The sequence below is a fragment of the Spinacia oleracea genome, chromosome 1 (genome assembly GCF_020520425.1).
Source record: "Spinacia oleracea cultivar Varoflay chromosome 1, BTI_SOV_V1, whole genome shotgun sequence".
NCBI lineage: Eukaryota > Viridiplantae > Streptophyta > Magnoliopsida > Caryophyllales > Amaranthaceae > Spinacia > Spinacia oleracea.
In genome coordinates, this window is record NC_079487.1 from 100505676 (window position 1) to 100577764 (window position 72089).

The 72089-nt window shown below is 36.0% G+C and overlaps 6 protein-coding genes and 1 long non-coding RNA gene across 8 annotated transcripts; 4 read left to right on the forward strand and 3 right to left on the reverse strand.

Annotated features, from left to right (window-relative positions):
- Positions 1–358: 358 nt before the first annotated feature.
- On the forward strand, positions 359–1168 carry LOC130465557 (NAC domain-containing protein 26-like). Its single transcript, XM_056834366.1, has one exon. The coding sequence runs from the start codon at positions 359–361 to the stop codon at positions 1166–1168; it is 810 nt and encodes a 269-aa protein (XP_056690344.1).
- Positions 1169–11130: 9962 nt separating this feature from the next.
- LOC110799072 (heat shock 70 kDa protein, mitochondrial) lies at positions 11131–15299 on the reverse strand. The gene is made up of 6 exons (XM_056837587.1): positions 15045–15299; positions 14184–14260; positions 14023–14101; positions 13371–13937; positions 12671–13291; positions 11131–12032 (listed from the first exon to the last, which is right to left on the reverse strand). The coding sequence occupies exons 1-6, from the start codon at positions 15108–15110 to the stop codon at positions 11415–11417; spliced, it is 2028 nt and encodes a 675-aa protein (XP_056693565.1). The 5' UTR covers positions 15111–15299; the 3' UTR covers positions 11131–11414.
- A 5411-nt stretch (positions 15300–20710) lies between these two features.
- LOC110793951 (uncharacterized) lies at positions 20711–25931 on the forward strand. 2 transcript variants are annotated; one of them, XM_056837595.1, is made up of 7 exons: positions 20711–20891; positions 23803–23906; positions 24195–24308; positions 24419–24697; positions 24809–24922; positions 25427–25518; positions 25594–25931. In XM_056837595.1, exons 2-7 carry the CDS (start codon positions 23844–23846, stop codon positions 25595–25597), a joined length of 666 nt encoding a protein of 221 aa, XP_056693573.1. In that variant the 5' UTR covers positions 20711–20891; positions 23803–23843; the 3' UTR covers positions 25598–25931. The 2 variants fall into 2 exon arrangements, with proteins under 2 accessions (XP_056693573.1, XP_021854578.2); XM_021998886.2 differs by having other exon boundaries at positions 20713–20891; positions 25446–25518.
- A 752-nt stretch (positions 25932–26683) lies between these two features.
- On the forward strand, positions 26684–29493 carry LOC110793945 (uncharacterized). Its single transcript, XR_002534840.2, has 4 exons — positions 26684–26838; positions 27284–27733; positions 27841–27962; positions 29230–29493. It is a non-coding gene; the product is annotated as an uncharacterized lncRNA (long non-coding RNA).
- A 5681-nt stretch (positions 29494–35174) lies between these two features.
- On the forward strand, positions 35175–35867 carry LOC130465558 (F-box protein At1g52495-like). Its single transcript, XM_056834367.1, has one exon. The coding sequence runs from the start codon at positions 35175–35177 to the stop codon at positions 35865–35867; it is 693 nt and encodes a 230-aa protein (XP_056690345.1).
- Positions 35868–39071: 3204 nt separating this feature from the next.
- Positions 39072–45170, reverse strand: LOC110793950 (protein Iojap, chloroplastic). Its single transcript, XM_021998885.2, has 5 exons — positions 44873–45170; positions 43786–43912; positions 42442–42580; positions 42214–42302; positions 39072–39627 (listed from the first exon to the last, which is right to left on the reverse strand). The coding sequence occupies exons 1-5, from the start codon at positions 45062–45064 to the stop codon at positions 39506–39508; spliced, it is 669 nt and encodes a 222-aa protein (XP_021854577.1). The 5' UTR covers positions 45065–45170; the 3' UTR covers positions 39072–39505.
- An 8304-nt stretch (positions 45171–53474) lies between these two features.
- Positions 53475–57085, reverse strand: LOC130465560 (serine/threonine-protein phosphatase 7 long form homolog). Its single transcript, XM_056834368.1, has 5 exons — positions 56199–57085; positions 56014–56101; positions 54453–54884; positions 53871–54361; positions 53475–53772 (listed from the first exon to the last, which is right to left on the reverse strand). Exons 1-5 carry the CDS (start codon positions 57017–57019, stop codon positions 53475–53477), a joined length of 2130 nt encoding a protein of 709 aa, XP_056690346.1. The 5' UTR covers positions 57020–57085.
- Positions 57086–72089: the final 15004 nt, after the last annotated feature.

A 72089-nucleotide genomic window follows, 5' to 3' on the forward strand; every position in this document is an offset into this window, starting at 1 on the left:
CCCATAGTACCCGTCTTGATCCATATTCTTCAACCACAGTTTTAATTTGAGCGCCAAAATTATTAGATTTGAATTTCTAGTTGAGTTAGAAATGCGTGAATGAAAATATGAAATATGTATTCAATTGAAATTAGGAAAGTTATTAGGAACATATTATGATTTAATTATCTTGGGATCCGTCTAAGGCTTCATTAATCTGTAGTTTAGGTTGTCAAAACACCTAATTAATTGTTAATAGGTATTCTAACATATCTATATATCAATTATCAAATATCAATGCCGGCCTTTATATATATTCATCTTATACATCCTAAATTCCTAATTCATTTCATTACCACTTTTTTCTTTCAACGAACAAATGGTGATCAATAACAAAGATACGATGCATCTTCTTGATCAGCAAACAATGAACTTCGAAATTCCAGTGGGATTCCGATTCGACCCAACGGAATATCAACTTCTTAATTACTTCCTTAATCACAAGATTAGTGATCAAGAACTTCCACCATATACACAATTTTTGATTAAGGATGTTGATCTTTATAAACATCATCCCTCCTACTTCTTCCAGGAAATACTGCAGTTCAACATTGAAGAACACGAAATTCGAGGCTACTTCTTCACAAAGTTAAAGAAAGCTGGTATAAATTCGTCGTCTAAAGATAACTCATATTACAATCGGAGAGTTTGCGACGACTATGGAGTCGAGTATGGGACATGGACCGGGATGGGTCGTGACCCGATTTTTGATATTCATGGTTACCAAATCGGGTTTGATAAATACTTGAAGTTTTCTGAGGTTGGTGATGAAAAATCAACGATTGAGTGGAAGATGCATGAGTACTCTTTCCATCCAAGTGTTATGCCAGTTTGCAGTAAGGAAGAATACAAGGATCTTGTTATTTGTCGTGTTGATATGAAAATGATTGGAAATGCCGTGAAACGACGAGCATCAACCAAAAACAAGGGATTGAACAAAGTGTTATTCTTATTTGAATTAAAACAAATTTATGATGATAATGTCAAAAGTATTATTCCGATCCTGCCATCGTCGTTACCACATGTTGATAATCAGGCTATCATCTGTATAAAGAAGGAGGAAGACGAGTCGTACAGCGAGGAATCGGTATCCAATAAGAAGCAAAAGACGGATCATCGTATGAACTAAGCCGGCAATTAAGCTAGTATTGTTAGTTAATTGTTCACCATGTTTAATGATTTGTTATCAAGATTTAATTAATTAGATGTACGTTGTATTTTTTGATTTTTAGATGAAGATTCTGAAGTATTTTATTTCGTGATCCTGCAAAGTCATTATGATGTCAGTAAAATTAAGTACAAATGAAATCTAGATAAGATGTGTTGGAGTTTAGACGAGAAGGAAGTAGGTGCATCAAATATAAAGATGGTCGTGGCCCGGCCGGGTCGAGCTTCGAGCTGTTGGCCTAATCGGGTTGGGCCCACATTGTTTCGTGTCAGGACGGGCCGAAAAGTTAAAAACAGGTTTCAGGCCCACGTGCTTTCGTGCCGGTCCATCGTGCCTAAGGCTAATTTTACTAAATTTAGCGTGCTTTGTCGTGCCGGGTCGAGTCAAGTCGTGCCTTATCGTGCTTTTTCCAAAAAATTAAGGCCCAAGCCCGGCCCACGACTTCGTGCCCCTGTCGGGCCGTGCTTTTTTCGTGCTCGTGACGGGCCGTGCTTTTTTCGTGTCGGGTCGGATCGGGCTTCGGGCCGGGCACCATCTTTAATATTCAAATATAGCAAACAAGTATTAAAACAAAATCTAGCCAAGTGATTTTTTTTAATTATCGCACCGCTCTTCAGAAGTGACACTTACTTAGGAACAGAGGGAGTAATAATTAACAAACTCATAATCTTTGATGGAACTCCATAAAGATTTTCCTTTATTAAAAGTCGAACAAATTACAAAATAAAGTTAACCAAATTAAACCCATTGAACATGTATCTATCTATCTGTAGCTGAAATTAACTTCCAATTAATCATCTCCACTTGCTTCTTCTACCAGCGCTGCAAATACAAGTGAAATTGTGATTCTGAGTGATGATCAATATTATGTATATCTGCCGGCGTATCTAGCAATACACGAACCATGTGTTGTGAATTAGAAGTGTTCAAACTAATTTATGATAACAACCATTAACCATTACGAAGATCAATTAAGTAAGCAAACCAAGCATGAAAATTAAGACAAGGAAATTTATCGTGGGAGACCAGAACACCGGGAGAAAAATCCACCAATACACTTGAAATTATGATGAAGATTTACAAAGAGATTATCAAGCTAAGAAAGCTTCACCTCACGACTCGATCTCCCTTACCTAATCCTTAAGCGTATGAGCTTTCAATGAGGAGTTTCTCTCTCTTAAATCAACAACCCTCGAACTCTAAGACAAGCATACTATAAGTATACATAGTGCATGTTAGGATATACATGACAATCCAAGGGCCCTAAACATGCCACATCTCTTGATTAAAACATAAAGAGAGGAAGCTAGCCACCCGCTTGATCACGAAAGGAAGAAGAAATTCGCAACTGTAATGCCCGCTGGAAACCAAGCGGCCACGCTGAATTTTCTTACGTAACCTTTCTTCCACCTTCCAAGCCTCTCCTTATGCCTCCTTAGTTTATTTCCCATCAAATCCATCTCTACACTACATCAAACCCCAACAATCTTCCACCTGGAGATCGAATTTAAGTGCGAGATTACACATTTCATATACCTCATAATGACCTCTATTGATACAACAACGGAGAACTTGTTTCCTCTCCACCAAAGAAACACACAACTACTTCTTACTCAAAGAAGAAAAAAACATCACACCTCTTAAACACCAAGGAGGAAAACACATACCAACACTTCCTCTCAACCGAGGAAGCAACCGCCATTCCTCCTCTCAATCGAGGCGGCATGCACTTCCTAATCAACGAAGAAGTAAAACCAAGGCCTCAACCAACCTCGTAACATCAACATCACATAAACCAAGGGCCTTAACACCTTTGTTCTCCGAGCACTTGTACCATGCCCCCCCCCCGAACTTGACACCCTTTGTGATCACAAGCCTTTGGCTTTTTCACTTGTTTTTCGAGAACCCTTACAACGCTCCCACCCAAACAAGTCACCTCTTGCTTTTCTTTCACACACAACATTCGTGTGTGCCTTCTCTTCATCAACACTCACAATCTTAATGCGAGTCTTCTCTTATTCCACTTGGCTCGTTTTCGCGAACGTGACCTTCTTTGAAGCACCATATCCCTTTTCGACCACCGTACTTGCATTTCCATGGTGTACAACATTCCACTCATTTCCCCATGAGCTAAAACTCTAACTCCCTTGACAATCTTCCAAGAACCACCATCAAAAACAACCTTGTAGCCCTCTTTATCAAGTTGACTAACGGATACCAAGTTCTTCTTCACTTTGAGATATATTTGACATCCTTCAACTCTAATAAGCTAACATCCATGAGCTTCACACTCACATCACCACTTCCCATGACTTCAACATGTTCACCATTAGCAAGGTGAGCATTCCCAAGATTTTCGGAATCATAACTCCGAAATAATTCCTTAAATGGAGTGGAATGAACCGAAGATCAAGAATCAAGTACCCAAGTGTCCATGGAGAAATCCGAGCTTACAAAGCATCACCGAACTCCGTTGTCGAGTTCCACGAAGACTCATCATCTTCATCACTCTCTCGAGTCATGCCTTTCCCCTTCTTCTTGTTCTTCGGGATTTCATTCTCACAGGCCCCTTCTCACCGCATCCCCAACACAAAATATTAGCAACATTCGATTTTCCCAGCCCTCCACTCTTCGATCTCCCATGATGACACTCCCACCTTGTTGCCTTCCCCTTCCCTACTCTCAAACGTGTAGGCTTCACCGGATGATTCCTCATAATCCTTTCTTTGAGTGCTCTCACTCAAGATCAAGTCCCTCACATCATCACTCTTTAGCTTCTCCTTCCCCCCAAAGAGTTGCTAATTGCGGCCACCACTGTTTCCCATGACGTAAGCAATGAAAACAACAAGATTAATGCCCTAACCTCATCATCGAACTTAATATCCACCGAAGATAATTTACTCAATATCGAATTAAGCACATTTAAGTGTTCCGCGGCGGAGCAACAATCACCATTTTCAAATCAAACAACTGGCGCATCAAGAAAACTTTATTTACCGCCGACGGCTTTTCGTACATGCTTGATAAGGTTTTAATCAAACCCGTCATTGTTTCCTCATCCTTGACGTTGTAGGCAACATTCCTAGACAACAACAATTTCACTTCTAGTACTTTCTGATATATGTGTTTTATATAATGTTTTCACCCCCGTCCCTTAGTACTTTTATGAGTTAAATGAGCTCTTAGGAGCCGTTTTTAATACTAATCTGTGTGTTTGAGTGTGCCTTGAGTTTCAGGACTACTTAGTGAGAAATTGGTCTTTTTAGACCCGTTTCATTATGGTTTAGGCCACTACATGATCCCGAGGGAGTTCGGGACGACTAGTGTCGACTTACGGGAGCCTTAGATGTTCATGATTGAGCCCCGGAAGTTAGACTCGGTGTTGCGGACGAAGAGCTTCCCGTCCGGTTGATCTCCCCTCGCCCACCGGGGGAGCAAGCAGAGGATCAGGTCGTCAGCTAGGCACCCGACGGGCGGTGCTTCGCCCGGTGCCCACCGGGCGCCCATCAGTAGCAGCATCAGCCATTTTCTCAAATCGCCCGACGGGCGGGAGGCGCCCGACCGGGCGCGTGCAGATGATTTCAATAATGTCTCCCTCCGCCCGCCGGGCATACCTGCGCCCGTCAGGCGGAATGCTGCCCGACCGGGAGACGACAACCTAAGAGCCTTAGCGCGCGGTTTTTCTTTCCGGTTTCTTCTATTTTTATGGGCAAACTATAAATACTAGGTTTCATTATTTTAATGGACATCTTAATTCCTAGTATTGAAACCCTTAGTTTTATTTTCCCTTAGTTTAATTCTCTCTAAATTTATGCAAACACTTAGCTTTCAATTTCAATAAAAATCCAAGTTTTCTATTTCTCTTGTTCTTCAATTAAGGTATTGCTCTTTATTTCAATTCTTTGCTTAGATTTAATTATGTTTTCAATCATGCTAATTGCTTTGTTTATTGTTGGTATGCTTGAGTAGTCTAATTTCTAGGGTTTGGGGATCCATGAATGATATGAAGGGATATTGAATAATTGTGATTGTTGGCATTGTAATTAATTCCTATTGATTGGTTTATTGCACTATGCAATTAGATTTGCGCAGGTTTAATTGTGTTAGTTATGCAACATCAAATTAAGATTCGAGAGATGCAATTTGATGTTTAGGCTTGTGTCAATAGGTGGAATTAGAGTTAATACGTAGCGAGAGCCCGTTAATTCTAAGTCTATGATTAGTATCGATTCGAGAGAGCATGCTAGCCTAATTAATTACTTTGTTGATTATCGTGATTGTTCATTGTCCTGAATTGTTATTTGTTGGTGAACCTATGCCCTAGATTCCTTAATATATTGATTCATACTCGTTTGATTATCGTTCGTTGTCTTAACATACAAATCACCAACCAACTCTTGTTCCCAACAGTCTAAATTAATTAATTGATAGTAGAAAGAACGCATGTTTCCCTGTGGATTCGATCCTGACTTCCCTTGCTACCTAGCTAGTGGACTTAGGTTATTTTTTATTAGGTGATACGACTTTAGCCTGTCACTTTCCTGTCTAAAATTTTCCAATCTCCCTTCGACATGCTTGTTGGTTTCTCTTCCGCAAGAGGTTGATAAGGATCCTTTTGATGCAAAATAATCCTCAATTTGCATTTTCCAAAAGTCAAAATCTTTTCCATCAAATTTCTTAATCCTTAATCTATCTTCCATTGTTAATTTCCAAACAAAAATTCAAGCCCTTTTAAGTTTCAATAACACCCAATTGAAACCCTAACAAAAGAACTTACAAATTTAATTTTTCAACACCAAAAACTTAAAACTTTAACACCGAAGGTTCAAGATTTCGGAACTTGAACCACAAACAACAAGTTCTACCAAAAAAATCTAATTCAACTTCTCTAAGGAACAAAACCATGGCTCTGATACCAAATGTTGTGAATTAGAAGTGTTCAAACTAATTTATGATAACAACCATTAACGATTACGAATATCAATTAAGCAAGGAAACCAAGCATGAAATGAAGACAAGGAAATTTACCGTTGGAAACTCGAGCACCGGGAGACAAACACACCATTCCACTTGAAATTATGATGAAGATTTACAAAGAGATTATCAAGCTAAGCAAGCTTCACCTCACAACTCTCCCTCACTTAAACCTTAAGTGTATGAGCTTTCATTGAGGAGTTTCTCTCTCTTAAATCAACAACTCTCTAACTCTAAGACAAGCATACTATGAGTATATATAGTGCTAGGGTATACATGACAATCCAATGGTCCTAAACAAGCCACGTCTCTTGAATAAAACATAAAGAGAGGAAGCTAGCAAGAGCCAGCGCGAAAACCAGCGGGCATGCTGGTCACCCGCTTGATCACAGAAGGAAGAAGAAATTTGCAACTGCAATAATGCCCGCTGGAAACCAAGCGATCACGCTGGATTTTCCTACGTAACCTTTATTCCACCTTTCAAGCCTCTCCTTATGCCTCCTTAGTTTATTGCCCGTCAAACCCATCTCCACACTACATCAAACTCCAACACCATGACACCGATGACTTCAACCATACGACCGTCAGATACCATATAATCACCAAAAAAAAGAAAATCGTTATAAGGGTGAGGACGCCATGTGTGTTTGGTCAACTCACCATAGTTACCTACAAAGTGCACGAGTCTTGTGCACAGTCCCGAGTCTTGGCATTCATGTAATTTTTAGCAGCCTCTTCAACATCCCTCACCTCTAAGACATCTCCCGTGCATATAAAGGAGAGAAAATCTTAAGTTATTGTCCTTGTTATTAATGTTGAGTTTCAGAAATCGACGGAGGCAATTAAGAGATAAGGTCTACAGCCTTTAGCATGGGAACTACATATAACAACAAATGCACTATGATTGATGAGGATGTTCCAAGCAGATTGTGCACAATGCACCATCCCATTCTTTTTCTTTTTCTTTTTCTAGACACCGCTCACCACCTATGTTCTCCATCAATATCTCAAACATGGATCTGCTTCTTTTCTTACCACCCATATCAATCAATGTAATTAATTGTATGAACAAAACGTACTAGTTGATGGATTAAGTGTTTGGGAATAGAATCTCTCAAGTTGTAAGTTGTACCTCAGCTCCTGAATTACTTATATATATAGAGGAAGGCTCTCGTGAGAACACTTCCTTACGGTGAGAACACTTTCTATAATGGCATTTTCGTAATTTTTATAAACAAATACCCTAATTTAATAAATCATTCACGCTATTTTTTTCCAGATTCCTCTCTCTCTCTCCTCAATTCCCTCTCTCTCTCCTCAATTCCTCACAACTTTCTCTCTCTTCTCTCTTCACCAGCGGGTGATTTTTGCCCCAAATTTTCCCGGCGATTATGCTCGTAGCTACCAACATCCGGCCATTTCCGCTGCCCTCTCCCCGCCGCTTCTTCTCTATCCGATGTCGTTGCTCGCCTCTCGCCTCCTCCACTGCTCGCCTTTCGCCGTCGCCGTTCGCAGCAATTCAATCGCCGCCGGTCGCATCAATTCAATCGCCGCTGATGCTCGCAACAATACAATCGCCTCTCGCCGCCGTCGAACCAGAATCGTACCAAAAATGGTGGTGGCGGTGGTTGTGTTTAGCGAATCAAATTGCGAATGAATGATGGTGATTCGCTGGTGTTCGAAATCGAAATCGATTTCAATCGTATGCGATTCTAAAATCAATTCGATCAGCAAATTCGGTAAGATTCAGAAATCGAAATTGATTTCAATCGATTTCGCTCGCCGCCGCTCATAGCCACCACCAACATCGGACGTATTTCCTCCTCGTTCCTCTGATCGACGCGAGCAATTCATATTTCTCGATTCAAAATCAATTTCAATCGGCAATTTCAATAGGTAATTTCAATCCAACAATTCTCATTTCTTCGATTTCTCAATTTGAAATCAATTTCAATCGCAAAAATTAAAACCGAGTTCAATTTGGTGGCTGTGAAATATATCTGTGGTTGTGGTGATGTGCTTGTGATTTCTGGTGGAGAGAGACTAAGAGGTGACGGTAGAGATGGACCGAATTAATCCAGGAGGACAGATTTTAAAGATTTTGGTTGATTTTAATTTTGTAATATCTTCTTAGATTTGTTTCAAATGTATTATTCCGAATTTTGATTTTAGTTATCAATTTTGTAATTTCAATAACTTATTTTAGTGATTTATGTGGTTAATTTACTTTTTCAATTCGCATTATAATTTGATTGAACCTCTTGATAATTAACTTATATCGCTTTTATTGTGCTAGTAAAGCATATAATAAATTTAGAACATGCTTGAATAAATTTAGAACATGCTTGAATAAATTTAGAACATGTTAGAATAAATTTAGAACATGAGCTTACAAATTTAGAACATGGTTGAACAAATATAGAACATGGTTGAACAAATTTAGAACATCGTTGAATAAATTTAGAACATGCTTTAATAAATTTAGAACATGAGCTTACAAATTTAGAACATGGTTGAATAATTTTAGAACATGAGCTTACAAATTTAGAACATGGTTAAATAAGTTTAGAACATGGTTGAATAAGTTTAGAACATGGTTGAATAAATTTAGAACATGAGTTTGAAAATTTAGAACATCGTTCAATAAATTTAGAACATGTTTGAATAAATATAGAACATGTTTGAATAAATTTAGAACATGCTTAAATAAATTTAGAACATGAGCTTACAAATTTAGAACATGGTTGAATAATTTTAGAGCATGAGCTTACAAATTTAGAATATGGTTGAATAATTTTAGAACATGCTTGAATTAATCTAAAACATGAGGTTAAAAATTTAGAACATGGTTGAATAATTTTAGAACATGTTTGAATTAATCTAGAACATGAGGTTAAAAATTTAGAACATGGTTGAATAAAATTAAAACATGCTTGAATAAATTTAGAACATGGCTGAACCAATTTAGAATATGGTTAAATAAGTTTAGAACATGGTTGAATAAATTTAGAACATGAGTTTAAAAATTTAGAACATTGTTGAACAAATATAGAACATAGAGAGTGTAAAAGTGTTCTCACCATAAGAAGTGTTCTTACATAAGGAGGTGTTCTCACCAGATCCCTATATATATATATATATATATAAACCAACTTCAACTCGGTGTTGAATTTAGTAATCTAGAGAGAGTAGTGTCACGTGCTGACTATTTTGCATATTCCCTTGGCCTAAGTCACGCACCGTGCGCCACTCTCCAAGCCTTTTGCTTAGACGAGTCAGGCTTCCCCAACAATGGCACAAATCCTAGTGCCTAAGTTTACCTCGTAGCACGACTCTTTTGTGCTAGAGATAGCAACGATTAGCTATGCACTCACCCTTGGTGCCTAGTTAGCAGATTACGACGCCCCTCGGTCGTGGAACAATGAACACACAAGCTTGTCCCTCACTTGTATGCCCACACACTCGATTGACACTCTAAGTGTCTTGGATTTCCTTACTACTTCCTAAGTGTAAAAGGAAGGTTGAGTTGGAAGAGAACACAAGTGTTTTTGGAATGCTTTCTTGTATTGAACTCTCAACTTGGATGTACAAATGAGCCTTGGTGCCTATTTATAGGCCACCATCGACTAAGTCTAGAATATTTACACTCTAAAATATTCTATACAATTCCTACAAGGAAATGCCTACAAGTTTCTAGAACGTTCCCACCTCCAAGGGAACTTCAACTTCCTATACAAGGAGGTACCTAAACCCTTCTAGATACTTACACAAATATACTCCGTACAAGATAGTTCTAGAATATACATATCTAGAACCTTCAAGCTCCACCCATGCTAGAATGCTCAAGAACACAGTAGAACATTCTAGAAGCTTCCGAGCCCATCCGCTACTGTACTGCTGCGTGCGGGCCTTTATGGGCCTGATCTAGAAAATCCGGCCCAACCATCATCTTCATTGGTCCAAAACTGGTGGGACCCCCAAGTTTCAGCCCAAACGGTATCCAAATTGCCCGTGCGATGGTGAGAGACAACCCGTGACAGTAGGGTCTTAATAATGTTTTACCAATTTTACTTTCCTAAACCTAGTACTCCATGTTCAAATACTGAGCATTTGTTTAGTAATTAGTAATTGGTAATTACTGCATGTTTAGGACACTACGGAGTTCCGTTTGCTTTGTGTCATTTACACCTCATGCTTACCTATGTAATAGGAAACACCATACGGAGTACTCCCTCCGAATCTAAATGTTATTCCCGTTTCCTTTTTTAGTGTCCCAAAATAATCTTCCCATTTCTTTTATTTCCTTTTTAATCTCTTCCTTGTAATTTTAACTTTGTAATTCTATTGGTTTATCAATAAAAAACCTTGTAATCTCATTGGTTGGTTTAAGTTTGGATGGATTAATGAGTTGACATTTTTATTCCTTAAATTCTATTGGTTCAACTATTTTGTTTTCTTGTGAAAATGGAATCAAAAAGCAACAATTCCCCATAAAACTACATTAATAATAGTTAATCTTATAATGTTTCTTTTTCCTTAATAACCGCGTAAAATGACAAACGGGAATAACATTTAGGTTCGGAGGGAGTAGTATGCAAGTGCCTATATCTTTCTTTTGTCTATTAAATCCGTGTTTGCAAGTATTTACAACAACTAACTAATACACTTGTTAAACTACATTGTGAACTATCTATGTTTCTTATTCTCAATTTTATACATCTACCAATTAATTACATCAAGGGATGATTATGGTTCCTGATTTGGAAATTATTTTTAACAATTAGTTACACAAAGGATCATAGATAGTTGTTAATAATCTCATACAGAGTACTTCCCTGCTACAAACTATCCAACTGAAACCAATCCGAGTAATGTTGTTAATAAGAAATTCATTATTGGTTCTGCGTATGAGCAAATTATTTTCAAACTAAAATAAATCACCACCGATAAAAAAAAGAAGAGGAATTTGCCCAAAAACAAAAGTTGAGGAAACTTACAAATTTAAATTCCCATGTAAGGAGGGTCAATAACCCTCAAAGTCGCTCAACAAAAATTATTTTCTACGCAGCTTCCTCACCAAAATATACCCATTTCCAGTCAATTCCACAGAGCCTAATACACTACTACTACACTAATGAACGATCAAAACAAAATTGAAGTGATGGTAATCTTAGCTATGAACTAACAATGTTTAAAATGTGCACCTTAAAAACATAAGACTCCGTCAGTCAGTCTACTTCTTGGCCTCTTCATACTCGGCTTCAGGGGTCTGGTCAGCGCCACCGGATGAGGAAGAACCACCACCTTGACCGCCAGACATATGTTCCCCGATCTTTGACACGGCTTTGTTTGCAGCATCAGTCTTTGCTTTGATCTCCTCAAGGTTGTCATTTTGCATGGCACTTCTCAAGTCGGAAACAGCATCTTCGATTTCCTTTGCAATTTCGGTTGGAATCTTCTCTCTGTATTCACCCAAACTCTTCTCAACGCTGTAGATGGTTGTGTCTGCTGTGTTCCTGGCATCGATAAGAGACTTCCTCTCTTGATCTTTCTGGGCATGTATTTCAGCTTCCTTCACCATCTTCTCAATCTCATGTTCTGATAACCCACCAGAGGATTTTATGGTAATATTCTGCTCTTTGTTGGTAGCCTTGTCCTTGGCAGAAACAGTTACAATACCATTTGCATCAATATCAAAGGTCACCTCAATTTGGGGAAGGCCTCGTGGAGCAGGTGGAATACCCTGGAGTTCAAACTCCCCTAGCATCTTGTTGTCACTTGCCATTTCACGTTCACCTTGTAATACCTTAATGCCGACCTGAGTTTGGTTGTCGGCTGCAGTTGAGAACACCTGAAATAGGGAAAAACATAACAGTAAAAATGTATTAGAGACAACCAGCAAGCACAAGACTACGTAAAGAGATAACCAGCAATAAGCTTCGGTGTCATCATAACTTATTTTCAGTAAGCTAAGATGCTTTGAGTATCTCAAAACATCTGTTTCTAGCCCATTAGCAGATAAGTGCCAATAATTGTCATAAATTACAGTAATTTATCCAAAAATATGCACATAGAGCTGTAATTTTTATAAAATGCTTAAAAGTATCACTTTTGAATTTTCATAAGCTTGGGCTAAAGCCTATTATGTTTACAACGATTAAACAACACACATACTGAAAGTCTGAAACTAGATAATTTAACACTACATTAAATCAGATAATAACAGCAGGACATTGATGAGCAGTTACGCTAATTAGTCGCTGATAGCTCCCAGATCCGCTTAGGGCAAGGAGGGATCAGTAATGAAATGTGGGTAGGTCTAGTTATGGCTTAAGTTCTCAAAGTCTGGCTTCCAAGCAAAGGGTGTTTTAATATTAAAAAATAGGTGGCCATTAACATTAAAGTTAAAAAAGAATTTGAAGTTAACAAACAAATATTCCACATCTGAAGAGAGACTGAGAAAAATAAATAAAATAGCATATTGGTTACCTGGCTCTTCTTCGTGGGGATGGTTGTGTTCCTGTTTATCAATCTGGTGAAAACACCACCAAGTGTTTCAATACCAAGAGAGAGGGGAGTAACATCCAAAAGAAGCAAATCCTTGACATCACCCCGCAATATACCACCCTGGATGGCAGCACCCATAGCAACAGCTTCATCGGGGTTAACTCCTTTGCTTGGAGATTTGCCAAAGATCTCCTGCACTATTTCCTGAACTTTTGGCACTCGGGTCATACCCCCCACAAGAAGAACCTCATCAACTTCATTAAGTGAAACACCAGCATCCTTCAAACAATTTTTACAAGGGGCTCGAGTTCTTTCAATCAAATTCCCTACAAGTGATTCAAACTTTGACCTTGAGAGTGTAATGTTCAAGTGCTTCGCTCCAGAAGAATCTGCACTGATAAAGGGAAGGCTGATGTCTGTCTGAGATGTAGATGAGAGCTCTATCTTCGCCTTCTCAGCAGCTTCACGAAGCCTTTGCAAGGCAAGACGATCACTACTCAAATCAATGCCTTCCGTTTTCTTAAATTCAGACACCAAAAACTCCAACAAAGTGTTGTCGAAGTCTTCTCCTCCCAAAAATGTGTCACCATTTGTTGCTTTAACCTGAGAGAGAACCTCGTGTTAGTATACACAATGAAGCATAGTAATGACAACAAGCTCACAACAACAACAACAAAAGTACCTCAAAAACACCATTGGATATCTCAAGGATAGAGACATCAAAGGTTCCACCACCAAGATCAAAAACTGCAATAAGACCCTCCTTGTTGGTCATCCCATAAGAAAGAGCAGCAGCAGTAGGTTCATTTATAATTCTCTGCACATCAAGTCCTGCAATCTTTCCAGCATCTTTAGTTGCTTGTCTCTGAGCATCATTGAAGTAAGCTGGAACAGTAACCACAGCCTTAGAAACTGTTTTCCCAAGATAAGCCTCAGCAGTTTCCTTCATCTTGGTCAAGACAAAGGCTCCAACCTGGCTTGGAGAATATTGTTGGCCGTTAGCTTCAACCCATGCATCTCCATTAGGAGCTTTCACAATCTTATACGGGACCATCTTCATTTCTTTCTGTGTTTGAGGATCACTGAAAACTCTCCCAATCAAACGTTTAGTCCCAAAGATTGTGTTGGTGGGGTTAGTAACTGCTTGACGCTTGGCAGGAGTACCCACAAGAAGCTCACCCTTTGGGTTGAATGCGACTACTGAAGGCGTAGTGCGAGCACCTTCAGCATTCTCAATCACTTTGGCACTCTACACAGCAATAAAAAAATGTTATCGGTCCGAAAACTGTAGAATGTTTTTTATTAATGAACAAGGTATACACTTGATCATCTACCTTTCCCTCCATGACAGAAACACAAGAGTTAGTGGTACCCAAGTCAATACCAATCACATCATTCCCAGCAGGTCTTGAACTGTATAGGAAAGACACATGTAAGAAGCCAGATCCATTACCACTATACAGAAGAGGAAATGAAATGGTAACAAATGTATCACCTGAAAGGTCTCACCAAGCTTGCCAATCTTTGTGCCATAAATGGACTAGACAACGATGGACTAGCATTTCCAGCCAACTGCAGAAACGAAATACAAAAATAAAATAAAAAATGCTTAACATCAATTGCAATGAGCACACAACAGGGCAGAAATTCAAATTTACAGGAAAAATATCAGCCAATAGAAACAATCAATGACAAAAATCAAAAATCACCAACCTAGAAGATAAATCAGAAGTGTAGAGATGACAAAACCCAACCAAAAAAGAACCCAAATGGAAAACCCCTTCAAACATGAAATTTTCACACTTTATGACAATATCAGACTATTGCAGACCCAAATAAATAATCCAACAACAACTTTTGACTTGGTAAGAACAAATTGTCAGCTTGAAACCATAAGCGGTACAATCTATCATCGATGTAAACATGGTATCGCAAATCATACTCAAGGATAATACAGTATTTCCATTAATATGATCGGAGTAGGCAAACACAAAAGTACCTTCAAAGGCCTAAAAACACAGACAACTTCAAAATCACCCTTCATTTTGGGTTAATACACTTCTCCCTATCATACAAAATTTGAAATTCTTATACGAAACATTATCCAATTAAAAGACGAAATTCACAAATTTAAATTAAGATTCATTTTGGGTTAAGAGTCATTTCAAGATAAAACCCTAAAAACACTTTAATTAAAATGATCGTCAACCAAAATCAAAATCAAACTTGAAGATAGTAAAATGAAGAAACAATTGACCATTTATGACTTTAAATAGATCAAGAAATGCACCATTTATACATCAACGAAACAAATAAACCAAAACCCTAGTTCAGATAGTATAGAGAGAAAGAGTACCGATTTAAAGGCAGGAAAAGAGCGGAACTGCTCAGGGCGGAGACAGCGGCGGAGTGCAGTGGCCATGGTAGGTAGATAGAAGAGTAGATCTGATAAGTAAGAGAAAGAAGACGGTGGAAGTTGCGGAGGGTTTTTCTCTCTCCTGGGTTGAATTTTCCTATACAAGCGAAAAAGGGCAAAATGAAAATGAGGAGAGGGTTTAGGGTTTAAGAGAAATGAAATAGTCGTTCTAGATATGCGACTATCTTGTATTCTTGTCCTCCAAGCTCCTCCAACAGTCCAACCTAAGTACTTGACATGGCCACCTCTACGCCACTTTTTTTTTTCTTAATTCTATTTTAAACTAGATTTTAGCCCGTGTGATACACAGATTCTATTAAATCGTTATATTTAAATAAAAATCATATGTATATACCAATTGTATATACTTCGTATTAGATAAGAATAGTTTTTTATTTTGCATTGAATTTCATTTTAGATATACTTTTTAATTATGAGAGTGTTTGTTTTTGAAAGAAATTGTATATGCGTAATAATAACAATTAATTAATAAAAATATCTACGGGAACTTAATTATTTATCTACGTGACACTCGACTTTTTTAATTCAAAATTAATTTTAAAATCTTATTTTTCATTGGCCGAAGCCATTAGATTTTCTACGTGGTGCTCTAATATTGGATTAATGTTTGATTTTAAATTGAATTTTATTTATTTTATTTAAGATTAGTGTTTGATTTTGGATGAATTTTATTTTAGATTTACTTTCTAATTATTAGAGTGTTTGATTTTAGATGGAGTTGTATATATTAGTAATTAATTAATTAAAACATTTACGTGACACCTAATTAATTATCTACGTGGAAATTGATTTTTTTAATTCAAAAATATAGTAGAAATCTTATTTTTCATTGGCCGAAACCATTAGTAATCCTACGTGGCGCTCTAATAATTCAGCAAATATGCCTATTGGATTGATGTTTAATTTTAAATTGAATTTTATTTATTTTATTTTATATTAGTGTTTGATTTTGGATTAATTTTATTTTAGATTTATTTTTACATTATCATAGAGTTTGATTTTAGATGGAGTTGTATATATTAATAATTAATTAATTAAAATATCTACGTGGCACCTAATTAATTATCTACGTGGCAATTGATTTTTTTAATTCAAAAATAAAATAGAAATCTTATTTTTCATTAGCCAAAACCATTAGTAATCCTATGTGGCGCTCTAATAATTCAGCAAATATGCCTCCTTTATATATATATATATATATATATATATATATATATATATATATATATATATATATATATATATATATATATATATATATATATATATATATATATATATATATATATTAGATTAATAATGAAAATAAGAAATGTTATGCTTGCCCATCAAAAAAAAGCAAAAAAATGTTATGCTTACAATAGGCAATCTTATTTAAAGGGTTATATCGAGATCTACGAATCAAAAGTTCTTGTGCGCACAAGGTGTACAATAAATTTATTGTACACCAAAATAACTTTTACCTATTTTTTTTTATCTTTAACCTAGTTTAGATTAACTTTTATATTAATAAAAAAAAAGTTGATAGACAAATATTTTAAAGGGTTAAATGATTAATGTTATACATTATAGTGATTTTGAAGAAATAAGTTTTACTAAAATGAAAAAAATTATCACTTAAAAAAAGATAACTTTTACCTATATAAGCTTAACTTCTAAGCATTTTGATTTTCGAGTTAACTTTTACTCCGGTGTACAATATTTATTATACACCCCTTGTAAATAAGAACTAGTGTGTGGCCCGGGCGATGCCCCGGTTGCTACATTGAATAACTAAAGTTTTAGATTTTTCTTGAACTCAATATATTTGACCAAAATACTTGTATTCTATAGAATGAAAAGTATCCGTTAAGTTCGTCAATTACACAGACACGCTAAGTCATTTATCATGGCAAATAAGTTTTCAATCATATCATCTTACAATTTGTATAATTTGTTTTATCGTGGAACTAAGTGCGTCAAATTAATAAACAATAAATTAGTTATATATGCAGCTATGTAAGGCAATCCTATAATTTATTCTTATGAGACTTATGACATCATGTTTCTTCATGGTTGTCATAATGGTTTAATTTTTTTCTTTTCAAAATAGTCCATAGAACTTTAAAAGTCACATAAAAATTTATTTATTTTAGAATTCATGTGAACACTTATGTATACATTAATGTGAATAGATAAACCACAATTGGTGGTTGGTTAAAATGGTAATGAGAATCATCATCCACACTTGAGGTCTGTTGTTCGAACCTCGTTGTATTGATTTTTGGTTGTCCATTACATAATACTTGGTGAATGGATGATGTGGCGTGAGGAGAGTACTACGTGACACATATACATTTTCCACAACGCCTTTTAATATATTAGTATAGATTCGTGTCTACGAATACATCATTCAACTAACATAACAAATAAAATATATATATATATATACTACGTATATATTTATATATATATATATTATATATATATTTTTACTTTATGAGATGCAAATAGGTTTATGCAAAACTTAAATTATTTTTACCAATTAAAATTGATTTTTATTGATCATTTCCTTTTTTAAAAAATCAGTTTATCCACATTGTTTTTAATTCATTTGAAAGTGTGTAATAGTATTTTTTTTTTTGAGAAAATTAATTCATTAATAAAGAATATTACGATTCTACAATAGACATATATATAGATCTAACAAATATATATCAAATTGAATAAGTAAAGGTTCCCTTCATCAAAACTACGGTCAATGAATAATATGCATTGTTTACGTCTTTTATACTACAACGCTATAACATGTAACCTTTTTAGAGAGATAGTCTAACAATTTGTTGTAGTTACGAGGATGATTTTCATTAAATTCATTTGAGTGTACTCGAAAAAATGATATATATTGCGATCTTGTATAAAACTTTATCAACGAACCAATTCTACATAAAGCTATTACGGGGGAACAACAAACAAACGTACTAAAACCAACTCCACCATAGGGGGACAAATCTTTATAGATGAACCACTCATTTATGATGATTTATTAAATTTAAGAGACATTAGCTGAATTAGACAAAAAGAAAATATCGAAAATAGCTAAGTTAAATGAAAAATTAGACTACAACCCTGTTTGGTAAAACTAGCGGTAACGGGTAGCATTTAGCAGTTGAGTAGCGGGTAACGGTTAATAATAGCGAGTAACAGTTAACTGTCAAAGTAACGGATAACTAGTATGAGTGTTTGGTAAAATTAACAGATGAGATTGTAAAATACAATAAAAGTTATACTCCATCCGTTCTTGAACTGTTCTTTTTTTATTATTCCCTTTTAAATCTTTCCTTATTTGTCCAACATTTATCACGATTATACCTTTCTAAATGTCTAAATGATTCACTTGTTTACTCCCAAATAAATTTTTATTCCCAATAAACCCCTTAATTATTTTTCTTTCTTACCCACATGAGTTAAATTCAATTGAGATTCATGTGACTAACATTCAAGAATGGAGTGCGTATATATTTTTTAAAAACTTTATTATAATTTTATCAAACTCTAACAGCTACTTCAAAATGCTACTACTATTTTTAACATAAGCACTACCTAAACCACTACTTCACTAAACACTTTCAAATTTTACAAAATACTTCCTCCGTCTTTTAATACTCGCAACGTTTGTTAGTTTCACGCATGCCGATGCACAACTTTGATCATTTATATCTTAAATTTCTCTTTATGCAAAAATTATAAAACGGTTTTTTCATGAAATGCCCCTGAGGTTTGCAATAATGCACCAAATACCCCTGCGCGTTTCAAAATTCATAGAATACCCCTATTGTTTCTGAACTGTTCATCAAATACCCCTATTATGACTTTCCGTTAGTCCTCCGTTAAGTCATGTTTATAATTCACCAAATACACCTATTTATAAACTTTTTGCATAATACACATCTATTTATAAAGTTTTTTGCACCAAATACCCAAACAGCTTATACCATTAATAAATGAATTTGAAGCCCAAAATTGAAGATCAATACATCTGAAAATTGAAGAACAAAACCCATAATATTTTTTTTGGTAAATAAGGCAAATTTTATTACCAAAATGGTAGAAACCAGTTAAGAACAAACCCAAATAACAAGGAAACAAACAGCAAGGGGAGCACAACCGCATCCCTAACTAAAACACAAAAAAACATTAATTACAAGCCACTCGGACTGCAAAACAACCAGCAGAACCAGGGCAGCAAAGAACAAACAAGCATAAACACAACATCAGCAGCTGGGAAGCAAACCAGTAAGCAAGCAAACCACAGCCTTAACTGGACATCCTGCACACAAGGACTGCACAGCAGCAGCAAAACCAAAACCAGGTGTTCAAAACCAGCCTTAACTGGACACCCTGCACACAAGAACTTCACAACAACAGCACAACCAAAACCAGGTCAAACACCTGATACAAAGACCATAGTATTGCACAGCAGCATCAAGCAGAAAGGGAGAGCTTGCAGAGAACCTGCAGAAACCAGAACCTGCAGAATGACTACAACACATACACATCCTTCACCACATACACAGCAGGAGCAACCATGAAACATACACAGCCTTCAAACACAAAAACCCATAATATTGAAGAAGAGAACATTAAATTTTGAGAGTTTAATTCCTAAAATCGAAAAATCTAAACTACAAATTCGAATTCCAATGTCTACAATCTCTCTCTAATCTACCGAAATTCTGCTGTTTTTCGCCCCTTGCTGCTGCCGCTGCTATTCTATGCTCACGAAGAACTCAGCTCCAAAATCTAAAATAGGAAAAGCAACGAAAATCAAAATCTGAAAAACAAATGTTGCTCCAAAATCTACTCTAATTTCACATGCTCCCTCGATTTAGTTATGTATTCTCTCTTAATTGTTGCGCTACCCTCTATGTTCTCTACTCTATCTATTTTTGTTCTCCGTCCTTCATCATCGGCTTAAACCTCCCCTTCTTCATCAAACTTCAATTCGCGATTTCAATTCACTAGAAAATTTGGGTTCGATTATTTGAGGATTTGAGTTAGCAATTGATGTTTGATGAAGATGGTTTGAAGAAGGAAAAATTGTGGTTGGGTTCACCATTTTGATACCCAGGAAAAAGAGATGTGAGATTGAGAGGAGAGAGGAGGGTGAGGGGAGAAGAGAAACGATGAAGAAGAAGAAGAGGGGCGAGTATTTAAGAAGGGCCAGAAACAACAGAGGAGATGAGAGGAGAGAGAAGAAATAAGATTTTTTTTTTAAAGTTAAAATGTAGAATATTGGGTGAATAAGGGCATAAACGTAAATTAACGTTAACGGAGTACTAACGGCCGTTAAATCCAAGGGCATTTGGTGCACTTTAAGTTTAAATAGGGGTATTCTATGAATTTTGAAACGCGCAGGGGTATTTGGTGCATTATTGCAAACCTCAGGGGCATTTCATGAAAAAACCGATTATAAAAAGTTGATATTTTGAAAATACACATTGAGACGAATTTAACAAGATCCCACATGACTATGTATTAAAAGACGGAGGAAATAGTATTTTAAAAACACTACTACCGAACACGTCCTATTTCTGGCCTAAAACGGACGAGAAAAGGAAACCGTAATTCAAAAGAAGGAAATTGAGGAAAACAGTTTCTACCCCACGAAACACAGCCTTCCCGCTTAAAAGCTACAACACTCCCCGCCGGCCACCTCAACTCAGTCTTTTGCAGGTCTTCCGTCCGGCGTTCCTCCTCGGCATTGAAATTCTTCCCTTCGCTGAGGTTTTCTCTCTCTTCAGTTCGTCAAATTTATAATCTAACTTATTTTGATGTTGTTCTATTTTGTAAATGTAACCCTAGTTTCCTCTGAAATTTAAGTGTTTCAATCGGAAAGGATACAATCTGTTGATTAATTTCGTTAAAAGTTTGTAAATTATGGGTGTTTCCTTTTTCCTTTTTCATAATTAATCGTATTAGGTGTTATGTAAATAATTTATCCCCCAGTATGGGTAATTCATCGAAATTGGAGAAAAAAATATTGGACAAATTGGGTATTTCCTAATATTTTGTGTTATTTTTGGTTATAAGCATAACTCAATTTAGTATTAGCATAAGTTTGATTTTTTGAAGCTTGAATGTGTCTTTATTTTCTTTTGGTTGAATTCTAACTTGAGAGTTTTACTGGAAAAGGAATGTTAATTGAAATGATTGATGAAAATTGTTGGGAAATCAGGCTTAGTTCATGTTAGTTTGATTGCCTTGCAAAAAATGAAGTTATTGCTACGCGTTGCTAGAATAACTAGTAAGTTCTTGGCTATTCTATGGATGTGATCCCAATCTTATACTCCGTAACGTGTAGACGTGTAGTAGTCTAATTACTTAATTAGGGATGTTTTGTATGGAAATTTTTTAGAGTTGGAAATGGATTTAGATAACCATTTACGCGCGTCATAAGTTGTTTGGTTTGGATTTAGGAGTGTGTGGTCATCTTTCTCTCTCCCTCTCCTTCTTTCTCCTCTCTTCCCTCTCTCCTTTGAGCTTTCTCCCAATTTCTATTGAATCTCACACGATTTCAACGTTTCTGTAAGTTTTGTACTTGTATTTTTTTCCCCCTAATTTCTGAATCTTGTTCTTTCAATTTTTGCAATAAAATCCTTGCGAGTTGCTGTTTAATTTCGAATTTAATCAACCTTAGTTTTTAGTTTGGCTGTTGTGCTTCAATTATGCTCCTTTTTCATCTATATTTTTCGGGTCTTTGGTATTATTGGAGTTTTCGTTGATTATTTTTCATGTATTGTTGAATGTTGAGTAAAATTTTACTGTATTGGGTTCTTCGAAATTTATGCCACATGTTCAATGAAATGCTCAAAAGAGATGAATAAATAGAAGAAGTTGTAGTTCATATTACTTATTAAATCTATAATTTATCTGGGTTTTTCTACTTCAGTAGCTTGGTTCTAGAAAATATTATCTCAACTTTCATCAGATGATTATTATTCCTGGGTTTTTTTTTAATTCGAGAGCAACTAGTAGGCTTTCATAATTAAATTGTGCCTTTTAAGGCACATGTATATTAAATCTATATTGTATGGATGGATTGATCTTCCGCCTAGTATCTTCATAGTGGGTCAACATAATAGGTTAGATGTACTGGCCAACTGCATTCATCTTGCTGGGAATCTAAAGATTAGGTATCAGGAAGGTTGTGAGGATCATGTGTTAACAGAGGGCGCAACATTTTTGAAGGAAAATAAACTTCGTAAGCTCTCATTAGAAAGGTCATCTGCAAATGCAGAGCCAGCCAAATGCTACTCGGCTTTTAACATTTTAGGCATGTTGCTGGTCTTGTTTTGGGTTTGGATGTGGCTGATTTGAGTTTAAGCCATGCTGGTTTGTTGCTTTCCCTTAGGCTGCTAAGATGCAGATTTTGTGGATGGTTCTGACCAGCAGCAACATCGTTTGTGACTGCAGTAGTCTGGTTAGTGTCGTGGCATTGGTTTCTACTAGGTTTTACGGTCAGCTGTTCTGTGGCAGATTAACAATATTGATGAATAGTTGGGCTTGGGGCTGCAGTTGTTCTATTCTGTTCTGTTATGAGCTGCCTGGTTGAAGTGAGAGGCTTAAGCTTTGCTTTTTTTTTCTTTGGTTATATCTTCATGAATAGTTGTATATCTGGTATTCAAGTGGTTTTTTTTTTTTTTTTTTTTGAGGAATAACTGGTGGTGTTTTATTTGTTGCTAATTTGTACCAAACAAGAGATTTTGTTCCTTATTACTTACCAAACATCAAGTAAGGGAATCGTACATAAGTAATACCTAACAACCAGTAATTGTAATAGTTAACATTACCCTTTCTCCTTATTTCTTTCATTCCACTCCCTTTCCAACATTCATGCCAAACCTGCACTTAATATGAAAACATCAATTATTTCATAGATAGATAAAGTAGTTTTGATTCATATGGTTATCTTGATCGTATTTTCTAATGAAATCAATAGTCTATGTTGTACAACTCTTCGGCTGACATTCATTTTTAGGAGTTGATAGACCAGCCCCCCTATCGAGTCCCTGTTAGATAGATGCATATAATTTCTGCCCATTCAAATTTATCTAGTTTCTTATTTCCTGGAATTTTGAAAGATATCCGCTCTTCCTGTAAATTTTGTTCATGATATCTGTTCACTTTTAAATATAACAATATGAAGTGACTTTCGAGTTTTCTGAAATGTACCTAGGAGTTTAACAGTGTTGCTTGTGATTTGAGGGCTCAGTTATGGAGTTGATTTTATGCTGCTTACTTTTTGTTAGATTTCTGTTTTCTGGTCCCTTCTTTATGAAGGCATAGGAAGGGTTTACTTTGACTGTTGCTGTACCATTAGTGTGCTACGCAAAAATGAGTGAAAGTGTGAAACAATCTAAGCCATTGAAGATGCTGTGATTTGAGGGTTTGTGTGTTAATATGATCATGTTACATTTAAGTCAACAATTTATATGAAACAGTATGCCACTCATACTTGCTTAAAATCACTTGAATTTCAGTAATTCTCTCTCTATTTCTTTAACCACTTCACCCTGTCAATTCAAAATCAATTGCTTTATATGCTATTTGTCATATAGACCATATTTTATTTGGGAAAGTTGGAGAACCTAATGTGTTGGATACATGAACTTATTGGTATTCCTTGCTACTGTAGTTTGAAAGGGCTTGGTTTCTGGTTGCTATCAGTTTTCCAGAATGGAGATAGATGCTGATGAAAAAGACAAAGGTCTTGTTCTGCTGAAGCAAGGCGCCGAAGCTGTGAGTTATTTTTATTCTCCATTATTCTTCTGGAATAATTTCTTGTGAGTTGTGAGAGAGATGGCAGCAACCCTCCCATTCAGGAAAACATAATTATCGTTTAGAATCTTAGTTTTCTCCTCCCCTCTCCTTCATCACCTTTTTCTCCCTTCATTTTTTGAACCTTATGTATAATACTGTGACTTTCTTTGATTATCAATGGGAGTTTCCACAGAGTACTGGCAACTTAGAAGTGTATATCAGTTTCTATTCTATCACCTTATTTTTTCTTATTTCATTCATATGCAGAGAGTTTTCAAGTCAACCTTTGTTGGAAGGAAGTGTATTGTAAAAGAAAGATTTTCAAAGAAGTATAGGCATCCAACACTGGACTCAAAGCTTACACTTAAGCGCTTGAACGCAGTAAGTTGTTCAAGGGGTAGTATTTTGGTCTCTGACTTTCCTCTTTGTCAAAATAGTCGACGAGCTAGAATTCTAACCATTAGAAGATTTAATGTTTTAATTTTTAACAGGAAGCTAGGTGCATGACAAAAGCTAGAAAACTAGGAGTTACAACCCCGGTTCTATTCTCAGTGGACCCTGTATTGCATACTCTAATATTTGAGTTTGTTGAGGGCCCTATGGTTAAGGACCTATTTCTCGAGTTTGGTTCAAGTGGAATTGTTGAAGAACGCTTACAGGATATCGCAACACAAATAGGGGACTCTATTGCAAAACTGCATGATGGTGGCCTTATTCATGGAGACTTGACAACCTCAAACATGCTAATTCGTAAGGATACCAATCAACTGGTGAGATTTTCAACACTGATATTTACTACTGTAGTTGTGAAGGAAATGGACAATTATTAGATGGGGTGGGAAAGCTCCCTTAATGTTGAGTACTTGTGTGATGTTTTTTAGGTGCTAATTGACTTTGGTTTGAGCTTCACATCTACTTTACCAGAAGATAAAGCAGTGGACTTGTACGTACTTGAAAGGGCATTGATATCTATGCACTCTTCTTGCGGAAATGTGGTAGGTTATATTGGATCCTCTTCGTGTCGTATGATCTTGTAGATAATTTTTAGTTTCTTTTTCACTAAGGCTCCATTTGGTTTGGTGTAAAATGATTTTTCATGGAAAACATTGTTCAAGAGAAAATACAATTCCAAACTAGTTTTCTTTTGTTTGGTTCTTTAAAAGAAAATGGGAGAAGATGGTGAAGGGAGAGGGAGGTAAGGAGGAAAGGTAGAAAATTGTTTTTCATCCCTTGCCAAACCAAACAACGTAAAATGATTGAAAAGGAGAAAGTCGTTTTCCATGAAAACGTTTTACACCCTATCAAACGTAGCCTAAACCTTCTTCATCATTTTTTCATGGCAATATGTAAACGGTAACTGTTGGTTTACTCATTTTCTCAACAATATACAATTATTTTTCATTTGGGGAAGAGGGGTGGTAGCCTAGCATCATCAGAATGTTACTCAAAGCAACGAAAATGAATTGTACTGTTTATATAGCTCTTCTATTGTGTTTAAGGACAAACATTTGTGTTTAGATGGAAAAGGCGCTTGCTGCATACAGGAAATCCTCGAAGCAGTGGTGTTCTACGACAAACAAGTTAGCTCAAGGTATTGCAATCTGCTTTATCCTCCCTCTCATCTTGATTTGGTCTTGTACTTAACTGTGTATCCTTGTTTTTGCAGTTAGACAGAGAGGTAGAAAGCGCAGCATGGTTGGGTAAGCTGCAGAAGAATCTTCATAGAATAGTTTCATGTATTATTTATTTATTCATAGATTGTGCATTTTTATTAGTTGTATCAAGCTTACTTGTTAACATAAGCTTGTTCAGTATTTGTACTCAATCCTCGATACGGAGTATATTTCAATGTTGCAGTCTGGTAGGAATAGTCATAGTTTGCAAGATCCTTCTGTATCATATTAGTGCAGAACCACTGAAGTTTTTTTTTTTGGAGAAATCCATTTTGTCAAAGAAAACTCAACTATATGATTGCATTATAATGGAGGAGTTTGTACTCTGTCAGTCTCTAATTACTCCTATAATTTACAAATATAAATAATGCTTATTTTTATTGAGTACTTTATCCTAGATGATAATATCGTATGGGGTAGATTTGTGCGCATAAGGTGTACAATAAATTTATTGTATACCAAGATAATTTTTACATAGTTTTTTGTAACTTTTACTATGTTTTGATTAACTTTTATATTATAACAAAAAATGTTGATAGATACGCATTTTAAACGGTTAAATAACTAAATTTGTACATTACTAGTGATTTTGAAGAAATATTTTTTATTAAAATGAAAAAAAAATTAACTGAAAAATCTATAACTTTTACATATATAAAGGTAACTTTTAAGTATTTTAAGTTAACTTTAACTTCGGTGTACAATATTTATCGTACACCACTTGTAGATGAGAATTTGTGTACGGGGTATAAGACAGAAGTTTATATGACTTAGCAAACCTATCAAACGTAGGATATCTAGTTTGTAATATGAATACACACCACTAGGAAGTAAATTCGGCATGCTGTGATGTGTTTCAAAACACATCACAAGGGCATTTCTATAAATATACTCCGTATTGAATTTCAATGGTACATGTTTTAATCGTAACGGTACGTGGTTTTATCGTAATGGTACATGTGTTTTATCTAATGGTACTCTGTTTAACGAAATGGTACTTTCTTTTTAATGAATAGTACACAAAATGCCTCTAATCACAGCATGCCAATACAACAATATATTTTTCCCTTAATAATATTTATCAATTTTGCATAAAACACATGAAGTAATAGTTTAAAACTTCGATCAAGTTTTTTTTTAAAAAAATCCCATTTTCCCTATCGTTCTCGATCTCTTTCCCTAACCCCATAACCAGTTCATCATATAGCTTCTAACATATCAAACATTATTAAACCAAGGTAATTTATTATTTCTAATTTCTCTTTGATTTACTGCCAAACTAATATCGAATTTTTTTATCAATTTTGTTTGAGCTTTTTTTTTCCTGCTATAATGTACTTAAATCGAGATTTAAAATAACAATTGCGTTCATGTGTGTGAATTATTTATTATTTTCGTTAAATCATGGTCTTATGATGAAATTACTATCCACCGGTCTCTCGCTGGAGGATAATGTGTGAATTTGTTCAAGTTAATGTTATTTGACTGCGTAATTTGATCCAGATTGTAATTTTCTTTTACTTATTTTTAGAACTTTGGAGTTTTAGAAATTTGGAGTTTGTATGCAACCGCAATTATTTGTTACAACTAAAAAAATTCAAACTTTTTGCGATAAAAAATACACTGTTAATTGATCTTAATTTCAATCTTTTTCCTTACTGTTATACTGTTTCATTAATGCAGAATTAGTTATGAACTCAGGATCTGATATTAGTAGCATCCAATTCCATCTCTATCTCTATTATATAAAGGAACAGCTGAGGGCATTTTGGTAACTCAACTTTTCATATCCCAAGCGAAAAGACGAAAATACCCTCATTTGTTGTTTATCGGGGCTTGCTGAGCCTTCGTTTCTAGGGCGAGATTTCGTTTATCCCATCTCTCTCCTCTCACCTGCCTCTCTCCCCCTCTCACCTGCCTCTCTCCTTCCTCGCCGTCGTCCCTCTTTAATGGCGACTCTGAGGTCAATCGGAGGGAAATGCAGAGCCTTATTGGCGGAATCAACGACCGCTACTGGTGCTACAAAAAGATCGGAGCCTCCTTTCTCCGCTGCTTCTGGTAACAATAATAGAGGTATTTTGGTCTCTCCCACCCCCAGTGACTTGGAACTACATCAAGCTTCACCATCTTCAGGTATTTTGATTAGATCTTTGGTTAAACTTATTTTTAGGGTTTTAGGTCCTTTGCATTTGACGCATTTTCGTTAATTCTTCCTCTGATATGCACTTCAACATCACCAGGGAAGAGATGTACGTCATTTTCGGAAATTAGGTATCAATTAGCCAAATTCGTGAAAAATACCCAGAAGAACCCTCCTCAAGAATAAGATCGAGCTCTTTAGCACACCGATGATGTCCTCAAGGTACCTTCCTCTCTCCTAAGGTTTTTATTTTTGTTTTGATTTTTTTGTTGTTATTTTATGGAATTGATTGTTTATCACTCCTAAGTTTTTAATTTTGAATTTGATTTAAGGTTAATTTGTTTGATTTCAATGTAGATATGGTGGAACTTTCAATTTTTCCCAAAAAGTCGGAATTTTGAGGTTTCAAGTTCTTCTGGGTTTTTCTTTTGAAAATTATGAACTTGGGTGTTCTAAAATTTTGGGGATTTGGATTTTTTTAGGGTTGAATTTAAGTTCTTTTATTTGGAATGGAAGGGTACTTAATTAGTTTGTAATTTGCGCTTTCTGCATAATGAATGAAGGGTTACTGGGATAGGTGATTTTTTGCCATGATTTCTATGCTCCTGCTCTGTTTTCTGGTGCATCAGTGTGGGTTTGTTGATTTTTGTTTGTGTTCCCTTATTTTAGTCGAATTCCGATGGACTGAATCTCTTTATTTTTTTTATTTTTTTTTGTCGATATAAGTGAACCTTATTCTTCCTTACACGGGATAATTAAGTCGAGATTTCAATTGATAATTTGTTTTAAGTAAATTGGTAAATATTAGTGCATTGTGTTTTTGTAGTTACGACTTTGGACGAAGGTTTTTCTATTTGTTTGAAATCTTTGATGTAATTTGCAACGCCAAGATTTGATGCTAAATGAGATCATGTACCTAAAACTATTAGCTTTTGTTGCTATTTCTGGATTAATTCAAAATTTAAGAGTAACTGTTCTCATCGATTTTGCGGTTGAGGTTTCCGGATTGCGACGAGAAACCATTTTGACGAGTGAGTTGTTATTTTTGGTATAGAGGCATAGAGATCACCTACTTAGGTTTGTTTATAACATGGGTTTTGCTCTTCTGTTTTGATTAATTTTGGGAGTGTATGATTTTGCTTAATGCTTCACATATTTCTCTCCGACTCCATAACTATATTTTTGTCACAAGTATAATTGTGCTTATGATGCGGTGACTTGGGTGACAGATCCATTAATTTATTTATTTTTGTAAAAGAAATTGGTTCAAAAAAGTTTTCGCTTGACTAAAGCTTTCGCTTTGGCGGTCTGAGTTCTGTTGGTGATCCTCTTCGCTATTTCATTTGGTAAAGAAAACACAATCCCTTCCCTACCAGAAGTGCATTGCTTATTCTTCTTCCCACTATTTACATAACTACAGATGTGACACTGCAATTAATACTTTAGCGTTTATTAAAAGTATCTAATACAACATTGTGAGTCTTACCAGGTTTAACACTTTCAAAAGAATCTGGAACTGAAGCAAAGCCAGATCGGTGTAGCAGCCAGAAGAAGCTTATTCAAAGATACCGGCTCCATTTCCGCGATCCTCTTTATATAAGTCTTTTAAGCACGCAATGTGTGCGAAATTTTTAGAATGTAGGTATGCGGACAATAAGAAATTAATATTTATTATCGTAAAATGACTACCTATCTTTTATATTATTTTGAAAGCATCTTAACCAATTTCTTAATAAGAGAAAGGTTTAAAAGATCTCTGTAGCAATAAAATGCATATGTTGAAAACTTAAAAAACGAACCGATACATTAAGATTCGCCAAATGTATGATGCATAATTGTAAGAAAACTAATACTGTATTATATTTGTTAATTAGAGTCGTTCAATTACAATAAACAATAATACCCAATACTCTATAAAGAGAATGTATGGCATGGACATACAATAGAGGTCAAATAAAGCAAGAGAAGGAGATTTTTCTGGCAATTAAAAGTAAACTTGTTACCAAAAACATACAAAAGGTGGAGTAAAAACAGCAGTGACATCACCAGAAAAATAGAAGAGCAATACACATCAAACATAATCTCCTGTTTAGTTTTTAAAATATGCAGCCATGCTTTTACTCCATTGGATGCTAGTTTCTAATCTTACAATCATTTTACGTCAAGCTTGCTTACGTCAGAGACGGTCGAATAAGACCACATCCTCAGACTGGTCTGTCTGGCTTCCACAACTTTTCTCTAGATCTTTGACATCAGTATCGCTCTGGAGAACAAAGAACTGATGTAAGAAAAAATCGAATGAAGGATCAACAATACCAATTTCCTGAACAAAGGACTTGGCTTCCCTATTTTATGCCCAGCAGGAACAATTTCCCAAGGCTTCTCGGCCATTCAATATACTCATCGCCAAGTGTGAAACGATTAAACAGGAAAATCTTGAACTAACTTCTCATTATCCTACACCACTTCAATTTGAAGTTGTTATCTAATGCATGATAATCAAGAATGCCAGATATGATTTCTTGTTGTCTTCACTCATGTCACAGACTCTATTCCAATCAAATGGCATTATGTTATTATGCAATGTGACATCCTTTAACATCATCACAGCAGAACTCACCGTATTTCCCAACACGCACTGAAACACTTGTGTTCTCAATTGAAATGGTCAGTAGAAAGGGAGATTGGTGGGAGGGGGTCGAAACTCGAAACGATTTTTCTCTCGAAAGGCGAGTTTTTTTGGTTACTGCCAGGAAACTCAAGACATAATAAAGTGGGTTTCCTAAGAAGGCATGCAACTAAAATACTCAAGACTCGCCCCCCATGATTAATAATAAGGTTTTAGCATTAATCTTATGCTTTCACATGAGCAACTCAGTTCACAAACACATAACATCAGATAAACACCCCAATTGGAAAAGGCAAACAAACCTATTGTAGATAAACAAAAGAAATGGCACTCATATGTGAGATCAGTTGCACAATGTACTATGACCATGCCTTCCATTTACCCAAACACCAAAGCATAAAAGATTGATAGGCTAAATAGTAACAGAACTTCATATTTTAAGTAGAAAGAAAAACATACATTACCCTAATCTCCCTGAAAAGTCACTTTCCTCTCCCTCTTCATGTCTGATCATTTCTCTTACCATAAACCTCTCCGAAAAGTCAGAAAATGTTAAAAAAAAAGCTCCATTAACAAATTACACAGATAAAGGAGAGCAATTACAGGCTAAGAAGAGACAGATTTATGCATAGAGATTTTCGGTTTCTATTTCGATTACCTCAGTTTTGATTTCAACAAATTAACCTCAACTCTGCTATCCACCATATCTACATTTAAATCAACGAATTAACTTCAAATCAAATTTAAAATTAAAAACTCTCGGAGATAAACAAACAATTCAATACATTAACAAAACCCAAAAAATGTAAGAAATTCAACAATTTATAACACAAAAAACTAAATAACCTATGATTATCATAAAACCAAACACAAAATTCCAAGAAAATAAAATAATTCAACACTAACAACACGCATTGTTAATATCGAACCACTAAGCATAAATCAGTTAAGCATGAGTTAATTAAAACTAATATATCAGTTAATTCAACGAAATTCAGAAGAAATAGTACCGAAGTTGACGACCGTATTTGATTTTAGGTTCTTCCATTGATGGTCAAAGTCAGTTAGCGTGAAGCAGCAAGACTCGCACACTCCTGAGTATTTCTGTGGCAATTGAAGCTCCTACGCACAGGAGAGTGGTGGTCTGCAATACCGTCGACCGAGCGAGCGGCGCGGCGCAACACACTGATGGGAGAGAGATTCGAAGGTTCGGGGTTATGGGTTTCTAAAACCTAATCAAAAGCAAAACCAAATTCGAAGACAAAATAGAAATTAAAATCCCTAATTCGAACAAACACAGAACCAAATTCGAACAAACAACAAAATTGATGCAACAAAAAAAATGATTGTATGAATTACCTGAGGAGGATGAGATCGAAGATGAAAGAGAATTTAAGATTTGAGATCGATATTTCAGTGAAGGGAGGAGATAGAAAATATGTGAGAGTGAAACAGTGAAGAAGAGTTCTTCACTGAGGAAGAGAGAACGAAAGAGTTGAGATCAGTGAAACGGAGGATCGAGGAAGAGAGAACCGAAGAGTTGAAAGGAGGAGAGAGGGAATGGCGAAGGGTTTGAGGGAAAAGGGTTAGAGGGGCAGAGGGTGTTTTAGACTTTTGATGGGGACACGAAAAGCGTATTTACCGTTAAGCCCTCGGCTGTTTCTTTATATAATAGAGATACCAGCTCAACTAAATGATAATGCCAGACTTCAATGTTATGGAGACTGTAAATGCAAACAAACCGAAGTTGAAGTAGTCTAGCTATCAAACCCTAGATTTCCCGCCTCCAGTCGTTGTCTTCGCATCTTCTCTATTTCCGCGATCCCCTTTTCCCTCAATTGTCTGGATCTGACTTCGTAGACTCCTTATACAAGTATGAATTTATGCATCTATTTTTGTTAATCTGATTTCAAAATTTTCATATAATACTTCAATTGATTGATTACAATTGATTTTGGATTGAATTGCATTAATCAGCAAGACATAAATTCAATCTCCATTTATTACCTTAAATTTGATTTGGAGTTAACCTTTCTGTCTATTTCGAAAAACCAGGGACATGAAATTGCGAAATACTTGATACTAGGGATGGCAACGGGTAGGATCTGGACCGGATCCTCTAGGATCCAGATCCAGACCCGTTTTTTAGGCAAGGATCCAGATCCTACCCGGATCCGCTGGGTAATTAAATTGAGAATCCAGATCCAGATCCGACGGATCCTACGGATCCGGGTCCAAAACGGATCCTAACTTATTTTTTCATCAAACGAAACTAATTTTCATTTTAACCTTAAAACATAGTTTAATAAAACTTCAATAACAAAGCTATTTTTCCATACAAGCATTTACTAAAATAAAATTTAACAAATCCAACATAAATAATACTAAAAGTTCAAAAACTTCAATAATACTACAAGTCTTAAGTCTTTACTTTTATATTTTTATATTTTTTTTTTATAAAAATGGGTAAACGGATCTAGATCCGGGTAATGACTTAGGACCCGACCCAGATCCGTTTTTAAAACCAAGGATCCATATCCTACCCGGATCCGTCGGGTCCAAAAATTGAGGATCCAGATCCGTTGAAAACGGATCTGGATCCACGGATCCGGGTCGGGTCCATTACCCACTGCCATCCCTACTTGATACCCAGTTGCAAATTTCTGATCTTTATAGATAATGATTAGTTGTTATATGTTAGTGGTTCCTTGATTACTTCCATGATTTTGGGTGAATTTGCTGGAGTTTTGTTTTTGGGTTTAAAGGAACAATTGGTAAAATGCTTTGATCTTTTGGGGTTTGTTGATAATTGGTTTTAATTACTACAGTGTATCTGTATTTGGTTTAAATTTGATTGATTTGGTCCAAAGTACATCTAATATTTGTAGTTTGCTTAATCTGGGTGATAGTCTAAGTAATTGGCAATGCTTGAGTATCTAGATCGTAATTGTATGTAAAGAGGAGTTAGTAATGGGATTTTGTGTATTGCAGACTTAAATTCCCTAATTGTGGTGGAGTTAGAGGGTCAGATCCAATAAAAAAAAAATGCTAATTAGGTGATGTTAAAAAAATGTGATGTTAAGAAAGAAAATGTTAAGGTTCTGTAAAAAAATGCATAAGAAAAAAAGTGGATAAGGGAAGATTTGAAGATGGTGATGTTAAAAAGGAAATGTTGTAGAGCCTATTGGCAGGAGTGGTTCTTTTCCAAACATGAGCTTCTTTCGCCCAATTATTTTCAATTGAGTTTGTTATTTTTAAGGTTCTTTGCTTTTGGTAGATGAAAATATTTTTATGTCTGTCTTAATTAAATTAGTATAGTATGAATGACTATTGTTAGTCTAATTTATTGACTTCAGTAGTTCAGTAATGTGTTTGGTTGGTATAGGAATAAGAAATTGTAATTTAACGTCACATAAAGTGTTGAATACTGCTGGATGGACTAATGAATTAGGTAACGTCGCATAATTTACGATCTGATTATTGATTTTGATATTTGGTTTGATTGGAATCTCTAGGCTTTCTTCAAGAAATTTTATTTATCTGTGCCATTAAATTTTGATGCTAATCTTATTTTCTTCTTCTCCATGTCTCATCAATAAAAACAGTGATTCAGTTTGTGTCATTGGTGTTGGCCATAGACAGGGAAAAGTAATCTCATTTTACTAATACTTCATTGGACAATTTAATGTGACTGAAGGACATAATATCAGTGTTAGCATAGTCAAGAAGGGGGAGTTTGGGTGATTTCCTGATCATTATGAAATATTTACGGTACAGAAGATGGAGTAACATCCTTCTGTATAAGAGTGCATGATCACCCAAATGATGAGAATTCCTGATTTCATTCCCATAGATGAAGAATAAGCTAATGTGAATTTGTGATAAACTGCAGGTATACAAATTATCACGGATATTGAGGACATGATTGTTTCACTGTCCGCCTTGCAGTAGGTCTGTTATGACCGTGCTACTGATACCATTAGTGAGCTTCTCAACTTAAAATCCGAATAACAGTTCAAGACTCAGCACGCTTATTAGTAAATGAGAAAGGACACAATTATTATCAAATGATTGTGGTCACTCACCTCAAAGTGGTCAATCCTGTACTTATGATGCATTTCCTGTGACCTCAGTCCTAACCCGTTCGAGTCTCGGGGCTTATTCTTGCACAGGTAACAGTTTAACAAACTGAACTTTTTTTTTTTTTTTTTGAGGGAAATCAAACTGAACTATTAGTATTACTGTTGTATGTTGTGGAAGTGTGGATGTTAATGCATTATTTGTTTCTGTTGGGATAACTTTTTTGCAAATGTATGCAAAGTTTGGTGAAGCGGACCCATCTCGGCTACTATTTGACCAGCTTCATCCAAATGATCTTATTGCTCGGACCGCAATGGTTTCTGCTTATGCACAAAGTGGGTACACGAGTGAGGCTCTCAATATATTTAAGCATATGCAATTAGCAAACAGAAACCTAATGATATCACTTTTCTCAGTTGCTATTTAAATAGGGATGATGTATAATTTTCTTTTGTCAGTTACTATTTAAATAAGCATGATGTATAATTTTTCTTTAAATGAACTTTGTGGCATATTATTTTTGGTCATTAGTTGTAATAGAACAATTTAAAGTTCTGATATTATCTCGCACGCATCGCGTGCATATAAGACTAGTTATCTACCAATAGAATTGTTGATTAAGATCTTCGTCTCCCTCCCTGCAAAAACCCTAATACGATTTACCTGTGTTTGTAAATCATGGAAACATTATAAAAGACGACCCTGAATTCGTGATTAGACATTACATGGCGAGAATTCGCACATCACCTATTTTGATGGAACATGGCGGTTATAGCAAATGGGGTTACGCCTTCAAATCGTTCACTTTAACTTCAAAGAGAAGTTTGAAATTGACAGCCAAGTTTGAAATTAGGGATAAAGTTAGGGATGTTACAGGTTCAATCACTCTTGCAAACTTTTTTCATGGCTTAATTTGCCTATATGTACCATCTTTAATCATTGTTAGAACAGATGAATGGAAAGGTGAGAAGCTTATTATTTTTAACCCAACGACTCGAGAGGCAGTGGGTGTGCCGCTAATAGGATCCTACCGTGTAGAACATCCTAAAAAATGTAGACATTGTGTATTTTGTGGTATTGGGTTTGATTCTACAACAAATGACTACAAAATCATTTTAGTTACGACGGATGTTTCCGTGAATTGGACGTGGCTAGATGTTTATGTTTATTCTGTACGCAATGGTCAGTGGCATAGACTGCACGACATAGGCCCTCTTGAGTCTCTTGAAAAATTAGTTCGCTCATCAATTCTAGCCTTTTCTAATGCCAAAGGTAGAATACTCAATTTCATTGCAAGATTATGCATCAAAGGAAGAAAGGAATGGTACTTATTGTCATTCGACGTGGTAGATGAGGTTTTTAGGGTCATCCCCATGCCAGAAAAACAACAACAACAAGAATACTATCATATCTCTTAGAATCAAATACTAGTAAATGGGAAGCTTGCCTTTGTAGTAGTGTTTACAAGAATGGGTTCCAACATTTAGACATATGGGCAATCCGTGGACTATGGACCATGGTGCACATAGAGCATGGTGCACCATGTGTACCAAAAGAACACATGTGCATAAACAAAAGAACATGATACTACGACAAAAGAACATGCAATAAAATGTTTTACATGTTTGTTATAAAAAATCACAATTTATTAAAAATATAAAAAAATATATGTCCATGTTCTTTTTACGTAACCAGATGTTCTTTTAATTATATACTAATGTTCTTAAGGTGCACCATACTCTATGTGCACCATGGTCCACCTTCTAAATTGCGTGACGATGTCGTACCCGTTTGGCTCAACAATAACGAGCTGTTACTCCAGTTGAGGGAGGACTATGGGAAAAAAAATTGGAAGCGGATGGAGATGTTTGTTTATGATATTGCCACTCAACAGATTATACCAACAGGTCTAAAGGATCTCTTTTTGTTCAAAGTTTATGGAGAGAGCTTCGTCTCCATCAAGGCTCTCATGTCGTCGTCGTCATCGTCATCATCATCATCATCATATAGTAATAATAATAACGATAATGAAAATAATAATAATAATAATGAAGCTGATGGTGTAAACAACAATGTTGACGAGCAAGATGATCAACTAAATAAAACATTTTTCCTTCGAGAAATTATTGGAAGGAGAGATGTTCGATGGTCTTTTAAGTTTAAGCTGGATATGTAACTAGAAAATGCCATTGTGAAAAGAGGTCACGGTCACAGCTAAATGTATATTTTTCTTAGTCCGCTTGATAGTGTTCTTAACGTACTGTGAGAATGTTTCGCGACCTTTTTAACTTTGTTTTTTCTTTCTTAAGTAAAAATTTAGTTTTCGAGTAAAATTTCTAGCTATAGAAGGCGTCAGTAAATGTTCAAAAAATTGTCTATATAACTACTCTAGAATTAAAAGCATGTCATTTGATGAAAGCCGTAAGAAATAGAACAAATTTGACACTTCTAATTTTCAATAAACATTTCGTCTTAAAGATATTGCAAAGTAGTAGTAGAGTAGCAGGTATAAGAGCAACATTAAGGGGGTCTTATCTTAAGACTTTTTTCATATGCCATGTCAGCTTTCCACTAATATTTAATTAATTAAATTTTATTAAGACTTCTTCAGACTCATCCAAATTTAGCTCTTCACCCCTCAAACTCATTTAAAACATCTCAAATAATATAACATATTTAATTTTTATTTTATTTAACTCACACATTGAGTCTTAAGTTGAGTCTTAGTTGTTCAAGACTCCATTTAAGACTTTGTTAAGACTATCTCACTTCAATGCAACAAATTGATATAGGTAATCTTAAGACTAGCTGAGTCATATGACATGTCAGCAATATTCAAATCTTAAGACTTAGCGTTGATGTTGCTCTAAGTTCTAGCTACTTTGTTCGGTACATGTGAGAATAACCGAATTTATTTTGTTCAATTTCTCTGAAATAATTATAAGTATTTTGTGCAAACAAGTGAAAAACCCTTGATCTTACTTTGTTCAATTTAGCAAAATTGCCTGGAAAACCAAAAAAAATCCAAAAAACTTACATTAAATTTAACTCTTCTAATTCAAATTAATCATCCATTGTTTTTTACTCCTAGTCTCCCACCATGTAAGTCTATGCCCTTTGTAGTTTTGAGAACCCCTGGGGAGTATTTGCAAATTGCAATGGTCATACACACTTATAGGCTTATCTAAAATAATAAGTCTTGTGCGCACCTGGTATATAATAAATTTATTGAATATTTTAAGGCATCCAACTCGGCAGAAATCCTTTTTTTTTTTTTTTTTTTTTTTTTTTCTTTTTCCAATTTAAAGTTGGGCTGCCAAGATAGGAGTTAAACATAGCTTATCAAGTTACCAAGAAACCTCAATTAAGAAAGCTTCTGGCTAATACCATGTCTGTAAGACCGTAATATATCTGTCATTCCGTGCTTCAACTAAAATCTGGACTGATGATGTTTGTATTCCCAAATCCTTGCTAAACATACATAAGAAACAACCGATAAATCTACATATATGAATTAAATGAGGCTTCAAGGCCTGATGTGATAAACTATAGACCTACAATTTTATAACCTAGAGGCCCTACTTTTACAACAACACTCAATGTGATTGTGGCTGAATCTGATAATTGCACATAAGTTTTCTCCACCTCGATCAAACAACACCAATAAGGCACAAATTGATAGTGAGACCGAGCCCAGATTAATAAACATTTCGTCTTAAAGATATTGCAAAGTAGTAGTAGAGTAGCAGGTATAAGAGCAACATCAAGGGGGTCTTATCTTAAGACTTTTTTCATATGCCATGTCAGCTTTCCACTAATATTTAATTAATTAAATTTTATTAAGACTTCTTCAGACTCATCCAAATTTAGCTCTTCACCCCTCAAACTCATTTAAAACATCTCAAATAATATAACATATTTAATTTTTATTTTATTTAACTCACACATTGAGTCTTAAGTTGAGTCTTAGTTTTTCAAGACTCCATTTAAGACTTTGTTAAGACTATCTCACTTCAATGCAACAAATTGATATAGGTAATCTTAAGACTAGCTGAGTCATATGACATGTCAGCAATATTCAAATCTTAAGACTTAGCGTTGATGTTGCTCTAAGTTCTAGCTACTTTGTTCGGTACATGTGAGAATAACCGAATTTATATCGTTCAATTTCTCTGAAATAATTATAAGTATTTTGTGCAAACAAGTGAAAAACCCTTGATCTTACTTTGTTCAATTTAGCAAAATTGCCTGGAAAACCAAAAAAATCCAAAAAACTTACATTAAATTTAACTCTTCTAATTCAAATTAATCATCCATTGATTTTTACTCCTAGTCTCCCACCATGTAAGTCTATGCCCTTTGTAGTTTTGAGAACCCCTGGGGAGTATTTGCAAATTGCAATGGTCATACACACTTATAGGCTTATCTAAAATAATAAGTCTTGTGCGCACCTGGTATATAATAAATTTATTGAACATTTTAAGGCATCCAACTCGACAGAAATCAATTTTTTTTTTCTTTTCTTTTTCCAATTTAAAGTTGGGCTGCCAAGATAGGAGTTAAACATAGCTTATCAAGTTACCAAGAAACCTCAATTAAGAAAGCTTCTGGCTAATACCATGTCTGTAAGACCGTAATATAGCTGTCATTCCGTGCTTTAGCTAAAATCTGGACTGATGATGTTTGTATTCCCAAATCCTTGCTAAACATACATAAGAAACAAACGATAAATCTACATATATGAATTAAATGAGGCTTCAAGGCCTGATCTGATAAACTATAGACCTACAATTTTATAACCTAGAGGCCCTACTTTTACAACACTCAATGTGATTGTGGCTGAACCTGATAATTGCACATAAGTTTTCTCCACCTCGATCAAACAACACCAATAAGGCACAAATTGATAGTGAGACCGAGCCCAGATTAAGCACATATCGCTGCTTGGTGGAACCATAGAGTCAAAAACTCCATGGACAGGGTTGGAGCCTTGGAGGCCACAAAATGGTTCAGGATTTCATCTGTCATATGTTTGCCATAAAATAAGATGTGTTTTTCATTGACGAAATGGTTTTTCATCCTCAAATGGCAAGTCAATGGACGTGGCATTAGCGTAGAATTCTTCCAAGTTGTAAAATTCTCTCTGAGGGGGAAGAAATATGTGGACTACAGCATCACCTGTATTAGACATGACCAATAATTAATTGGTGTCATCTGTATTTCACATGAATTCATAATTATTTCAAGATTAATTCCTTAAACTATTGACGAGCACACATTTATGAGTTGACAAAACTTCTTCAGTGTAATATCTAGAGTACTTGAGTACAAGGGATCGATCATATGATTCATATTCATACACTAACAGTATGTCTAAACAAAAGTTCATCCAAACTTAATGGCCATCAATTAAAACTTGTCAATCACACAGCCTTGCTGAGGTTCAGGATACTCAGACTGTATAAGTGTTATCATTCAGATTCTAGTCATATAAGTAATCCAAATGCCACACAGAAAGCCGGAAGCTTACATTTATGAGGGGTTACCTTTAAATTTGTGCTAAAATACCATAAATATCCTTTACATTTCAACCTCTCTGCCATGCCACAAGATAGTCTTTCCTTGGAATTCATAGTTAAGGGGAATGAGACGCTTAAAATTTTGTATAATGAATTTAGAAGGAAGGCAAGTATCTCTATTTTATCCTTTTTGGTCATCTTAGGAAGTGCATAATTTCCTAAGATATAGTTACTGAACTAGCTTTCCCTTAACTCTTGCTCAATACATCTACCACCTGATATTTGTGTTTTATATAGAGTTTTACCCCTGTCCCTTAGTACTTTTATACATCAAATGAGCTCTTAGGAGCCGTTTTTAGTACTAATCTGTGTTATTGAGTGTGTCTTGAGTTTCAGGATTACTTAGTAAGAAATCGGCCTTTTTAGGCTCGTTTCATGGTGATTTAGGCCACTACACGATCCCGATGGAGTTCGGGACGACTATCGTCGACTTTCGGGAGCCTTAGATGCTTATGGTTGAGCCCCGGAAGTTAGACTCGGTGATATGGGCGAAGGATGATGCTTTTTGCAAATCGCCCTTTGGGCGGAGGGCGGAATGAGAAGACCGGGCGAAGAAAAAGGATTCTGGAGTCTTCAACACGCGCCCGATCGGGCGGTCATTCTGAGCGTTGTTCTGGGCATTTCGCAACTGCCCGATCGGGCGGAATTTCGCCCGATCGACCTGCTTGTCGAGCAGAATGCCCGATCGGGCGAAACTCTGCCCGATCGAGCGACGCCAACCCCTGCAGTTTTTTCGCGTGCTTTGTTTCCGAATTTGGGCTATATTTTAGGCAAACTATAAATACTATCCCCTTTGATTTTTAGTGGACACCTTAATTTCTAGTATTGAACACTTAGTTTATTTTCCTTAGCTTAGTTATTCTCTAAATTTGTTCCAAACACTTAGTTTTTAATTGCAATCAAAATTCAAGCTTTCATATTTCATTGTTCTTCATTTAGGTATTGCTTCTTACTTTGATTTATTATTTTGCTTTAATCATGTTTTCAATAGTATTAATTGCCTTGTTTATTGTTAATATGAGTGAGTAGTCTATTTTCTAGGGTTTAGGGATCCATGAATTAATATGAAGGGATGATTGAATGTTGTTGATTATTAGTATTGTGGTTAATTCCTATTGATTGGTTTCATTTACTATGCAATTAGATTTGCGCAGGTTTAATTGTATTAGTCAAGCAATATCAAGTTAAGATTCGAGAGATGCAATTTGATGTTTATGCTTGTGTCAATAGGTAGAATTGAGATTAATACGTAGCGAGAGCCCGTTAATTCTAAGTCTATGATTAGTATCGATTCGAGAGAGCATGCTAGTCTAATTAACTGTTTTATTGATTGTTATTGATTGTTTATCATCCTGGATTGTTGTTCATTGGTGAACCTATGCCCTAGATCTTTTAATATCTGAATTCTTATTTGTTTAATTATTGTCGTAGTTTTAGTATCAAAACCAACCCAACTCTTGTTCGCAATAGTCTAGGCTTTATTCTTAGTAATAGAAAGAACGTTGTTTCCCTGTAGATTTGATCCTGACTTCCCTTGCTACCTAGCTAGTGATGTTAGGTTTATCTTTGATTAGGCGATACGACTTTAGCCTCGTCACCACCCCACTAGCATAAGAAATTCTTTTGAAAAGTAACACTTTTAGCATAAACTAAACTCTCAAATCAAAAATTAATGGTGGCATTTTGGACAAGAATAATATTAACATTGTATGTTTTTTTTCTGCAGGCTTGAAAGATATATTATTTTATAGGTTTCTTCAGTCAATCAATCAGTATACACTGCAATGTGTTCTGGGTACCAGAAATAATTTCTATTTCTCAACTATAAATATTTAGCTTAAGCAAGGAAGTTTCTGGGTTAATCTTTAAGTTGATCTTGGGACCTTGAGGATACATTATATGAGGTCTAATACTGGGAATCAAGTCGCGAATAGAAGGTGACGCTAATCAGCTGAAGGAGTAAAGAAAGTAACATGATCTTAAAAACTTCCAGAAAACATTGGTATTATGATGTCCATATATACAATAAAACAATGATGTAAGTTTGTGATATTCATCACTATTTCATAAGCCATGCCATCAACAGGTCAAGTCCAATTGGACTGGAAAACCTCCCAAAAAATCCCAGAGACATGATGGTTACTGCAAATGTAACTGAGTTGTATGAGAAAAGAAAAATACTTACCGAAATCGAGTAGTGTCCAAGAGTTGGGTTTTAAGTCACCATTTGGAATTTTCCCGAATTTCTCTTCGGCAAGATCTGCCATTTTTGTCCTGCAACAAAAAGGCAATATCAGGCATCATATTTTTACTAGAAATTGAATATTTAAATCTTGTTGAAACATAAAGAAAATTTTGAACCTCAATGAAATACAAATAATAAATTTTTTGCAGCATAGAGTCATGTGCATACCTAATTGCGTCAATTTGAGGACGAGAAAATGCCGTTGCAATTATGAAAAACCGAGTCCAGTATACAAGAGGTTTTACGAATAACACTTTAATATCCCCAGCCTTTACCTCATTTGCAACCTTGGCCATCGCCACAGCAACTGCACTGATTAACAAGCTGTCAATGTAAATTTGCAATGATTTCATGACAGCTAATATGATGCAATGATGGTAAAAGAATAACTTGCCAAGAAACCATCAACACGTATTCAAAGGATAATTAAGACTATAACTTAAAGGTGATTGTAACTATCTGATGAATGATATTGCAGCTAGCCAGCTAGTAATCCAGAAAAACCAGAAAACACAGAACACGTCATAAACATGCAAAATAAGATCCAATTTCATCATACAGAATTAGAGGTCATATAACGAACTAATCATATTTGACAAAGATTGAAGGTTCATTATGTACACACGGAGAGATGACCAGAAATTCAAAATTACAAAGAATAAGGGAAACACTGTCACATTTTATATCTCACAAGGACTGCAAAAGAAGGCCAGTGAACATGAACAATAGGAAAGCTAGAAAAATGGTCTTCTCCGAGAAAGGTATATGAGCAGACGCTCTCAATTCTTCTTAATGTTATACAAACAATATTACCCATATGATAGCCAATAGAGCTGTCACCCACATAACTTTTTGACCCTTTAATGTATGTTTGATGCATTAACTATTGTACAACAACGACAACAGTTTATAAATTTTTGAGTTTATCTATTACCCTCTCCAACCAAAAACTGATAAATAGAAACATACACTTGGACAAATATTGATGGAATCATGCCTAGATGTTGAATTTAGATGCACAAAAACAACTTTGACAAGGTTGAAAGTCATGAAGAAATTTAAAAATATAAAGGTTGTTTCAGCTGTTGCAATTCACAAAAAAAGTGTGCAATATCTTTTAAATAAGGTAGTTCAATGCAAACTTTTAGTTTGAAAGACTAGCACGATAAGCTGCTGGTATAGAAAGACCAAATACAGTCAAGACACAGATTTGTATTGCATTCTGGAGAGCATAATTTGAGACTTTTAAGCAAAAGGTCAAATCCTTAATTAAGATTTACAAATTTTAAAATCCATTGTTGCGTTCATCCACCTCCAGGAGGTCAGGTATTGGTGAGTGATTTGTTAATATTTTCAGGATTATGGAAAACCATAAGACCTCAATCTCTTTTTTCCCTCAAGGCATCACAAAGGCAATTGAAGTAACACTATCAAGGAGACCTAAATATAGCTAATCTTATTCGTGAAAGAGAAGTCATCCTAGACTATTAGACAAACATGGATTGTACTTACATGCTAAACTCTCAGCATCATCGTCAATTTCAGCACCATAGGGCTTTTGATCATTTCTACTAAAGACCACTTGTCCATGCTTTTCGAAGAGATCATCAAACATATCATCAGTGTCTTCGTTTACATTCTGCAAAAATATATCCCATTCACCATGCTCAAAAACAACTCTCATTAATGGGTAAAGTCAGCAGCTTTTTAAGCACAAGTTCCAACACAAAACAAGAAAACAAGAGAAACAGTGAAATTAGAGCTACCTAATTTCCAGATTTCGACATTGTCTATTAGACAGTAGAAATTCAAAGTAGGGAAGCCTGTAGGTAATAAAATCTGAACCCGCACACATTGACAGTTGGACACATATGACACGGGATTTTATAACTGCCTGTCTATGACAAATTACAAGTCTTTAGGCCTAATATGGAGTAAAACAAGGCTTTCAGTTGAAATGAAGTGTCCAAGTAACATAACATTCAAGTCTAACATCAAGCGGACATCTTAATGATGAGGCAATCATATCGCAAGCAAAGCCATCAAAATTACGCTGTGATGTAACAACTGAGAAGCAAGAGCCGAGATAGGCTCCTCTCCAGTACACTTTAGTATGTGAAAGGAAGGAGAATAGACAGAGAAGATGGGCCAACTCTCTTCCTCCTCCCTTTCACAGTCTACCAGAGCACTAAAGCCTCCAATTATTCAATTCTCAAAATAGTGTAATCCACGAAGCAAAAACTCCTCTTATATCATTCACTAAACAACTAGAACTACAGATACCACAACATTTTAGATTGTACAAAGACTACAAACAGCTAAAAATAAGGGTTTGAAAATCACTGAACACACATAAACTTCCCAAAAACAGGAAAACAAATTATGATATATATAGCATGTCAAATTATTCACTACAATCAAACCCTTTTCTTCAGTTTTCAACCCCAGAGAAACCCTTTTGTTAATTTCACTTTCTTCATATTCTAAACGAGAAATATGCATTACCCATATGATAAAATCTGAGAATAAGACAATTCCATATAACAAATAAGGCTTAGAAGCTAGAAAAGCAGAGTTAGATAGAGAGAGAGGTGCTTACTGAGCCAACTGCTCTGCAAGAAACCATGGAAGATAGCTCCCTGAAAGATGAATAAACCGGAAGCTTATCGGAATGCTTAATTCCCCGAAAACCCAATTGGGAAGAAGGGCAAGAAATTAGGGTACCGCCATTGATTCCGGTAAAGGGGAGAAAGACATTGATAAGGTTGTGCGCCATGAGTGCCAATCCCATTTTGCTTCAAAGTTCCCAACTGCCAATTTGCTCACCAAGATGTATATTTTATTAACATTATCCGGAACTTGTGATTTTTTTAGCAACGGAAAATGAACTGCTCTCGTTTTCGGATGTTTGGAGTAACTTTTTTTTTTTTTTGGCAAATTTGCCAAAAAGGAATTTTTATAACCCAATTTTTAAAGGATCCTATATAATTATTTTTTTTTTTTTTGTAAAAACACACTAATTTTTTTTTTTAAAAACACACATTAATGTAAATTTCTTTTGCGAAAGACAACCAAATGGAAGTTTGCAGCATTGAATGAGCTTTTCCGGGCATTAACTTGCACGTGTGGCTTTATTTTGCTAACTACACCCAATTTTCCTCCAAAATTCTAAGCTTTAAAACCTAAAGTTGAAAAAAAAAATCGGAAAAAATCAAGTTTAAAATTCAAGACTCGAGAAATAAGTGTCTTTAGCCAAACTTAAGCCACACGTGCTGCTCACGTGCAAGTCAATGGCCGGAAAAACTCAGCCAATGCCGAAAACTTCCCTTAGGTTGTCTTTCGCCAAAAAAATTTCATTAAGGTGTGATTTGACAAAAAAAATTATATAAGGTCCTTTCTCGCAAATTTTGAGTTATAAAAGGTCCTTTTTTACAAATTTACCTACTTTTTTTTACAAAAAACTAAAATAATTCATTGAAAAAGTGTCCTACGAAATTTATAAAAGAGATATGAATCTATCAAGGCAAATTATTATTGAGAGGGGTTTATAATCTAAACTGGTCTAATCTAATCTAATACATATGAAGTATTATATTATTATATTAAAATAGTAATATTTAGTGACCCGTTAGAGCTCCACGTAAAAAATCTAATTGTTTCGACCAATGAAAAATAATTTTTTTAATTTATTTTAGATTTAAAAAATGTGTGTAACGTAGATATTTTAATTAATTAACTACTACTCCCTCCATTCCTTTTTGTTGTTCCCATTTCCTTTTTTGGCATTTCTTTTTGTTGTTCCCCTACTGAATCTTTACTATTTTTTGTCATAGTTTTTTTACCAATTTACCCTAAGATTCCCCACTATTTACCAAAAAAACCCTAAGATTCTACCCATTCCCACCCACTTTTACCCCACCCACCTTATTTAATTATTTAACCTAACCCCACCCCCCCTCCCTTTATAACCCGTCCCTTTCTTACTTTTCACTCTCATCCCTCATTCTGATTTCTCTCTCTCACCTCTTCGGATCTCTCTCTCTCTCTCTCTCTCTCTCTCTCTCTCTCTCTCTCTTATTTCACTCTCTCTCTTAAAATCCCTCCCCTGTTCTTGAGAAAACCCTAGGTTTTTCGCCTCTGTTCTGGGTTTTCCTCTCCAAATCTCTCAAATCCGAAACGTTTTCGCAAAAATTCTTTCATAAAAATTACTCGGATTCATATTCCGAGCAGATCCCCTCTATTTTTGTCCCCTTTTTGGTCCCTAATCGTCGCTGATTGTGTTGTCTATCTTTGTTTCTCTGGTACGTGATGGGTTCTTCTTTGTTTAGAACTCGAGGTGATTCTGGGATGGGAACTTCCGGTCAAAGAATCCCCGATTCCAACTGTGATTGGGGATCCAAGTGCAACTGTCCTAACAACGAGCATTCCTACTCCGGCGAGTATAAAACAATCTATATTTGGCCCAAAAAGAAAATACGAGTACTCGAAACTATTTGAAAGAATGGTTTGAGAAGAGGGAAGTGGAGCCAGGAGAGGAGGTTGAGTCAAAATATGACGATCGGAAACCCACATCCTCAGATCTGCGTTTTTTCGGTGAAGGAGATTCCGATGAGGTATTACTTTTGATTTTTTGCGATTTATTTAGGGTTATTTATGTCGGTTTTATTAAAATGGTTTGATGATTGTTTGCATGTCTAAAAATGTGGGATTTAATAAATTTTGGAATTATTTGGAGTATTGTTCATTGTACTCGGATTATTTATTGGATAAGTTGCTCTGATTTCCCATTGCATGTGCTAAAAATGCAGATCTGATATTATTTCGAATTTGTTGGGAATTTTTTGGAGATTTGTTGGAATAAATCGGGCTTTTATGTTATTTTGTGCTCTGTTTTCTCATTGCATGTTGTTAAAATTGAGTTATGAATTTATTTGGATATATTTGGAAATTATTTGAATTAAATCGAAATATTCATGTGTTTTGTTGATCTGTTTTCCCATTGCATGTGGTAAAAAATGGGATCTGGATGTATTTGGAAATTTATATTAAATTTTTGTTGGTAAAAATGGGATCTGGATGTATTCGGAATATTAGTTGGATTATAATGGAATTATTTTGTGGTTTGCTCTCATTTATCTCATTGCATGTGGTAAAAAATGGGATCTGGATGTATTTGGAAATTTATTTTGAATTTTACAATATTTGTTGGATTTTAATGGAATTATTTTGTGGTTTGCTCTCATTTATCTCATTGCATGTGGTAACCATGGTGATCTGAAATTATTTGGAACTTTATTTTGAGTTTTTTGATTAAATCGGATTAATTTTTGATTGATAATGGTGTGAAATATTGATCTGATTTTAATTCATGGTCCCCTGTTATTTTATGATGGCATTAATCATGTTGTTTGTCCCCTATTGATTGCAAGGAACCAAGTGGGTCTGATTCATTTGATCTGGTGTATGTTGGAGAGTGTGAAAATGAGAATGGTGATGCTGTTGGGTCTCCAGGGCAACGTTCATCTGGTTATCCCTACTCAAAGAAAGTTGAAAAGGGAAAAAAATCGGCTTCAGCATCTGATGATGCTTAGATAAGTCTGTCTCCTTTCTTCCTTTTAATTTTATTGAATGCTGGCTAGTTGTGGAGTCATAAGGTGGATGCCAACAACTGTGATCTGTTGTTGGCCAGGGGTGTTGTTGTTTGGATGATGATGTTGTGATTTGTTGTATGGATGTTGATGTTAGATAATGATGTTGGTATAATGATATTGATAATGATGATTGGATGATGGTGTTGCCATATGGTTTTAATAATGCTGTGGAATGTTGTCTGTGTGATGAACATGATTTGATGCTTAATGTCCCCTGTTTTATGGTGTGTTTTGTGTATGATAAATATGTTGCTTTGGTGAGTATGAGATTTGATCAGTATAACTATGTTTTGGATTAGTAAAGGCATGAAATGAATATAATTTGGGGATAGGGTTTGAGTTATTTAAGTCCTCTCAATGTGGCCTTGTGTTGAATGCTTAATGTCCAAGTATGTCCCTTTAGGATAAAGTAATGTCCCTTTATTGATTGTGATCGATGATGAGTCTTTTTAATGCTGAGGAACAAGTCTTATTAACCACAAATGCTCGTGCTGCCATTAGTATCAGTAATGATATTTCTCGGGCGCTAAGTGTTTGTGGTTTGGATTTGTTTTAATGATGCTTGGGGACATTCTGAGATCAATATTAGGAGGTTTGTGATGTTCAATGATGTGATTGTTGATATTCTGAGATCTATGTTTTAATAATTGTCTTTTAACTTCTTTTGTCCAACGGAGTGAATGTCATTTCATACAATCAAATGTGAATATCAATCATTCCATTGGGCAGAAGAACGTTAAAGATATGATAGTATTGAAACTAGTTGATCAATGATGTGTGTCAATATGTCTGAGAAATGAAACCCTACATGTTAATGATCTGTTTAATGTTTGATGTCCCATGAATCAGTAGAGGTCTATGATGAGTCTTTCATTTGATGAGATTCAAACCCTATGTTTTGATCACTTCATGTTTCATTTGATGCATTGCTGATTGTTATGTTTGATCTGTGACGAGTCATCATTTGCCGAGACTCAAACCCAATGTTACAATAACACTTGTGCACCATTAGCATCATTGATGCTCTTCCGGAGCTAAGTGTTAGGGGATAGGGTATGTGTCAATGATGCTTGGGGACATTCTGAGATCTTATGTCATGTTAAATATGTTGTGTTAGTGATTTGTTTTGGCTTTCCGGTCTTTTGCTAGTTTTAATGTGTTAGGATACAATGAAATTGAATCCTTCACATATAAACTGGCATTAGACGGGAGAGGCAATTCATGTCTTGCAAAACAACATGTATGATTGTGGGGTTACTGATATTCAATGATGTTTAGTGTTGATATTCTGTGATGTATGTGTTGATAACCTGAGATATTTGTTTCAAAACATGTCCTTCATCACCTTTTACAAAAGGGAATACAGATCATTTCATAATCATTGAGTGATCATGTATCCCCTTTTGTAAAAGGGTGATGAGGTTGTTAATCATTTAGAAACAAATTGGTCAATGATGTAAATCAACTTAACTGAGATTCAAACCTTGTGCATTCTTGCCTTGTGCATCGTTGCCTTGTTCATTGCTTCCTTGTTTTTGCTGATTTGTTCTTGTTTCCTTGTTCAGTGATGAAATGGTTATGTAACTCAAATATTACATCTTTTGGCACATCGGCATCCAAGTGGGAAGATTTTCCATCTGAAAATGATGTGATATGCATTCTTTCCATTTGGATGCCGATGTGTTTAGAGATGTGATGTGATAAAGTTATGTAATTATGCCTTGTGATCTGTGATGAGTCTTCATTTTATGAGTGTCAAACCCTATGTTTTTCAATCAAACTCATGCACCATTAGCATCCATGATGTTTTTCAGGAGCTAAGTTTAATTGGAAAGGGTTTGATTCAATGATTTTTGGGGACATTCTGAGATATTTATGATTCTTTAAGAACACTTTGTTATCAATGATGAAATGATTGTTTTTGTCAAAATTACTTCTTTCGACGCATCGATTTCTAAGTGGGAATAATTTCCATCTGAAAATGATGTGATATTATTATTTATTTCCATTTAGAAGCCGATGTGTTTAGAGTTGTGATTTTGTATGTCCTGAGTTTCTTGGGCCCTTAGTATCCTCTGTCAAATGGAGTCAGTATCCTCTGTCAAATGGAGTCAGTTTCTTGGGCCCTTAGTATCCCCTTGATCATTCATGTTGTAATTCACTATCTTGCCTCTGCTGCCTTGTTGTCCCCTTGCCTCTGCTGCCTTGTTCTTGTTTTGCCTGTGCTGACTTGTTCTTGCTTTGCCACTGCTGCCTTGTTGTCCCCTTGCCTCTGCTGCCTTGTTCTTGTTTTGCCTCTGCTGACTTGTTCTTGTTTTGCCACTTCTGCATTGTTATTGTTTTGCCTCTGCTGCCTTGTTCTTGTTTTGCCTATGCTGCCTCTTCTGCCTTGTTTTGCCTATGTGCTTATAACTCTCAGCATGTGAATAATAGTGATGTGAATAAGAATGATTAAAACAAACTTGAATAAACTTAAACATGAGATTCATTCATTGATGCTTCCAAAAGATATGCTTACAAAATATTTTGCCTACATGTTATGCTTGCATTTAATCTTACAAAAGTGACACATTGGTTTTACTTGTCAATTTAAAAACATGTCCCCAAAATACAAAAAGTTATCTAATTGTTTGCTCTTTGCTTCACTGGTTTGCTTTCCATTCATCATAGAGTTGCATGCATTCATTAACTGCCCATATAGGTGCCTTGACTTGCTCTGACAGTCTGCCTTCATCTTCTAGAATCTTCTTCTTGTTGTGTGGAAGTTGGTAATCATTGTTGCCTTTGTGTTTTAGAATCTCATTAGAAACAAACTGTAATGTCATCCACACATTAGACAATGTCTTAGGATGCAACTCATTAAAAGAATCATACACTGCTCCACTTAAGTCCACAGTTTTAGGCATTTTCTTGTGCATAAGTGATTGTATTGACCTGAAAAATCCCAAGTCCAAGATGTTGCAATCTGGACTGTTTGCTGGCTGTTGAGTCAACACAAAAGTGAACCCATCTTGTTTGTAGTGTAGTTGCCATTCAGGATCATTTTGCAATATATGTGCCTTTGCATTATCTTGAATAATATAGATGACCTTTTCCCCTTCATGTGGTGGCCACTTAGCCTTGATTGCTGGAAGTAGCTTGTTGATCATCATTGCCCTTGTCTCTATTTGATTTACAGACTTCACTGGCTTTGTTTCAATGGTCCCCTTTAGTCTGTTTTTTGATGTCCTCTTGGCTGCAATTGCATTTGTGAATGGAAATATGCCTATTTTACCATCAAATTCACATTCCCCATTTTCACCCCACCTTGGTCTGGCTACTGCTGCCATGAACATGAATTTTGGTATCTTGGTTCTTGAACATGCACTTCTGTGTGGATAGGGTTCATTGTTTGCAAGATAAACTCTCTGGTTTTTTTTGAGTCAAATAAAACCACTTCTCATCAATATGAATGAAGTCATACATGCTGTAATATGTTGGTTCTTGTGGTATAGTGTAATCCATTATCAGTCTGAGTGCCCACCTTATCCTTGCCATTTTGCATGCTTCTGAAATGCCTGGATGCAAGGGACTTGAGTGTGGCTTAATAATTTTCCTCTTGATAAGCCTCCATACTGTTGTTGGTCCCAAATTGAGCATTCTTGCAAGATCTACGATGCATGTTCTGTCCCCCATGCCTATTTGTGCAATTGAGTCATAGGAGACTTGAACCTTTTTCCTTCCACATCTGTGATACTGGCTTTGCACAATATATGAATTCATTGCTGCCTTCTGTTTCTTTGCTTTGTCCCATATTTTGCCTATGGTTTTTCTGGTGTAATCATATTCTATGACTGCATTCCTTATTGCCCCATACAACAGAGTTTCTGAATCTGGAATCTTTCTATTTAGCAGGAACACCAATATTTCTAGCCTCAATTCATTATTTATTCTTGGAATCCTTGGCTTGTGATGATCTGTTGTGTGTGTTGCTGTTTGATGATGATGAGGTGATGCATTTTCTGATGGTGGTGGAAAGTTCAAATCAAAAATATATGGTACCTCTTGAAAGTTGGTATTTTGCTGCTGCACTCCCCCTTCTACTTCTGGTACATGTTGTACATCTTCAGTGCTGTTTGGTACATCTTCATTAAACTCAAAGTCCCCAATATTAGCAGCAGTATTTTCAGAAGTTTGTACCAAGTCAGCAGCATCATCACCTTCCTCCGAGTCAGAATCGGAGTTAATGCCGTCGCCTTCATCATTAGAAAAACCGAGGAAATCGTCATCCTTTTGATCTGAAGCCATTAAGTCCCCTGTTTTTTTGCTCTTTAATGCTGAATTGAGGAAGAATATTTGGTGTCTCCTTGTATTTATTGAACATGAGTTGGATCAGAATTTTGGTCTTTTGTGGGGAAAGTGACCCTATTTATAAAGGCAAATCACTTTTTCAATCCCTCAAAATTTTGGAGGGAAACACTAAGTCAATGTTTAATTTTTTGGGAAAATTTCATGGAAATTTTGGAGGGAAATTTGGGAGTCTGTTTTTTGGGCAAATATTCCAGCCAAAAAAAAACGTGACTCATTGTAATCTGATTGGTCCATGTAATTTCTGTTGGGTCCCCTAGCCCATGTGACTGAAATGTTTGTTGATTTAATTCAATACTTTAATAAACATCTACTTTTCCCCCAATTAATTAAATACTTTCTCTCTCTTTAATTTTTTTTTTCTTACACACAATCATTATTCTTACACCTAATCATTACTCATATCCCAATACAACCCAAGATTCAGTTTTCTTAAAAAAACCCCAACATTCCTTATGGGTACAACAAAAAGGAATGGAGGGAGTACTATATACAACTCCTATCCAAAATCAAACACTCTAGTCATTTTAAAATAAATCTAAAATAAAAGTCAATCTAAAATCAAGCACTAATCTAAAATTAAAATTAAAAAAAACACTAATATACATATTTACCCCGAAATAGTGAAACACCACCTAATATAATAAGACAAAATAATTAATAAAATAAAAAATAAAACGAAACTCATCCATCGCACGGGCTTCAAAATAGTAATACATAAAATCGTAGAAAAAAACAAAATATCATAAATATTACCATTATTGTGGCCCCCCATATAACAGTTTCATCTACTTTTTCATTTTTCAGGTGGTAAAAAACAAGTTTTAATATTTTTTTTTAGGTGGAAATATAAAAGTTTTAGTTTTTTAGGTGGTATAAAGCAATATTTCAACTTTTTTAGGTGGTAACAAACAATTTTTCCTAACTTTACCCAACTTTTTGGAGCGATTTCCGTCAATATTGCACAAAGATAAGTTAATTCCCAAAATACGTTACTTTTTTTGTTAATTCCCACCATACCGTCCACGTCAGCATGGGAGAGAGAAAACTAATTTTTTTTTTCCGGTTCAACACTAAACCGCTATCTGAGATAGCGGTTTGATTTAGAACTAAACCGCTATCTCAGAATGCGGTTTATACTACTTAGCCGCATTCTGAGATAGCGGTTTAGTTCAAAACCAAACCGCTATCTCAGATAGCGGTTCATAATGCCCCCTGCTCCAAACTTGCAGTTTCCAGTGTGCAGCCAGAAAATGGGCTGAGATCTTCTGCCAAATAGTCCAACTCCAACAACCTGTAAACAAATCCAAGATCTCCAACAACGTCTATAATCCAACTCCAACGTTTGTAATCCAACTCCAATAACCTCCACAAATCATACCAACCAACCAAACCATAACACTTATGCAACAAAATAGAAGAGTGCAAACAAAAAATTTCCAAAAGTTCAATCGTTCCAATAATGACACATGAGTTTCTAAAAGTTCTAAAAGTTCCAATACTAGCAAAAAGAACAAAAGATTACACAAAATTTCTAATGTAGCTCAAATCTAAGTTCTACGTTGTTTCTTTGAATGCTCGGACGATGAAAATGAGGACTCATCCTCCTCGGCAATTGGCTCGGGACGTTGACTAGGAGAGCAACCCTTTTGTCGCCGGTAAGTGAGAAGCTGCAAAGGAGGAGATGAAATAACTTGTGATGCTGGCGGAGATGCAGGAGGAGTAAGAGGTGGAGGGCGTGGAGAAGGTGGTGGTGGAGGGCGTGGAGAAGGTGGTGGTGGAGGGTGTGGAGAAGTAAGTGCTATAGGGCGTAGAGGAGGAGTAAGTGGTGGAGGGCGTGCACGTGGTGGTCGAAAACCACGCCCTCGAGAAACATGTGAGGTGGAGGTGTCGGGTGTACACTGAGACGAGGCTAAATCATATTGTTGGAGGATATGTTCTTGCCCCACTCTTGATAAGGTCTCAATGCAAGAGGAACTCAAATTGCGTAACGTATCAAGAGTGAGAGGAAGGGCCAAACTGGGAGGTAACTCTAACGCAGAATCCACAGCTCGAGTGCATCTTGAGGCAAGATCAGCCAATGCATGTGACTACAAAAAAGAATGTGAAACAATAATTAGAATTCAACATTAGTTATGAATATAAACATTATACATGAAAATGGAACAAGGATTAATTTACCAAAATAATATCAGAGGAAGACGGCTGATAATGAGTGGTGGGGGGTGATCGTGTAACAGGAGTAATGAGGAGTCTCGTGATGCTACAATACCAATCCATATACTCCTTCATCCTCTCACGATGACCGGCAAAAGGAGTGCCTTGAACAATCCGACTCTCACGATCACGCCACTCCTCCACATATTTGCGATGCATCTCTTCAAACTTCTTGTTTTTATGCCGTCGATCCACATTATGAAGATCAACACTCGTGTCACACGCAACGGGAACTGACTGTTCCAATCCAAACTGACGCATCACTCGATTTGGGTAGTGGTACTCAACAATGTCAAAGCAAATCAACGGTACAACTGAGCGCCATATATCTCTATCACATCTACAAATTTCGGGTAGTAAACCAAGTACCGTCTCTGAATATGGCTGCCAAGTCATCTACAATAAGTAAAAAGTGAGTATTTAGGCAATTTTAGGTGAAATTAAGCAATTTTAGGCTATTTTGGACAATTCTAGGTGAATTTAAGCCTTTAGGTGTGATTTTAAGCTATTATAGACTATGTTAGGTGAACTTAAGCGTGTTTAGGTGTATTTAGGCTATTTTTGGTGGATTTAGGCTAATTAAGGTGAATTGAAGCTATTTAAGGCGATTTTAGGCCATTTTAGGCGAACTTAAGCCTTTTTAGGCAATCTTTGGTGAATTTAAGCTATTATATGCCATTTTAGGTGAATTTAAGCTATTTTAGCCTATTTTAGGTGAATCCAAGCTATTCTAGACTATGTTAGGTGAATTTAAGCTAGTTTAGGCCTTTTTATGCTATGTTTGGTGGATTTAGGCTAATTAAGGTGAATTGAAGCTATTTTATGCGATTTTAGCCTTTTTAGGCAATTTTTGGTGAATTAAGGGAATTTTTAGACAATTTTTGGTGAATGTAGGCTATTTAAGACAAAAATAACACAAATTTACCTAAATTAACCTAAATTAACATAACTTTATCTAAGTAGAATCGAGGGAGCTCAAATCGACGTTCGTTGACTTAATTGACCTAAGTTGACCTAAGTTGACCTAACTAGTTGAATTAACCACAATTTAGACCAAAGTTGACCAATGTTGACTTAAATTGACCGAAGTTGACCTAACTAGTTGAATTTAGGCAATTTTAGTTGAATTTAGGTCAATTTATGCTATATTAGTTGAATTTAGGTCATTTTATGGTTTTTTAGTTGAATTAATCACAATTTAGACCAAAGTTTACCAAAGTTGACTTAAATTGACCAAAGTTGACCTAACTAATTTAATTTAGGCTATTTTAGTTGAATTTAGGTCAATTTATGCTATTTTAGTTGAATTTAGGTCATTTTATACTTTTAACTTGAATTAATCACAATTTAGACCAAAGTTGACTTAAATTGACAATTTAGACCAAAGTTGACTTAAATTGACAATTTAGACCAAAGTTGAACTAGTTGACTTTAATGCACCTACATTGACAAAAATTGACCAAAGTTGACCTAACTTGAAACAAAAGAAGCATTTGAGTAATTAGTAAGGTGAGATATTAAATACCTGTGTCTCCTTTTGATGGTCAAGTGCATCCCTAAAGAAAGAGAGTCCACTAGCTGTATGGCCACATGAAAAGTGAACCCTAAGCCAACTAACAAAACAAGTAAAGTAAAGTGTTAGTAAAGTAAAGTGTTAACAAATTACTTGATTTATCGAAGTAGTAATGAGTAGTTAAACAAATAAGTTACCTGCATGCTAAGGGGTCCACTCCACGCTGATGCTGAGTACCAAGAATAGATGGATCGTCGACCTCAATAGGATGCTCTGGGTCAGGAGGTGGAGCATCGCGAACTCTCGAAATCCTCGGACGACCAATGTGAATATGCTCCCATGACCATAACTGCAGAAGTATAAGTGGACCACCAATGTCACGGGATCGTCTACGAGCGGCTCGACACATCTGTCGATACAAATAAGCAAGGGTCGCACTCCCCCAGCTGTATGTCCCAGCTCTACGCAAGTCGCGTATCAATGGCAAGTAGACGAGCTGCACGGCATCACCGCTCTTATCAGCAAACAAAATGGACCCCATAAGTGCAAGAATATATGCTCGGCTAAACCTCTCATAAACAATATCAGCAGCGTCATCAGGGGGGCCCTGACTGAAGTGTCGCCTCAACCAAGTCATCCTCAATGATGAACCCTGGAGAACAGGTTTTCCATCATCACCAGGCTCTGGTCGTATCCCTAACAACTCCTCGACTAAAGCTGACCACACCCCAGTACCATCCCCTGTGACAGGAGCCCCATGAACTCTGAGCCCCAACAAAACAGCGACATCCTGCAGAGTAATAGTAGCCTCACCAACAGCCAAATGAAAAGTGTGCGTCTCCTGTCTCCATCTCTCAATCAATGCTGTGATCAAAGACCTATCTAAGGCTAATCCACCACCAACCAATCTATGTACACCATAGAACCCTGCTAATCTAACAAACTCCAAGACTCGATCATGTATCACCCACTCTCCTAAACCAAGCACGTGCTCCCGACACGTCAAAAGCCTGTCCATACCCCCTCCCCAAACATCCTCACTCCTATGCTCCGCCTGCAACGTCAAAACCGAAGTATCACGTGGGCCGGGATGTATTTATTTATAAGTCTGTCATATTTTTGTTAAAAGTAATGTTATCAAAGCAAAAAAATTAAATAAAGAAAAGTGTATGTGTAAACTAACCGGGTACCCGGAACAGGAACCGGTTCCCACCGGTTTCGAGACTGGTTCCAAAAATCTAGGATTCGGTCACAAGCGGGTCCGAGACCGGTTCCAAAAACCAGGAACCGGTAGTGACCAGTTCCGGTACCGGTTCCTTAGAATCTTATCGGGTACTCGGTCCTGCTCACCCCTACTTATAGAATTATTATTAATGAAAAATTATATTAAGAAACCATACCTTGAGAGAAAACCAATAATAAAATATTCGGTTTCAACTTTAGTTGAAAAGGATCACCTCCTATAAAAGTAACCTTAATTATAATTTACTATTTTACTTGACTGACTCTTAAGCGCGACTTAAATAAAATCATTGACTGTAGAAAAAATTTATTTGGTTGAGAAAAAACTAGAAATAAAAAACAATAACGACTTATAGGTAATAAAAATAATTGTTTTTATGTAAATTGTAAATTCGTAAATGTTTTTTTTGTGTAAATTCGTAAATGTGTTTTTTTTTTAATTTGTTGAATCATGAGTGGTGTCATATAAATGATTATTTGTTTTTTGTCGTAAATTGTTTAATTTAATTTGTTTTTGAAATTATTCCGTTAAAAATGATCGGCTTCATTTAATAAAATACTCTAGTCAATGAAAATAATATTTCTAATTTATTTAATTTTCTAAAATAAATACTCTGCATGGATATTTTTTTTATTTTTTTTGAGGGAAACATGGATATTTTAATTAATTTTTACTAATATATACAATTCCATTCAAAATCAAACACTTCAAATATTTAAAAAACAAATCTATAACGAAATCCTATCCAAATCAAACATTAATCTAATCTAATATGGAGTATATATGATTAAAGCGGCACATTTTCTTAGTTTTTAGAGCGCCACATAAGAAATCATTAGTTCTGGCCGATGAGAAATAATATTTCTAATTTATTTCAGAATTAAAAAATATTTTTCAAATCATTAGATTCGGCCAGTGAGAAAAAAGATTTATAATCTATTTTAGAAATGAAAAAAATTGTGCCACATAAATAAATAAATAAATATGTTCCATGCACATATTTTAATTAATTAAATACTAATAAAGAATATATCTAATAAAACTCTACACACAAGAGTGTTCCATCCATAATCAAACACTCGAATCTTATATCTATCTAAGAGATGAACTTTGGAATAGCATAAAGAGCGCCACCTAGGAAAATATTTTTTTTTTATTTTGTTATGTAATATGATAAATAAAAGATATTAAAAAAATGATTATAACGCTACTACAACAACAACAACAACAATAATAATAATAATAATAATAATAATAATAATAATAATAATAATAATAATAATAATAATAATAATAATATATGTAATCATATTACTATTTGACCAAAAAAACCGACCTTTGTTTTACTTCCCATTATAAATCAGGGCACCATAATCTCACTAGCTTTCAAAGTCTAAACAATGAGAATTTTTTAGCGTGGAGTGCAAAATAAGTTATGTAAACCTTTAGCAAAGTCGTGTTTCTTCACTTTTTAAATAGTATGAATATGTAGTTTTAATTCGTTCATCGATCATCTCTTCCTTTAATAATTGGTACCCACAACACCAACGTTGGATGAATGTTCCAAACAATTAGATTAATGTTTTGTTTAAAATTGTGCATAGCAGTGGTGTGTAGTTTCTTCTTAAAAAAGTAGTAACCTGCATTTTTTGGATATTGTGAATTAATTTAGAGTAGCTTTTATTGATTCCTTACTTAACGTGGGTTGTATTGTAATCCCCCGTAAATTTATAAATTTTATTAAATATATTTTAACGTATATTATTTATATTTAAATAGAATTTATGAATTTTAGTAATAAATATATAATTAACGTATATTTATTTTATTTACGTTTTAAATATTTTAACGATTTATGAAATTAAAAGTAATTTTAGAATTTTACGTTGAAAAGAATTCGAATTACAAAAACGCGTTCGATTGAATTTGGAAAACAACCTTAACCGGTTTTGGATTCAAACAAACTCAATTCTAATCCTAGCCCAAATTGACAAAGCCCAAAACAAGAGAACCCATATCCTCAACCCAGAATTCAATTTCACGTGAAACAAAAGAAACAGCAAAACCCTCCCCTTTGAAACTTCACATGAAAACCCAAAAAGCAAAACCTCTCCCTCTCCTTTTGCTGAACGCCGACCACCACCACCACCTGTCGTTCCTGCCGTGTACTCCCCTGCTTGCAGCGCCGCCGCCGTCTACCAACTACACCGCCGGTAGTCTCCTTCCTTCTCCTCCCTTTTCGTTTTTCATTTTGTTTTCTTTTTCGTTATTCTTCATCTCTCCTCCTCACTCGATGTTTTCTGATTACCCAGCCAGCACCACCGCACGGCCGCCTGCCGCCGCCAGCCGGGCCGCCTAGTCCAGCGACCACCTTATCACTGCCGCGCCTCTGTCCGTTGGCCAGATTCTCTCTTCCTTCTCCTCCAACGCACGCAAGAACCCCCCTCCCTTTTTTGCTTCTTGCTTCATGCTCCGCACACGCAGCCACCACCGGCGCCACCTGTGCCGAGCTGTTGAGTTCAGTGCCGGTGCCGCACCGCCTTGCCCGCCGCCCTGCACCTCCCCTCTCTTCTAGTTTTTGGTTAATTCTCAACCCTAAACTAAATTATGTTTTAGTTATGTTTTAATTAAATATATTTTATTAGTTTAATTCATGTTTCTTGAATTAAATTATAGTTTTATTATTAAGTTAGGAATTTCAGATTATATACTTTGCATAATTAATAATTTAATTTTCAGATTTATATATTTGAATTAAAATAAGGATTTTAATTATTAAAACATGAATGTTTAAGATTTTAATAGTTTTAAAATCATGATAGAATGGTTATGAATTATTAAAATTATTATTTTTATGTTCTAAGCATGATAATTTGGTTTTGGGAAAGCTTTAAACGATTTCATATTGCTGAAAATTTAAAGTATGACGTTTGCGAAGAGTTTTCAACGAATTTCAATCATTGATTCAATAATTATGATGCTAGGAAATCAAATGTTCAAGTTTTTAATGTTAGGGAATGTCCTAAATATGTTTAAGATGTATTTAGAATGCTTTGTTATTGTTGTGAGTGATTAGAGGTTGATTGGGAATATTTGTTGGTTGTTTCAGGCGGAGAATTCTCTTTAGGCGACTTTTGAAAGTGTTAAAGTGGCCTATTAGTTGTTTACACAAGGTACGTACATACCTGTGTGCTTGGAATGTGTGTTATCTGTTGAAACCAAGTTGAAATTTGTTGATGGACTTGATTATGTTGGAATTTCATGTTTAACATTGTTGGATGGACATGTTGAACATATATATTTCGTTATGAGGATTATAACATGTTAGTAGACGATTGATGCAAACATGTTTGAATGGGAAAACTAGATTATTTTATATATATTGATTCAGATCGATTGTTCATTGTTCCCTTTTAGCTTTTCACTACTTTATGAGGGCCGAGGACCTTGTTTAGTAAGTTGAAACCTTATACCCATATAGAGGGGTTGATCAGTATTAAAGGTAAGGTTGAATTTAATTGGAATGAGTCTTGTTTGATACCTTTGTGATCACTTACTTAATTCCAAGATAAAAACAGTTGTGAATAAATGTGGATTGTATGCCTTATGTGATTGTTGAGTCATAACAGGTTGTCAACTTGTAAATCATGTAAAGTGAAACTGAGTAGCAATAGCTTTAGGCTATGCACGTCTAAGTGACGGACAAACAGGAGTTGAGGTTCATGGTGGTAGCCCATGGCCTTTTATTCGGACCGGATTGATCACCGTGTCCTATTTTTATTCAAACGTTCCTCGATATCGCAGGTCACTGAGGTTACGGAGTCGCGCCCGTACCTCGTCTTCCTTAGTGAAGCCTCTAGCTAGAAAACTCGATCCATTGTCTATTTCAACTAAAATAATATTATTGTTATAAGTCTAGCCTAGTCTAGTCAAGTATGGTCGTCAAATTATCATGTTTGTCTGCCCTTATTTATGTTCATTAGTATCATGTTAGGATGGTTCGTTTGATAGTATTATGTTAGGATTATTATTGCTTTTAGTATGTAGTACTCAGCTTTGCTGATTACGTGCTTTGTTTGTGTGTGTTGATCATGGCTATGCCTTATTGATCCTGTGATGACCCATCTTTGGTGAGCAGTCTCTAAGGATCAATAAGCGTTGCCCATCTATAGGTTTGAAGATTATGCATCATTGGGATCGGGATTAGAGAGCTTGTATTTTGATTTTTTTGGTTAAGTGATTTGGTTTGTTAATTTGGATTTGAAATTTTTCGTACTATTCGTATTTCTTTATTTCCGTTAATTGGTTTTTAGACTTAATATGTAATCGATTATTTATGAACCTAAAAGTTAGTTTTATGTTTTCCGCTGCAAAATTCTAAAAAAGCCGTTACGTTTTCACACGGACGATAATACTTTGATAATTCTCTATAGTTATATTTATAAAAGGGTTATTTTAGAAAACGGGAACTGTCGGGGTGTTACATGTATGTTGTTACTTAATTAGACTAACCTGTGTTATTGCTTCCCCTAGTATAATTTCTATTGTCATGCCTTCCAAGCAACTCGACTGTCATGTCATATGAGTTTTATTTTAACTTAACAATTTATTACAATTCGTGTATCGCACGGGCTAAAATGTAGTGCATGTGTGTGTGTGGCTAAAATTGAGAGTTTCCACGTATGATTGTATAATTTATAAAAATCAAAATTAATTTAATCTTAAACTAAATTAAAATATAATACTAATTTGATAGATATGTTATATATGCATTTTATACAGTGATTTTACCCCCGTCCCTTAGTACTTTTCTGTGTTAAATGAGCTCTTAAGGGCCATTTTTAGTACTAATATGTGTAATATGGTGTGTGTGAGGGGGTCGAAAAAGCACGAGGTTAATGCGTGACCTCGTCCCTCGTGGGTGTGACGATTCTTTTTATTCAATCAAGTGTAATTGGATTTCCTGTGAGTTTGCACCCAATTGACTAGTAATATAGGAGTCGTCATTCAGTTTTTAACGACAATGAGAAAAACTGACAAAACCCGGTTATCGTGACATAAAGGGAGTGCAATTATGTTTGACCACGACGGCCGTAGGTTCCCTTGTGATCCCTGGTGTGGGGATCTCTCAACATACACCCGCAAGGTAGAGATTGAGGGTTCGGGGGACTGTAACTACCAAGAGGAGTACTTCGCTCGTCGATAACTCCAGAGGTAGGGTATCCTTACTAGCTCAGCATAAATAATTGAAGGGACATGCGTTAACTATTAAACTAATCTGAGTTGATTTTAGCAATATGCAACATATAATACTAGATCGATCGTGATTATCTGATTTAAATAGTATTAAGGGACCTAGCATGATAATCCAATTTCCCAAAAATATTATATTTGTTAGGCGTGATAGAACAATCAGATTTAGTTAGTTTAACAGTTCATAAAAAGGGCGAGGAAAGCAATTAAATCATCGAGAAGGGACACATTACGACACACCCTTGAGAGGTGCGTCACGGTTCTCAGAAAACTAACCACTTTGAATTTGCTATTTCTCCTTTTTATTTAACGAATCTCAATTATGGGACAGGATACGTTCTGTTCGATTTATGGATCGATTGCGACAGAACGCGTGAACAATTTCGCAGCGTGAGGCTTAGGCTAAGGGTTGGAGTCAATACTCAGAATATAATTGTGTGTTGTGTGTCCTTTTCACGTCGAATTTGGGGTTGTATTTATAGTGAAGAGTTCGTGGAAAGATAGAATTGCAGAGTTCTAATCCACAAAGAATTAGGAAAGAACACATACCCAGGTATTTTCAGCGCCCAGAGCCAGGCGTTGAAAATAGGGTCTGGGCTGTTTTCTTAGTCAGATTCGGATTCCTGAAATCCGTAGAGTTTGAGACTTAATCGAGTCTTTTAGTGCGTATTAACCTTGCGACGGAATGCGTCTGGGCCCGTTACGAACTCTAGGCTCGTTAGGATTTTAATTAATACGTAACTCTTATTTCCGAATCATATTAGGAATAGGATTCTCGCAGTTTTCTATCTCATTTATGATTTATGTCGGAATGCAACACCTAATTCTGACAGGTTTCTATCTTTTATGACTTGCCACTTTTAGAAGCTACCCTTTACGGCAGTTACTATTTTTAGCAGGTTTCTATAAATATCAGGTTTCGGGTGAAATGAAAAGGGGAATTGAGATTCGTTTATTTTATAGGAGATGCGTTGTCAAGTGGAGATTTATGCTTTCATCATCGAACCTTTCCCTTTCGGGAATGGGGACAAAAGTAGGTGTCTACAGTTAGCCCCCACTTTGACTGAGTCTTGGAGTAAGACGATGGTCAAAGTACTAGACGGAGTGCGTCACACAAGCCATGGTGTATGTGACCTGTTTTGCGAGGGTCTCACGAGCCCCCGAGTGATAACATTTGACTTAAGGGTCATCACTTTGAAATGTCGACATATCCCTCACGTGTCATTAGGATTTGTCAACTGATAGTATAGAAACTTCCTCACTTTGTCATTGGAAGGATCTAAAGGTGCTTAGAAACTCCCTCACTTTGTCATTGGGAGTAGCTACAGATGTTTTCGAAATCAAAGCTATAAAGTGTAATTGGGCCTGGCCAAGCCCAATCACGAGGTAAAAATGTTTTTAAAGATTCTCATTTTCAGGGCTAGCTAAACGAGAAAACCCCCTTGTTTTTATGGGACGTAAAACGAAGGAAAATCCAGCACATCGCTCTTTTTTGGAAAAAACGGAAAACCAATCCTTTTATTTTTGGAAAAGGGAAAACCAGAAAAAGTTATCGCTGCAGCGACTAAGGACCTACACGGTTAGTGATGCAGACCCCGGCGGCTAAAGATGGCGAGCCTGTCCGCTAAGGGTGGACACCCCGTCCGATAGAAGTGGACGAATCTGTTTTGAAGTTTGTTTGCTTTTTTTTTTGAAAATAAGGACCTACGTGGTTTGTGACGTAGACCCCGCCGGCTAAAGATGGCGAACCTGTCCGCTAAGGGTGGACACCCCGTCCGATAGAAGTGGACGAATCTATTTTGAAATTTATTTGTGCTTTTTGAAAATAAGGACCTACGTGGTTTGCGCCGTAGACCCCGCCGGCTGAAGATGGTGAGCCTGTTTCATTTTGTTTTTGAAGGCTTTATTTTTGGAAAACTGAGGACCTACGCGGCTAGTGACGCACACCCCGCCCGCTAAAGGTGGGCGAGCCCTGTCCGCTAAGGGTGGACGCCCCGCTCGCTGGAGGTGAGCGAACCTGAATTCGTCTTTTGATTTGGGATACGCGTGCCGCGGTCTTGCCAACTGAAGATGGGCAAGTTCCTATTTCTTTGGTTTTTTGTGATTTCTTTCGAGAATTTCTTTTTATCCATTCTTGCAAGAGCGAATTCTTTCAAGGGATGCTCAAATTTAGTTGTAACCTGAACGTGGGCCGACAACGTGTTCAGACGGGCCTTTGTCTTGCGACCGTCTGCTTTCGTGATTTTGAGCTAGTTTTTACGGCTCGACTTGGTCTTCGATCAGAGGACCGTGCACAAGTGTCAATGACGATCTTTCCCTGAGGTCGAACCTGTTTTTTTTTTTGAGATATCCAAACATGATATGGTGTATGGCGCAGTCCGGGAATGTGATTTTGATCGTGCGCTCCTTGTTGGAGTCTATTTTTCGCGAGCCCCCAAGCACTGGGGCTCGTCGGTCGTTTTTCACATCTTGTAATCATGTTTGGGGTCATGCTCGTATGTGCGAGCGACCTTTTATAGTAGTGTGCTACTTTAGCGAAGCCGTGGAGTGCGACTTTAGTTTTCAGGCGACATCCGGCTTTAGCTTGGCCCGGGTTAATCCTTTAACACACAAACATTTTTTATATTTGGAAAACCAACGACTTGACGACACATATTTTTGGTGTTTCGAGGAATGACCATGATATTTAACTTGTTTTTTTTGAAAAGTGTACATAAGTATTTTCTGAGACGAGTCTAAGTTTCGACCAAGTTTTAATGTTTATATTTGCTTATTTGGGAGCTAAAGGTGCTTTGGGCTTGATCCTACTTGCAATAGGGCCTCGTGTTTAGCAACACGGTCTTAAGTCCTTTCCTGTTCCGCGTTTTGTGAAATCTGGGCCTTGGGCTGCATTTTCGGCGCCCAAGGCCAGGCGTTAAACATTTCGGCGCCCAGCCGTGGGCGCTGAAAGTCTTTTCTTGGTGATATTTGGCTTTCGGATTTCCTAACACGTTTCCGAATGGGATCAGGATGTCACTGGGTGCGTCCAGCTATATATAGGGGCTAGATACGTCCCTATTTTCCACCACTCTCAAATTCTTTCTCTCTTTTTTGTTGTGTTTTAATTACTCATTATTTTTGCCATGTCGATCCCTACTTTCTCACTCCAACGGACTGTTAGGTGTTGGCTACGGGCCCTTACTCCCACAGAAAAGGCTTTGTTAAAAGAATACCACTTAGAGGCACTTTTAGTCTTACAACAAATTAATATTGATTATAACTTTCTGCATGCTTCCCTAAGCTTTTGGGACTCCGATCATCATGTTTTTGCCTTTCGGGGCAACGAAATATGTCCTTTGCCCGATGAATTTGCTGCGATCCTTGGTTATCCTACTAATGCTACTCCTGTTACCCCTGGCACCATTGAAGAGGGTAAAACAACCATAAGGGCTTTCCTAGGACTAGATGATAACATGTTTGCTGAAATTGTTGTAGATGATAAGGTTAACTTGGCAAAACTTGTAAAACATCACTTTAGGCCTAGTAAGAATATGACCGAACAGAAATTGAATATCCGAGCCCTTGTGTTTTGCATGTTGAATCATTATTTGCTGTTGAATAACAATGGTGAGTTCGGTGACATAAGGTTGATCCCCTTGATTAGCCAGATGGAAAGTTGCTATTCTATCATGCCGTTGGTTGTTGCCGAGACTTTGCTGAGTGCGGATGAGCTGAAGAAGGATGCCAAATCTGAACATTTTAAGGGAAGCCCCCTATTACTGCAGGTAATCAATTTTCTTCTTTGCGCACGCATACGCCACTTTTGCATATTTTTTTTTTGCCTGGGGCTGAGTTTCTTTAACACCCCGACAATTCTCTCTTTTCTAAAATAATCTTTTAATATAAAACGTAGAGAATTATCAAGGCATTATCGCCCGTGTGAAAACGTAACGGCTTATTCAGAATTTTGCAGCGGAAAACATAAAACTAACTTTAGGTTTATAAATAATCGATTACAGATTTAGTCCCCAAAAATCATCCAACGAAAATAAGGAAATATAAATAGTACGACAAGTTTAAAGTCCCAATTAACAAACCCAAGTCAACTTAGCAAATCAAAACTAAATACAAGCTCTCTATTCCCGATCCCAATGATGCAACATCTTCAAACCTGCAGATGGACAATGCTTATTGATCCTTAGAGACTGCTCACCAAAGATTGGGTCATCACAGGATCAATAAGGCATAGCCATGATCAACATGCACAAGAAAAAGCACGTAATCAGCAAAGCCGAGTACTTCATACTAAAACAATAATAATCCTAACATAATTCTATTAAACGAACAATCCTAACATGATGCTAATGAAACAAAGGTAAGGGTAAACAATACATTAATTTGAATGCCACACTTGACCAGACTAAGCTAGACTGGACTAGACTTTTATAACAATAGTATTATTTTAATTGAAATAGGCAATGGACTGAGCTGTCTACTAGAAACTTCTTCTTCTTCACTAAGGAAGACGAGGTACGGGCGCGACTCCGTAAACCCCAATGACCTGCGATATCGAGGGACTTTTAAATAAAATAGAACCGGTGATCAATCCGGCCCCAGAAAAAGCCATAGGCGACCCATGACCCCAACTCCTGATTGTCCGTCACTTTAGACGTGCACAGTCTAAAGCTATTGCTACTCAGTTTCACTTTACATGACTTAACTTTTAATACTTGGTTATGACTCATCAAACATAAATATTATATTCAACAAGTAAACACAACTTCTTTTATCTTTGAATTAAGCAAGTGATCACAAAGATGTCACACAAGACTTATTCCAATTAATTCAACCTTTCCTTTAATACTGATCAACCCCTCTATATGGGTATAAAGTTTCAACTTACTAAACAAGGTCCTCGGCCCTTATAAAGTAGTGAAAAGCTAAAAGGGAACAATAAACAATCGATCTGAATCAATATATATAATAATCTAATGTTCACAACCAACATGTTCGTATCAATCATCCATACTAACATGTTACGATTCTCATAATGCAATATAAGTTCAATATGTCCGTCCAACAGTATTAAACATGCAATTTCAACCTAACCAAGTTCGTCAATAATATCAACATAACTAAGTTCAACAACAATCTCAACACAACCAAGTTCACCAACAAGTTCAACATGGTTTCAACAATTAGCACACATTCCAAGCACACAGGTATGTACGTACCTTGTGTAAACAAACTGATAGGCCACTTTAACGAATTCAAAAGTCACCCACAAAGAATTCTCCGCCTAAAATAATCAAGAAATGTACCCAAATCAATTCCTAATCATTTACAGCAACACTAACGTATTCTAAACACATCCTAAACATATTTAGAACATTCCCTAACATCGAAACTTAATTAATTAACTTCCTAGAATAGTGATTACTACACTAATGATCACCAATTATCATAAACTCCAATAAAGCATCCCTTTTTAAAATTCCAGCAATATAAAATAGTTTACAACTTCGCCAAACCATAATTAATATGCTTAAAATCATAAAAACAATAACCTTAATAACTCATAAACATCATACCCTGATTTTAAAACTATTAAAACCTTAAAAATTCATGCTTTAATAATTAAAAATCATTATTTCAATGCAATCGCATAATCTGAAAATTGAATTTATTATTTAAACATAATATATAATCTGAAAAAATTTAATCATAATAACTTATAATTTAAATTCAATAAACATGAATCAAATCACTAAACCAATTTAAACCCTAACTTATATATTAATCAACCAAAACTGAAAATAATTAATTTATAATATCAATACCAAATCTGAAAATTATAATTTAACTATAAAGATAAATAATTTAATTCAACAAACATAAACAAAAATAAATAAACTTAATTAAAACATTTAAATAACTTAGGGTTTAAGAAATAACCAAAAGTGAGGGAGAGAGAGAGAGAAAGCCGGCGGCAGGGCGGCGCGGCAGCGGGACCAGGCGGAGGGGCTGACGAAGGTGGTGTTGTGCGGTGGCGAGGAGACTCGCGGAGGCTGGGCACCAAGAGTGGAGCAAGGAAGAGAATAGCAGCGTTGTTGCGCGTGGAGGAGGGGGAGGAAGTGCGCGAACGGGAAGGAAGAACAGGAGGAGTGCTGGCTTGGTAGTCGCGGCTGGGCCGCGGCGGCTGCACAAGAAAACAGAAACTTGAGGAGGGGAGAAAACGAAAGGGAGAAAGGAGAAACAAGGAAGGAGAGCAAGGAGGAGTTACCGTGCTCGCGGCGGCGAGAGGTGGTCGGCGGCGAGAGGTGCCGGTTGACGGCTGGAGCAAACGAACGTGAAGGAGGGTTTCACGTGAGTGCAAGGGGAGAGGATGAGGGTTTTTGATTTTTACGTGAATTTGTTTGGGTGAGGGTTTGAGTGTTGGGTCTTGTTTATTTCCAAGTGAATTAGAGGTGGAGAGGGAGTATGGGTTTCTTGTTTGGGCTTGCAACAATGGGCTAGAGATAGGATTTGGTTTTTTTATAATTCGAATCCAAAACTGAATAGGGTCGTTTTCTAAATTCAATCAATTCTCGTAATTCAAATTCTTTCGAACTTAAATTCTAAAATTATTTTTGATTGCACAAATCGTTAAAATATTTAGAATATATTTAAATAAAATTAAATATACATTAAATATATAAATATAATAAAGTTCAAAAATCGTTAAATATTCAGAACGTACTTAAAATAAAATAAATATACGTTAAATATATATTTATTGCTAAAATTCATAAATTCTATTTAAATATAAATAATATACGTTAAAATATATTAATAAAATTTATAAATTTACGGGGGATTACAATCTACCACTCTTAAAAGAAGTTTCGTCCCGAAACTTGGCACGAAATTTCCCACATTTTCCCCAAAAGCTTTTAACTTATTCTTACTAGAGAAGTACTTGTGCCACCTATGTGCACTCTTTTGCCAACTCAAAGCTGTTTGTGTTACTCATGAACACCTTTTCTTATGCGGAGAGTCTATTTGCTTTGGCTAAACTTGTAAAATTTGCTAAAATAAGCAATAAAATGCATAAAAATTCCATAAAATAGGTAAAAAGCGCGAATTTCTATCGCATTCTACCCCCCTTAAAGAAAACGAGTTACGCCCTCGTAACTCACCTAAGGGAATAGCTAACTAAAATTCTCTTTCGACGAATTCTATCCTCAAAATTCCTATTTCACTAAAACTACTCACTTTAGACTTTTCACAACAGATGACGAAACAAAAGAACAAGTCACCACGAATTAAATAATGCTTAACTGTCGCGGAGTTAATAGAAAAGTACCAGAATCTATATCGGCAGATCGTTCATCCTCATTCTGATTCATCATGTACAACTTTCCTGGGGCCTTATTCGGGTTGTTGTGATCATTTGCAGGCTTATTATAGTTTTCTTGATTGTTTTGTGCCCCTCCAGGCTTTGAATTTTGACCTCCAGACTGGTTAAACCTCACTTGGTTTCCACCTCCATTACTATTTTGTTCCTTTCTGTGCTTAGTGAAGCACTCATACTCTCTATGCCCCCTTTTCTGACAATAGTTGCAGGTCACTAATTCTCCTTTGCAGTTCTTACCAGGGTGATTGTTACTGCACATTTTGCAATGATGCACTCTCTTAGATTGGTCCGAGCTGTTGTGGTGCCCCTGATTGTTTCCTCCTTGGAAATTTCCATTTCCATTCCCATTTCCGTTTCTATTCCTTTTAAAGTTTTCTTGGTTACCCCCAGCATTAAAATCTTTTCTCTTTTCCCCAATTACCACAGTTTTCTTGTCCTTTCTAGACTGCAGACCATAAATATGAGCAGCTCTCCCATACACTATGTCTAAGGATGTAAATGTTTCTCCACCTAATCCCAATTGAATTTCATCAGTCAGCCCTTGCTCAAACCTTTGAGCCTTTAGCTCCTCAGTAGCTACCACCTCAGGTGCAAACCTCGATAAAGCTATAAACTTGCTATAGTATTCAGCAATAGTCATATTCCCCATCCTAAGGTTGATGAACTCCTGCGCTTTCTGCTTTCTCATAAAAGGAGGATAAAACTTCCCCCTCAAGGCAACTATGAATGAATTCCAATTGAATCCCTCAACAGCACTTAGTCTATTTCCATTTTCCTTCCACCAAAGGTCGGCCTCATCTTTCAGATAAAGGACAGCTTGACTTACTCTCATACTCTCAGGGCAACTCACAGCCTCAAACAGTTTCTCAAACTCCCTAATCCAATTTTCTAAGAAGGTAGGGTCTGATTGCCCCTTGAAGTACGGTGGCTTAACCTTAGAAAGTCTTTCAAACATTTCCCCTGCAGAGTCGGGGGGCTCAGTTCTCTCTTGGGTTAGCTTTTCCGCCAAGAGGCGAATCGCAGCAGCTAGATCATTGTTGTTGGCCATTCTAGAACGCGACCTGCAATTAGTATATTCTACTTTAGGTTTGAAACATCACTTATACGTTATCCCATACAATTTAATACTTGAATTGACCATAAAGATCGCCTCAACCAACAATGTTCACGTTAATACACATCATTTACGGAGGCACGACAATCGTTTACGAAGGTGCAACGATCGTCTACAAGATGCAATAATCATTGGAAAATAATCATCCTCAATAATTCACGAAAGACATTTACACACTACACATAAGGCATAACATTTTGAATCATATTGGTCATGAGGGTCTAGATTGGACCCCACTTCCTTTATGTACTCAAATCATTTAACATTATTGTGGCAATTAAATTGATCCACAATTCACATTGAGTATGCAAACAATTAATCCATGTCGTACTATCTAGAGGTTGGAGTATTATGGAATCCTCAAAATAGAATAAAGAAAAATTCTTTGGAAACTTTAACTTTTATTGCTAACTCCATAGAGGTTTATTACATCCTTGAAAATAATAAAGAACATTTCAAACTTCAATAAACTTAAACCTTAAACAGTTGTAGCTTTGCTACTTATTCTTTAAAACATAAAAGAGCTAATTAACTATTTATGACTTCAAAATATTTGTGGCCTCTTGCCTATCCATTGCTCCTGAAACTTGCGGAGTGAAATTTAGATCTCAAGATCATCGAACTCTTCTTCAGGGTCTTCATCGGGGTCTTCCTCAGGGTTTGCATCTTCACCCATGTCTTCATCTTGATTAGGCTCACTTGCCATCTCCTGTTCACTTTCGAACTCTGCATCCGAATCACTAGAGATCTCAATGGTTGGCTCATGAGCCGCTGGGTTAGGATTCTCTGCCTCAACACCTACATTCTCATTCTCCACAGCTACATCATTTTCCTCTAGGTCATTATTTACACTAATTCCCATAGGTTCTTCTGTAACTGAATCCCCAACATGACTCCCTACGATTTTACCGTCTCTAAACCCACTTTCTGCCGCTTCAATAACGGTGGTCAGAATTTCTGAATCATATTTCCATCTACCATCCCAAGTTCCATACTTAGCCAAGTTTGGAGTTCCATTATCAGAATGCATGTCTTTAAACTTTTCCTTGAGTTCTAGGTATGAAAATTTGTTAGGTAAGCAATTAATGATAGTGGCTGCTATG

Bases quoted from the DNA above. Each gene is read 5' to 3' on its own strand.
- LOC130465557 (XM_056834366.1), top strand. From the start codon at position 359: ATGGTGATCAATAACAAAGATACGATGCATCTTCTTGATCAGCAAACA.
- LOC110799072 (XM_056837587.1), bottom strand. From the start codon at position 15,110: ATGGCCACTGCACTCCGCCGCTGTCTCCGCCCTGAGCAGTTCCGCTCT. The intron at 14,261-15,044 runs GTACTCTTTCTC...TCGTTTCTGCAG, and splicing joins CTTTTCCTGCCTTTAAATCG to TTGGCTGGAAATGCTAGTCC. The intron at 13,938-14,022 runs GTAGATGATCAA...ATTGCTGTGTAG, and splicing joins TTTCTGTCATGGAGGGAAAG to AGTGCCAAAGTGATTGAGAA.
- LOC110793951 (XM_021998886.2), top strand. From the start codon at position 23,844: ATGGAGATAGATGCTGATGAAAAAGACAAAGGTCTTGTTCTGCTGAAG. The intron at 23,907-24,194 runs GTGAGTTATTTT...ATTCATATGCAG, and splicing joins TGAAGCAAGGCGCCGAAGCT to AGAGTTTTCAAGTCAACCTT. The intron at 24,309-24,418 runs GTAAGTTGTTCA...AATTTTTAACAG, and splicing joins CACTTAAGCGCTTGAACGCA to GAAGCTAGGTGCATGACAAA.
- LOC130465558 (XM_056834367.1), top strand. From the start codon at position 35,175: ATGGCGAGAATTCGCACATCACCTATTTTGATGGAACATGGCGGTTAT.
- LOC110793950 (XM_021998885.2), bottom strand. From the start codon at position 45,064: ATGGGATTGGCACTCATGGCGCACAACCTTATCAATGTCTTTCTCCCC. The intron at 42,303-42,441 runs GTATGCACATGA...TTTTTGTTGCAG, and splicing joins CCTCAAATTGACGCAATTAG to GACAAAAATGGCAGATCTTG. The intron at 39,628-42,213 runs GTAAGTATTTTT...TGTCTAATACAG, and splicing joins TTGGACACTACTCGATTTCG to GTGATGCTGTAGTCCACATA.
- LOC130465560 (XM_056834368.1), bottom strand. From the start codon at position 57,019: ATGGACAGGCTTTTGACGTGTCGGGAGCACGTGCTTGGTTTAGGAGAG. The intron at 54,885-56,013 runs GTATTTAATATC...TACTTATTGTAG, and splicing joins ACCATCAAAAGGAGACACAG to ATGACTTGGCAGCCATATTC. The intron at 54,362-54,452 runs GTAAATTAATCC...TCTTTTTTGTAG, and splicing joins CTTCCTCTGATATTATTTTG to TCACATGCATTGGCTGATCT.